Below are 72089 nucleotides of genomic sequence, written 5' to 3'. Positions count from 1 at the left end.
GACATGTATTTTGGCACAGGAAGGTTTGACAGAATCTGTCATCGGTCCGCCAATCGACAGTACACAGCGTTTAACCCCATCTATGTGCACACTCATACTGTCAATACATCCCTCACCACCAATGGCCATAGCGAGGGACAGCATACAGTTGGCATTGACCAGGAGAGTGTGGTACCCATGGCACTTGCATCCCCTCACAGCAGCCATAGCCGTATTCCTGGAATGGTACCACATAGGCGGAGGCCCAGGTGTTCTCGGGTGAGCACCGCTGGTCATATTGCCCCTGGCAGGCATGCCCTCACAGGTCTTATGACATCCAGTATGTTCCGTGCTGTAATGCAGGCTCAGGCACGTATGGAATGGTACACCAGGCAGGGACTTAGGGTGCAGATGGCACATTACACTGCTATCAAGGACAGCATCCGTGACCTTGCTAGTGCCATCCAGACATACACAGAGGTCATTGATAGACGTTGGGGGGAGACATTAGATGCCCTCCACAATATGTCTTCCATGAGCCAGGACTGTGCGGGACGGTTGCAACATCAATGCGGACACATGCCAGCAACAGCTGGCAGTGGTCGCGGACAGCCCAGAGTTCACAGCCACTCCTGTATTGGCAGTACCAGCCCTAGCAATGCTGGGGCTGGCCTGTCCATTGACCATCCCAATAGACCACGTGCACGTGGCTCTGGCCAGTCCCAGCAGGGACATGGGTCCAATAATCATACCTCTGCCTCTGATGACAGTACCCAGTCAGGGTTGGTACCCGATACTGACCATAGCACCCCTGCCAGGCACAGGTACTGTGTCCATGGCCGCAGATAGTGATCTGTACAGCCTAGCAGGTACAGTCTGTGGCTGTCCCACAAACTACCGTATATGGCAGCCACATGGTGGAGCTGTGTGCATGCAGACACACACACATTAACCAAACAACTAGGGCTCACACATACATACAAACACATTACATCAACATTGGTCCATGCTATACTGTTGTCCCTCACACACACACACACACACACACACACACACACACACACACACACACAGACATGTCGATTGGATGGGTCAATGTCAGGCTCTGGCAAACAACAAACCGCCCTGTGCATATGATATCTGTGTCGCCTCCTGTCATCTGTAACATTGACGGAAGAACAGGCTAACATGGTGCTGATGCACAAGGTGACACTATAGCAGTGTAGCTATATTAGCAATATTAGCAGGTTGTCAACAGGAAAGTGTAATGACATCCTTGTAGGTATATCTGAGCAGACATTATGCATCAAAGCTCTGATTGTCAATGTAGCATTGTTTACACCACTGTTAGGTCTGAGTATGTATTGTCCACCCATGTGCCACTTGGCTGAAGTGTAATGTATTGCCAGCATGTGTTAGTGAGTGGACAGTATGTGTGTGATGTGTGCAGTACAGATTAGCAAGTGTACATTTGTGAACATGGTGGGTGCGCACTGTACATGCATAGTGGACACATGGGTCATGTGGCATACCCTGTTGTACACATTGTTAACATCTCATAGTATCTTTCAATGGCCAGTATGCATTCTACTACAGTTATGTACTAACATGGGTAGACATGTGTGTATGACATGGGTTGACACTATGCTGTGGGTGATACCATTAATATCTGTCAATGATTTGCGGTCTGGTAATATACACAACCTCAACAGCATGACTATAAGCAATCATTGGATGATGTCCTGACAAATGACACACAGTCATAGGGAACTCAGTAACAGTTGGATCCTTCTGGTGCTACACTATAACACTAACCAGTGGTAATGACCGCCACCCATTCCTGTGACCACACCTGTTTGGCATATAGCCCCCTTAGGTGCATGCAAACACACTAGGGATGTGTCCATCCAAATCTGGAAATGCATGCATTGGCCTACAATGCATTCCCTGGATGGGACTCATATCCTACACAAGGGTATCATACAGACAGATACCTGTTGTCTGATACATGCTGTATAGCAGTAAGCCAACTATGGCATAGTCATCCATATGTACTATACATACTATCCCATCAGTACCACATAGGCGGTAGCCCTCAACATGTATGTTGGGTACCAATGTGTACATACAGCCTTATGTTATGTCATGTGTCCCTTGGTATCCACATATCCATAGGTATTGTGGAGTCCCAAGGTGTATCACATAAGACATTAGAGGCCTGAATGCATATCCACAAGGCAGTTGTACACCTATAAAGACTGTCCATTATTGGCAGTCATTGTTGTGTATGAACATGTCTGACATATACCCCAGGCATATACCCTCACTCATACTACTCTTAAGTAACTGTCATGGGTGTGTGTGGCACAGATGACCTTGGCCACAGATCATGACAGTGGACTGCCTTGTCACATACATACATATGTGACCTACGATCTGAGAAGCAGCGGCACAACCTGTCAATGCAAACAAATGTATTCATGTAGTATGCAGGCATCACACCTATGTACTGACTGAGGGGACATGTGCACATATATATTTGCCATGCAAATACCTGATGTGTACAATGCACTTACTGTTGTAATCCTAATATGTCATACCATAGTAAAAGCAAAACCCACACTGCATTGACCAACAGTGGCACACACACAGTCAGCGTTTGCAGGATTCAAACCCCTACCTAACTATGTTATGATACTAGAGAGAGACGCATTAACATGGCATGCTATTTGCTTTACTGGCTGGTTTCCCTTCTCCTGCTGTATTTATAGGATGGTAACATCATCAGACTGGACATGGTAATGTGTGTACAATTTGTTTTATGCCATTCCAGGAATGGTCCATGTGGGTCATCGGGTGTCAACAGCTTGAAGAGGAACTCATAATCCTTACCTTGTGTGATCTATCTGTGGACACATTGACATTCCTTCATATGTCAACACATATGCACAGCTTGTTGGTTTTGTGGGTACTACATGTGTCTGGGATGTTGATAAAGGGCTATTCAAAGTCTGTGTGAGATGTGTAGCTGTGTTCAGTGATGTATGTCCTGGGTGGCTGCCTTGCAAACAGTCTAGCATGTTTGGGAACCATGATCCGCACATGAACATACTACAGTTAATAGTGTTGTGTGTATGTCAGCTTCCACTAGCTCTGTTTATGACTTCAACCATAATGGACTCCATGGCCTTGCAGGTCAGACTTCATAGGTTTACTGGACTGTACTTCCCATGGTGTGTTGTGCACCAACACTTGTGTGGAGTGCCATATGTTGCTGTAACACATTCAACGGTTCCACATCCTGTGTAGGGGGGAGGCTCAGCTGACTGTTCAGGTGCAGGATCTGTTTGTTCTGTAGTTTATACATGACACATATTGGGAATCAATGTATTCCACTTGCTGCCATGCTTTTGGCATTGGGGGTAGCTGTTCATCCATTCTACATGTGATATCTCCTGGTATGATGATATGGACTATTGTCAGTGGGAGGTGGGTCTGTATATATGGGCCTGTCTGTCAGGATGTCGGCATTGTCAGTCAGGTACAGTTGGTCCTGACTCAGGATATATATGGGTGTACATTGCTATATATGACATAGCTGTCGGAGGTGTCATGATTCAGTCTGGACTCCTTCTCAGCTACTCTTTACAGAACACCAACGAACCTGAGCACTAATCCCTGTTATACTCTTTTACACACTTAACACCCTACTGATCCTTTGTGATCTGGTTACAGTGTATGTCATCATAATATCCCGGCATGTCCAGGGGTCGGATTTGTGTGTACTCTCCAGTCCAGCTGGTGAATATTGTGATGCTGACTCAATGTCACATCTGCCTCATGTACACAGACAACCCTCGCCTCCTCCTGACAAACTCAGATATATGAGTGAGATGCACCTATAGAGACATTCAGGGTGCTGAACTGTCTCGACCCATGACTGCACAGTCTATCAGGTGGTGAAGGTAACCACACACACCACATATCAGTCTCACATATCCTCTGGTGACAGCACTCAAACCACATTATCACACATAGACATACTCAGATGCTGTGAATTAACCCTGCCTAAGCAGCAGAGACCTCCACAGCAGGCACACACACAACTGCTACCCCACTACAATACCCACATATCACATAGTTCACAATGTCAGTGTGCCACACAGTCACTGCCCTTCGGGCTAAACAACACACCTAATACACTTGTAATAGGTGACACCTATTGTCAGACACATTGACGTACCACTCACCAGCCCAAACATGGGAATAGTCACTTTGGGCTGTCTGTCGGGTGCCAGGATCTGCCACATAACACATGCAGTCAGGTCACTCCAAAGCAAGTACAGGACTGGCACCATCATTGTCCATGCTGGTGCGTAAAACCTCAGATGTTACACCCTGGACCACATGACATGGTACATGGAGGAACACTCTGATCATGTAGCCCAGGCCAGTATGACCCTGACCTTGTCTAGCATCTTACACACACCAATTATGATGTCACAGTATACAGACAAACATATCATGTTTAACAGTTGGCTAACAAATTGGTGTCATTCATAGGGGATACAGTGACTGTCAGCCTCTGGTGACATGCTGGACATGCCACGTAGCTTCACTATGGACAGCTTGCACCTGTCACCCTTGGACCTTCGAATGCTGGCTAAGGCTCTTGCTACCACTATAGTGCATTTGTTGATCAGGGCTCAAAAGACAAGCCTACCTCCATAGACATTACAGGTTAAATGACACTAAGGGTAATGCTGCTCAACACCAGATGTGTTACCCTCATATTGCGGCCACTCAGGACTCTCCTCAGTATGGAGGATAGTGATATCTGTGCACTAACAGATGCCTAGTTCAGGTTCACATATGCACACCAGCACTACCAGGTTATGTTTCATACCATGCTTTCTGACCATAGGACTTGGAACGGACAACACAACTAGGGGGAGTATCCATATACATAACAGATACACACACCCCCGGGTTAGTAGCACTGCACAAAGCATCACAGACCATACATATACAACTACCATTGTGCAAAACTGCCTTTCAGTTTGTTGCCTGCTACAGACCACCCTCCCATACTCAGGAAGCACACTCGGCATTCCTGGGAACAGTGGAGAATATGAAGGTCTCCACAAACACCATTATATTGGGTGACTTCAAATACACAAATATTGACTGGGGATACTACTCAAGCTCCAACACCCTTGCACTACAGTCGCTACAGTTTGTAAATTCATATGCTATGGCACAACCAGTCACCACAGCCACAAGGGGGAATACATATTGGACCTGATCATCACCAACTTGGGGACTCTATGTTCCACACCAGCGATATACCCCTCATTGGAAAGGTCAGAACATACATATATCTCACTGGACATACATATACCCTCCACACACCCATCCTGGATAATCTTGGTGAACTTCTCATGAGCCAACGTCTCACTTCACCAAAGCAAGGTGGTATCATTTAGGGACCCTGAGACAGTGGCAAATATGGCTCCGACTGCTGAATCCTTTACATACACATTCTATGGACACCTAGTAGACTGCATGGATTGTGCTATCCCAAATAACAACAGGACTCACTCCTCCAATGACAGGGGACCTGCCTGGTAGACTCCAGCCATTAATAAGCTGTACAACATCAGGAGGAAGCTACTACATGATAGAGCACAATCCGAGATGGGGAAAGCATCTGTGATCTGTACTAGCAGACAGCTACGATCACTCATGAACTTATCTAAGGGCTGCTTCGCACGGACAATTGCACCAGACATGTAGGACTATCACAAGGCCTTCTTCAGTTATGTCAGGAACCTGGGTGGACACTCACTGATATGCTGTGAGTTACTGCATACTGACTAAATTTACCCTGAACCCACTGGCATTGCCAACATCCTGGCAAACAGGTTCAATGCAGATGTCTCCCCCCATCCCCTGGGATATCCATCCCAACGGAGTGTAACCTCCCTGACATCACACAGTAACAGGTGAGTGCTGCCCTCCCCAAAGCATACATCACAGCATCAATGGGACCAGATGGTGTCCCAGCATGCATCTTACACGAGCTTCATGACAGACGTAACCCTCACATTACATCACTGTGCAATATCAGAGTTACTACAGGATATGTACCCATGGAATGGCATACAGCGACAGTGGTCTCACTCCACAGAGTTGGTGCCACAACAGACCACAGACAATATTGCCATATAAGCCTAACTAGCCTGTTCTGCAAAGCTATGGAGCGTATTGTCATGGGTCTCTTACATGTAGACATCGGGAATCTACAGACACTGTGTCCTACACATTTCAGCATTGTTGTGGGCAGATCTTGCCTCCTGAGCATGTTTGTATTCTTTAGACGGTTAACAGGTCCATCGACATGGGGACAGTTGTCCACACATCCTACCTGAACCTTGAAACCCCTTCCACACAATAACCCACTGGGTCATTATGCATAGGCTCACCAGCGTCGATATGGACACATATCTCACATGATGGATTGCTACCTGGATCAGGGATAGCACCCACATGGTCAGAATTGCGGGTGCCATGTCTGACTATACACCAGTTACACGTGGCATCCCACATGGCTCGGTCCTGGGACCTCTCTTGTTCAGTATATATTTGTCTGATGTACAGGCTACCACAGGGAGAATATGGCTGACCTTGTTCACAATTGACTGCAAACTGGGTGCCATAATCAACTCTCCAGCTGCCACATGCATACTCAAACAGGGTCTCACAGAGATGGATAACTGGTGCCTGAGCCATGGCCTACAGCTAAATTCCATTAGTTGCATAGTCATCCCCTTTGGGAATAGCAACATGCTCACACATTACCACATAGGTAGTACTCCATTACATATGGTAGGAGTTGTTAGGTGATTGGGGACATGACTTGTTTGTACTGTCGCCTTTGACATTCACATTGCCAAAGTGGTTGGACAGACCTTCTATATAAGCCACCTTATCCCATATGGTTTCACATGTAGATCGAGTGAGGTCATTGTGCCCCTATACTCATTACAACCATGCTTGGTTACAATGCCACATTTGGGGTGTACCTTACCCAACACCTGCAGCAACTGTACTGGCCACAGAAGTTCCTCACCAAGCAGATGTAGGGACTCACACGGATGACCTGCACAGTTCGGATGCAGTAACTCCAGCTATACTCAGTCGCTTACCACCTACTCAGATATGATGTGTGCCTGTTGTTTACAGAAATACCCAACCCAGAATTACTGGACATGCTCCACCTCAGGATATCCGACTCCCTTGGAGCTACACACTCCAGGGACATATATCTCAGCACAGATGTTAATAGGACATGATGGAGGGACAGATTCTTATCCCAGGGCCTCCACTCACTCCGGATTGTGATCACAGTTTCACATAGGCAGAGCCACCCACTGACCACCTACAGGGGACATCTTGATGGCTGTATGGGTGATCATATGTTTACCCCTGGGATATCGTCTGAGTCCCTGCTAGACAGAGACACACTAGCCTAGACGTACATGGCCTATCTTGTGTGACCTACTATTCACTGGCACAGTGTAGTAATCTGACAGGGTTGCAAAAGCCAAACACACTCTGGCTAGGCTTGTTCCTGCCCTAGGGCAGATAGCCTAGTATCGACCTCTGAGCCTATGCTTATGTTCGGGATGCACAATATTTATTGCTGATACTGTTTGCAGGTCTTTATCGTCTTTGCTTTCCCAGTTTCTATGAACAACTTAGGTATCTGCAGAACATATTTGATTATGACAGGGTTCCACTATATTATATATGTGTCTGTTGTCATGTAACTGTGTGCACAGGGTGGATTGCTGGATAGTGAGAGGTTCCTGGGTTAACACATGCAACTGCCAGATATGTGTGGCCCACTGCTGTACTCAGACATGGCCTAAGTGTGTGAGCATGCCCAGTTCAGGCTTCCCATGTTTTGTTGCCTGACATTTGTCTCATTTATTCAAGTGAGTGAGCATGCCCAGTGTGACCTTTCAGTATGTTGCGATCTGAGATCCACTACATTTGTGGATGTGTATGAACATGACCAATATTAACATTTATACTGTGTGTGTGTGTTGGAAGTCAAGTTCTGTTCTTACTGCAGGACTCACCTTTGTGTCATAACTCAACAGGGATTATGCTGTGCCTGCAGGGTTTCCATGAGATACTTTGCATAGACTTATCAACATTCCTTTATACTGGCTGACCACTGCACTACTGTCATGGTTTAGTGGTTCAGTACTTTAACTATAGTGCACAGTATCCTGGGTTCGAGGCCCATCACTGCTTTATATTTTCATACTGAGCAGAACAGACTGCTTAAGGGCCAGTTAAGCAAATATGAGCATGTTGGCTTTTGTTCAGCTATGCCCTACTTAGACCAGGCTTGTCCAACATTGCTGAATAGTCACCAACTTTGCTGGACGTTGCCCAGTATTACTCAACATTGACCACAGTTGCACTAGTTGGTGTGTGCGATTCTGTTTGCATATACCACATGGTGGTAAATGCTGTTTAGCACTGCTTTAAATTGCTTAACACATGGCAATCATGCCTCAGGTGGTGCTGCAGGGCTGCCTATGTTGGATGCACATACTACACTCCCTGTACATGTTTGAAAGCAGGGAGTGTCAACTTAGGCATCCCTTTTACTATATGTGCGAGTCAGAGAGAGGTATCATTTCCAGAGTTCCTACTGAGCCAGTGTATGTGCTATGCATTGCCTCTTTGCCAAGGCCAAAGCATACTGGGCATGCCTCCTTCTGCCTACTGGAGCAGGCTCAGGTTGTTCCTCCTCCGAGTCATGCTCTGCCTGTGATGACCTTGGAAATAGTGGGTGGCTGTTTGGCCCAGGCCTATGCTGGTCCTGCTGCAGCTGTTTTTGCAGGATCATATTATGTAGCATAGCACATACCATGACAATTTGGGTACATGTAGTTGGTGAGTACTGCAAGGCTCCACCAGATGTGTCCAGGCACCGGAACTGTGACTTGAGCAGCCCAAACACATGCTCAATTACATTTCGTGTTTGTGCGTGTGTCTCATTATGGCATTCCTGTTCAGGTCTGTGCACGTTTCTGATGGGTGTCATCAGCCACGGCTCCAGTGCATAGCCAGCATCCCCCACTAGGTGACCATGTGGGATGTCCCCATTGGCAAATGTCTGGTACAGCTGCGTCAGATGCCAGATATGGGAATCATGGTAGCTTCCAGGGCAGCCAGCACACATATTCAGTATTATGCCCTGGGCATCATACATGACCTGGCAGTTGATGGAGGGGAAGTCCTTGCGGTTGAAATAGACCCTACGCCACTCGCCGGCTGGTGTTTTGATGCATATGTGCGTGCAGTCTATTGCACCCACTACCTCAGGGTATTCCGCTATTTTCTGGAAGAGACGCATATTGCTGGCCAATACCTCACAGGAATTGGGGAAATATACATGATCACTGACATGTGCTGACATGGCATCCAGGAACTGGTGCAGTACCCTGGATGCTGATGCCTGTGATATCCCCATCATATCACCAGTTAGTCTCTGGAAGGTACCTGTTGCTAATATTCTTAGGCCAACACATACCTTTGTTTCCACTGGGATGGGTTCCCCTCTGTTGGTTCTGTGTGTGAGGCGTGGCCTGCACAGCTCAACAATTTGCTGCAGGAGGTCTCTGTCCACTCTATAGTGCTCCACTATCTCCAGCTCATGTAGCCCCTGGTAGGTTACCCTGGGCCTGTACACTCTTCTCCGTCTCCTCACTGTGGGTTGTCCAGCAGCATTTCCATTGTCACCACCCTCAGCATGTTGAATATGTCACCTTATAACAGCAATGGCAGCCCCTAACATTTCTTTGTCTCAGTAAAGCTTTTTCAGTTTTCACTTCTATTAGCTTACTGCAGTGTCTCTTGTGAGAAACATGATGGACTGTTGTTTGCAGACTTTTAAGTGCTAGAATGGGCTGGGCTAGTGTACTGCCTGTGTAATTGCCTGATTCAGATTGTTTTCACCTGCTAGCTCTGCTAGTACTCTCTGGTAGCTTCCTACTATTTGTTGTGCTTCCCTATTTCCTTTCAGTTTCCTCGGGGGGGGGGCAGCGCTGCTCACAGCAGCTGACACACGCGCACATATGCTTACACGGACTACAACTTGCTTATTCAGGTTAAAACGCACGCACACCAGCGCAAACACACTTACAACACTTTAAACTGCCTTATACATGCTTACTCCAGCTTAAATGCGCGTACTCATGCTTACACGCACGCACACTGTCTTACTCAGGTTTACAGGCATGCACACACGCGCATACCCACTCAGCAAGAAACTTTGGTGTTATTCATGGCATACACCTTCCATTTCTTGCCTTTACCTTACATACCTGTTGACACACCTCTTTCAATGATGTGTAAATGACAGCTGACACATGCCACTCTGCTCCAATGAGCTTCCCTTCTTTCATACATACCCCACTCATGATGTCACCTATCTTCTACTCTGTTACTCCCCTTATCCTACTCCTACACTCCACTGACTGCTCATTTGCTATGTAAACCTGCAATTCACTATCCTAACCCTCCTTTGCATAGGATTGCCTACTAATGCTTGGTTACATCTCTTAGACTGTGCTTCCCCCCTTAGCAACCTCTACTCAGTGGCCATGTTGTCTTCAGCCTGTCATTCCCTTGCATTGTAAATTAACAATTTAAATAAAATCCACATTTGTGGGTTTTAATTTTTATTTTTCTGGTTTTTAGAGCACAGCCCATTTGCGCGGCACTGCGCTATGCTTAACATCGGAAATCGGAGAAAAAAATAAATTATTTTTTTTTTTCATATTGCATCAGGAAACATTGCCATTGGCTGTATATTTGGCCAATGGCATGCTTCCTGCACTGGATGCAACCTTTATTTGGAGCTGTCACGGCTCCGTTTTGCTATTTGCAGAATGGTACTCAGTTGTCAACTGAGTACATTTCTGCAGATAACACTGCTCTTACTCGGACAGGTTCAGGTTTCCTGAATCGCAAATCGACCTCATTTGCATGCCTTTTGCCTGCAATTGAGGTCATTTGCATAATCCGGCCCTGTCCGTGTAAGAGCCGTTTTAGGAGCTCTCTTGCACGCCCCTGCAGGCTGTTCCTGGATTGCTCGTCAGGCATGATGGCCGCATGGAGTCTTACTCTAACTCTTAGACTCCGTGCAAGCAATCGTGAATCCGGCCCATAGTCAAAAGGCATGTATAGTCATTATTAGGCCTCAGAGACAGTTTAAAAATGGGACTGCTTTCATTTAGTAAGGAAGTCCACCATGTTAGCTTGAAAGACAACTGTCCTAAATTTACCCAGACTATTTTTTCTACCTATGTTGATCTTTCTGAAGACAAATTAGAACAACTCCCAGTTGTACACTCCATGAAGTTAGACCCTAAAGTCAGCCCAGTCATCAGACCAGCAAGGAAAGTTCCAGTAGCTATGCAGAATAGAGTCAAAGCCAAGCTAGACAGAATGGTGTGGCAAGGAGTGATTTGTCCAGTAGAAGAACCAACTGAATGGGTATCCTCCATGGTAGTAGCCCATAAGAAAAGCTCAGATGGTATTAGAATATGTATTGATCCACAAAACTTGAACAAAGCACTGAAATGATCTCATTACCTATGTATACAGTCAAAGAAGTTGCGGCTCTTGTGCCAAACGCCACTGTTTTTTCTGTCTTAGATGCAAAAAGTTCATTTTGGCAAATTTTGCTTGACCAAAAATCTTCATTGCTAACCACTTTCGGTACTCCTTTTGGCATGTACAGATTCTGAGAATGCTATTTGGGAAAACTGCTTCCTGTGAAGTATTTCAGCATGCAATGGAACCAATTTTTTCTGGATATCCATGTGCTATTATAGTAAATGATATTCTTGTAGGAGGCAATGGTGAAGTCGAACATGACAGAAACCTCAGGAAAGCTCTAGAACAAGCTCTTATAGTGAATCTTAAGCTGAATCCTCAGAAATGCAAATTCAGGCTACAGGAAGTTACTTATGTTGGTCATTTGTTTACTAGTTCAGGCTTACAACAAGATCCTTCCAAGCAAACAGCAATTCTTGAGATGCCAGCACCAGACAATGTCCAAGCCCTACAAATGTTTTCTTGACATGGTTAACTATCTAGACAAGTTCACACAAAAACATTATTGTATTGCAATTGGCTCTTTATACAATTTCTTACTGTTCTTTATGTATGGATGGCTCCTTGTTTAAATGCTTACACTCTTAGAATTGACATCATATATGATAATTATTGACCCATTACATGTTAGTAGACCTATGCTATATTATGTTACTTATTGGTGGACTTCTGTTATACTAGCTGTTGATTTCATTTTGCAACTGTTGTAATAACTGATAATTTTTCTAGAGATTTTCTCCTTAGATCTCCACTGAAAATGGGCCCCCTGACTCAGCTGGACTAACCCGGTTAACAAATGTCAATAAATAAATAAATATAAGTTCATTTCCGATTTGAGCAAAATTTCAGGTCTCTTAGTGGAGCTGACATGCAAAGATGTAATTTGGTCCTGGTCAGAATAACACTAAAGAGAATTTGATGTCCTGAAACAGAGAATCACAAGTCCACCTACTTTAAGATACTATGATGTTCACAAACCAGTAACTCTTGTGATGCTTTGAATTTTGGTCTTGGTGCCATCATTCTTCAAGAGGGTAGACCAGTAGCCTATGCTTTGAGAACTCTGACCCAAACTGAGATGCAGTATGCTCAGACAGAGAAAGAACTCTTGGCAATTGTGTTTGCATGTTCAAAGTTTGATGATTATATTTATGGCTGACCTATTCAAATTGAGACTGACCACCAACCTCTAGTCACTATTTTGAGAAAGCCTATGTACACAGCTTCTGCAAGATTGCAAAGCATGATTTTGAAATTGCAAAAGTATAATTTCAATCTTGTTTACACAAAAGGCAAACTTCTTTATCTTGCGGATACTTTATCCAGATCACCCAGGAAAAAAAACACTGAACAGCATAAAAATGAGCAACTTGATTTTGAAATCATGGAAGTGAGAAATTTTTCCTCCACACATCTTGATGAACTTAAATCTCATACAGCTTCAAATCCAATTCTCCAGAAGCTCAAATACCTTTATCAGTCGAGGATGGCTGTCAAAGCAATCTTGTTTACCACTAGAAATGCAACCATATTTTCCCTACAGAGATGAGATTTTGTCTGACAATAGTATCATCATGAAAGGTCCAAAAGTGATTGTCCCAAAACCCTTGCAACAAGATTATATTAACATCCTGCATCGTGGCCACCCAGGAACTGATTCAAAAGAAGGGCGAGAGGACTAGTATTTTGGCCTACTATGTCAAGAGATACTGAGGGAGTACCTTTATTTTGTACTGTTTATAATAGTACTAAACTCCATCAACAGAAAGAACCACTTCAGCTAAACCAGGTTCCTAAACTATCTTGGTCGACAGTAGCTACAGACATTTTCAAAAGGAATGGTCAACATTACTTGGTATTAGTGGACTCTTATTCAAGAGTCTGAGATTGACCTACTCTCTAATCTCACATCCAGCACTGTCATTACTAAGTTGAAGAGTCATTTTTCTGTCCATGGTAATTCACACAAGGTTATTTCTGACAATGGTGCATAGTTTACAAGTCAGCAGTTCAAGACATTTGCTGAAGGGTGGGAATTTATTAATTACGAGTAGTCCTGAGTATCCATACTCAAATGGTTTGTAAGAATGTGCAGTTTAAAGTGCAAAACTGTTATAGAAGTTGAAACGAGACAATCTCCTGACTCTTAGAAACATTCTTCATGATAATCATCTAAATTCACCTGCCCAGAGACTTATGTGGAGACAAACCAGAACCACACTTCCAATCAGTAGCAATTTGTTGGTTCCATGTGCTAAGAACAACAAAACAGTTAAAGCTCAACTCATGAAAAAGTATTTGTCCCAGAAATCCTATTATGATAAGGCCAGAAAACTGCTCAATCCATTACAAGAACGGGAGATAGTGAGGATGCAGACAGCAAAAGGTTTTGATTGGATTAGAGTTGTGAAAAGTCTATGTCCAGAGCCGAGATCTTACATTGTGGAATCACAAGGAGTAGAATTTGGATGGAATTGGAAACATTTAGTACCGGTGTCCAAACCAGTAGAGGAGTATTTTGCCTGTGATACTCTAGTTCTCAGAGTGACTTATTCAATGTTCCATTTCCAGAGGACATTCCAGGAAATATCCCTGTTCCTGAGAATATCCCCAAGAGTCCTAAAGCAGATCATTCACCAATGACTGTCTCTGTTGCTAAACCCAGTCCTAACTGTTACATTACTAGAGCATGACACATTTCCAGACCTTGTTCTAGATACATGGCAACTTGAACATGAATGTTGCTTATTCATTATTGTTTGTATACTTTGCATGCCTATTCAAATATCATTATTATTGCAAGACAGCTCAGTAAAAAGAGAAGATGTCGATCAGAGTGTGTATGTACCTTTAAGAACTTTTCCAGCAAGCTACCATGTGTATATAAAGGGTCTATATTAAATCAGTGAATGCTTAAAATAGCAAACACTGATTTATCAACCCATTAAGAACGAAACCTTAAAATCTCAAAGACAATGAACAGCGATTTTTTCCCAGGAAAAAAAATCGCTGTTCCACAAAAAAGAAAAGTTCAAAACACAAAATAAAGTGGGGAGCTTCACCCCACACCCCCTAATGTGGGCGACTGTGTCCACCACACCCCTCCTACTTAAATATACCAACTCCGAGATCGCACCACAGTGGAGGAAATGGCAAAGTCCCAAAAACAGGCCAGCAAGTTTTTTCCCTGGGAAAAAAAAAACGCTGTTCCATGTCTCCATTTTTTTTAAGGTTTTGCTCTTAATGCGTCAATAAATCAGTGTTTGCTATTTTAAGCATTCACTGATTTAAAGGGAACCCTATATAAATACTGAACACGTGCAAGCAAGACTGCCATTTGTAGTGAGCTGCAGAGATGTAAGCATGTATGTATGTATGTATAGTAGTCAGTCAGTTAGTTAGTTCATTTATATTTTATGTTGCTGCTATCAATCCTGATGTGCTTGTATGTAATAAAGTATATAAATGAACACCCAAGGTTCTTTGTCTTAGCTAGCTGCGCAAGATGAGCGACAAACATCACACATACTAACCAATTTATGATGCCTGTTCTTTTACTTATATTTTTAATAGTATTTACATTTATTGAAAGAACTCTAAAATTGTCATTATGTCTATGTTGTAGCTTACCAGAAATTATGTAAATTTGAAGTATTTATCTCATTTGCATTATCCATTTCCTTTCCTTTTCTCTTTTACACATACCTCTTTAAACTTTATTTTTCTCTCTTAGTTTTTTGCCAATATAATTCTTTTTACCTTTCGTTATTTTACAGTTTATATATTCTTCATCACTTATCTTAGAACCTTCTTCTATAAGATCTTCTGTTTCATTTTTCTCTTTATCCTTATCTTTATTTTTTACCCAGATCTTACTTCCTACCTATTCATCTTTTATTGTCACCATTTCTTCTCTGTGCATACTGTACTTACTTTTGTTTTCTTCTTCATCATCCTTTTTCTCTACATTACAATCCATACACAAATGCCCAGTTTTGTTAAATTTATAAAATATATTTACATTTATAATATTTCAAGTCACACTTTTCTGAATTGTGACCTGTTCCCCACAAATATAACATTTCCTCTTATCTTTTCCACAGGGAAAAAAAACATGTTTTAGCTCATTCCCAATTTTTTTACAACACTCCTGATACCTTCTACATTTATCTTACTAGGGATATGAACAATACATTTTTTTTCCTCCATTTTCAGTGCAATATAACAGTCCCATCCAACAGTCTATAATCCTCTGTTATCATACACTTTGCTAATGTCAGTAACTTCTTCACAAAGTTTGCTTAAATGTCTCTGAAGTCTTTCTTTCAACTTCAGTTCAAAACTGAACATGTATTTTCCTTTTATTTCTCTGTTGAATGCTTTAACCGCATATTAGTTCCATGGATTACGATCCTTTTTCTTTTCATATTCCCCCCAAAATTTTCCATAAAGTCTCAAAAATAATGTCAGAAAATGTCTCTTTATGAATAAAAATAAAAGTTCTTACTCATAAGCCTTCACTCTTAATGGAACTGTGAAATATCCCAAATGTCATACTTATCCATGTTTTTCTTTGTTCTAAATTTTTGCCACAAATTTCCTTTGATTGTTCATATTTTCTTTCCCCTGTTCATCTCTTATCACTTTCCCTGCATTTTCCTTAACAGCCTTGGCATATGATTCGTTTTTCTGACTATCTTCTTCCTCTGATTAGATTCTGTCCATAATTTCACCCCATGAAGCATCTTTTCCACTCTCTTGCTTGCTCTGCAGTAACAATTCACACAAAATATCATCCCATACCCCTCCCAACTGGAGGGTTGTAATTAAACATCCATTTTGTTTTGAACATTTGCTTTCAATGAAACAAACAAATTTTGCTGAAACAGCTCCTCAGAATCCTGTAAAGCCTCAAACATTGCATAAACGTTCACTCTATGTTGTCTGCCATCTTGGGCCTCCATGAGAGCTGTCCTCCCAATTTACAAATATTTACATTTTATACTTACGCATAATACGGTTACATATACTTTATTACTCCCCACCCTTTTTTCCACAACCAAAAACATATCTTCTTCAAAATATCCAACAATATCCATTTCCCATTAAATTTTATTTCATTCAGTCTCTCATTCCATATTGTCCATAAAACATAAAAAAGTTATCAATTTCTTTCATTTTTGTTTCCTGTTGCCATAATACCCATATTCTATCATATTCATATTTATATCTTCTACACTTTTACATTCTTATTTCATGCACTTTTCCCACAGTTCTTTCACTCTCATATATTTCAAAACAACATGTTCTGTCATTTCAATTTCCTTACAATAATTACATACATTATCTTAAATAATTTTGTAAGGCATATTTGTTTTAATAGGTAATTTGCTTATTGCCAGTCTCCACATAAAGGTTTTATATTCATAAATAATTTTACAAGATAAAGATCTTATTCTAATTGCATTTCTTTTTCCATTTTCTAAATACTTCCAAGGGTAAATATAACAGTGTTCACTCATTATATTTGAGTACCATTCTTTTGTGTTTTCCCACATTTTCCATATTCAATTTCCATAATAGAATTTTATTCTTATGCTCTTTTATATTTTCATGTATATTATTCTTCCATCTTTTCCCAAATCTTATTCTCTCCTAAACATTTTTGTATTTAATTTTCATCATAACATCTACTAAATTCCTATTTTCTTCTTTTAACTCTACCAGTACGTTATAAAGATTCAAAGAAGTTGCATGTACAATAGGGTTAATTAACTCCAATCCTCCTTCCTCTTCCCTAACATACAAATTTCTCATTCTAACAGGATTCAGTCTTCATCCCCATATAAATGAAAATACAATCAACAATAACTCTTTTTCATACTTACATGGAATCATATATACACTTGCTAAATAAGCTATTTTACTCTACAGTATAGAATTTATTAGATATACTTTTTTCTTATATGACGATCTAGATGATTTCCAAAATATACCTTACACTCATTTTTGTATGATTTTCTCCCATTGTTTTTCTCTCTTCATTGTTCTAAATATTATTCCCAATATATCTATATTCTCATCATTAAATTGAATAGCTTCTAAATTAGTCAAGAACCCAGTTCTTTTACTTTTATCTTTATTAATACTTAAAGCAAGCATGTTTAGACACCTATTTAATTTTCTGATTCCCTGTTCCATCCATTCCTTATTCTTCATAATTAGAACTATGTCATCTGCATAAGTAACAATTATTGGAATATGTACTCCTTCTAACATCTTACAGTGGATATAAAAAGTTTACACACCCCCATTAAAATGCCAGGTTTTTGTGATATAAAAAATGAGGCCACAATAAATAATTTCAAAACTTTTCCCACCTTTAATGTGACCTATAACCTGAACAATTCAATTGAAAAACCAACAAATCTGTTAGGGGAAAAAACATAAAAAATAAAAGATGTACAATAAGCTTGTTGAATGTGTGCACATTGAAGAACAGAAAATCAGCCTCACAACTGGAATAACTTAATCAGAGATGAGAATCTGTGATCATACTATCTCTGCTGGTGTAGAGGAATAAAGCCATAATCACAGGCCTGATGATGTGAGTTTAATTAGCAGCTCAGGCTTTCGTTAGAGTAGGCATGGAAAGGATGGAAATGCCAAACCTAGAAGGTAGGGGCCAGACTGGAACCATCCAATGGTACAATCCCTCAGAGCAGTGGTGGTCATACAAAGGATGGACCCAAGGTGGATGTTTGGCCTCCAAGTTCCATTTGCAATAGCTGTCATCACTAGTATATGGAATGATGTACTCACAGTGGGGAGACCATTGTGGTCCCAACAACAATGTTGTTTGGTTAACCCCTGCCAAATATAGGAGTTAGGACATGTGATGCCCGTGCACTGGCCCAGCAATCAAGGAGCCTCAATCCTCACCACTAACACCAGTGAGGGTCATCCATATAGGGAAAGGATAATAAATATACCCACAGTAAAGTACAATTTCCCTTAAGAGCACACAGAGATCTCAGTCAGTCTGGGTCTGGTTTCTCCCTTTCTCTCCAGATACCCAATAATACTCCCCACTGGCACAGCTATAGGGTCCAGATCTCAACCTAGTGGGCAAGCTAAAACCTCCAGCACCCTCTCTGTCCAACCAGTGCTTCATGTCCCTGCCCAAGTAGCTGACACATACACACTTTGAGATAAGGGTTTATACAACTACACAGACACTCCTGAAGAAGGCTGACAGAGGTTCTCCAGCTGTGCACCTTTTCTGCCCAGTTTAAAAGGTAGTACCAGCTGCCACCACCCACTAATATCAGCTACTCAAAGGCCCTTCTGAAAGGATGACCAATCATTACCGTGCAATATTATTATCCAAATGGTAAGTGTGACTGAACAGTCAATGCTTATTAGAGTGACTTGGTACAGTATCACTATACACATGCAATGTACTCTAGAGCTTAAATTAACTCTACATAAAACAGCCACAGTTGAAAGGTTTAAAAACATTTAATAATAAATAATAAAAACACAAGACAATACTTCTTACTACACAGTACTAGTCAAGAGTTCAGAGATCACAAAGAAATACTTAAAATAATACAGTAGAAAAGTTCTGACATCACAGAAAAACACTTAGTCTAATCTTCCTAATTCATAGCTATTTCTAAGAGAAACATTAAAGTCTAAGATCCTACTTACATATAGATACAGGCAGAGTGGTGATGTTGGATGTCCTCAAGACAAATGCTCTAATGCTCTCATTCATTCTGTCCTTAAATTGATAACACAGTACCACTGATTCATTTCAGATTACATCATCTCTTTCTGGATTCCAGGCTAACAGGCTCTCAGAGGTTAATAGCCCCTTTGATCTTGCAGCTAGTCAGGAACCAGAAAAATAAAAGAAATTATACATGCAAATTCTAGCCATTAACTCTGGCCTCAAACCAATAGGCAGAATTCCTTCATCCAGACATATTGGCTCCAAATTTTGACATCGAAGAATTGACTTATCAGCTTTGTTACAGCAGAGCGCACTGCTGTTACATTTTTGCAGTTCAATATCCAACGCAGTCTTTTCACATTTAAGAGAACAAGCCTGTGGCTTACATTAATATTTACAAATGACAGAATTATCTACAAAATTCTATCTGGCTAGGCTGGCAGCCTTCACCTATCTTCACACATCTCCCCCCTGGAGAACTCAGGTTAGTTTTTCAAGTGACCCTTGAGAAACGTTGCTTGAGAGGGTTAGGTCTATCTGAGTATACCTTACCCCATTCCCTGTCTTAAGAGCCCATCTGCATTGGCATTGCTAATCCTACTGTGGTGCTGCACTGACATATCATATGCTTGCAACCCTAGGTTCTATTTTAGCAACTTGGCATCTTGCTGGCTGGCTCTGTGTAACCATGTCAGGTCTGTGAGGGGAGCAGCTATGGTACTATAACTGGGGATAAACTTTCTTTAGTACCCTGCTGTCTCTAAAAATAGCCTCACCTGCTCTTTGGTAACCGGTGCAGGCCATGCCTGAATGGCTTCTACTTTGGCAGGTGCTGGCCTGATCTGACCATTCCCCATGCTACGTCCCAGGTAGAAGACCTCTGCCATACCCACCTAAAATTTCTGGGTTTAATGGTCAACCCTGCTCAGCACCTCCCTGACATGTTGGAGGTGCTCTTTCCAGGAAGGTCTGTAGATGGCAATATCATCTAGGTAAGCAAGGGCAAATCCTCATGCTCCTACTAGGATATGATCTACTAGCCTCTGGAAAGTTGCTAGGGCATTTTCAACCCAAAGGGCATCTTTGTGAACTCATACAACTCAAAAGGAGCCACAAAGGCTGACTTCTCTTTAGTACTGGGAGTCAAGGGCACCTACCAGTAACCCTTGGTAAGATCAGTGGTTGTAAGATACATAGCCCCATCCAGCTGCTCTAGGGCCTCATCTGTCCTAGGCATAGGGCAAGCATCTGATTCTGTGTGACTATTTAATTTCCTGTAGTCCCCACAGAACCTGGTGCTGCCATCCTTCTTTGGCACCAGCACCACTGAGGAGGCGCAGGGACAGTTGGACTCTTGAATCACCCCTAGTTCCAACATCTACTTGGTACAGTATCACTATATACATGCAATGTACTCTAGAGCTTAAATTAACTCTACATAAAACAGCCACAGTTGAAAGGTTTAAAAACATTTAATAATAAATAATAAAAACACAAGACAATACTTCTTACTACACAGTACTAGTCAAGAGTTCAGAGATCACAAAGAAATACTTAAAATCATACCGTAGAAAAGTTCTGACATCACAGAAAAACACTTAGTCTAATCTTCCTAATTCTTAGCTATGTCTAAGAGAAACACTAAGGTCTAAGATCCTACTTACATATAGATATAGGCAGAGTGGTGATGTTGGATGACCTCCAGACAAATGCTCTAATGCTCTCATTCTTTCTGTCCTTAAATTGATAACACAGTACCACTGATTCATTTCAGATTACATCATTTCTTTTTGGTTCCCAGGCTAACAGACACTCAGTGGTTAATAGCCCCTTCGATCTTGCAGCTGGTCAGGAACCAGAGCAATGAAAGAAATTATACATGCAAATTCTAGCCATTAACTTTGGCCTCAAAACAATAGGCAGAATTCTTCATCCAGACATATCAGCTCCGAATTTTGACATCAAAGAATTGATTTATCAAATTTGTTACAGCAGAGTGCACTGTTGCTACATTTTTGCAGTTCAGTATCCAATGCAGTCTTTTCACATTTAAGATAACGTGCCTGTGGCTTACATTAGTATTTACAAAATGACAGAATTATCTACAAAATTCTACCTGGCTAGGCAGGCAACCTTCACCTAGCTTCACAGGACATATCAGAAAAAACAGCTCTCATTGCTACCTGGGTGGTGACCCCTTCAGATGGATCTTTCATGACAGTGAGAGCACCTAGCATGGGGGAGTACAAAGGCAGAGTCTGGTTGGGGATGCCTAATGGCTGGTTGGAGTGGGAGCAAAAAGCAGCTAGAGGGAAAAGAGAACCTGTGATCACAAATGCATACAAAAAAAGATGTCTAGGTCAGGCTTATACTAATATGAAATGTTGAGGTCACTAGCCTGGCTTTGTGGTACAAGGGACAAAGTTAGATCTGTGACTTAAGCAACCTGGGTTTTACTAGTGACCCTGGCACTGGAGGAGCCAGGCAGAGGGGCAAGGAGTGAAGGGTACAGCCAAATTATGTCCCCTGAGGATGGCTTGGATTTGTAGGCACTGGAGAGCAAACTGTGGGGTGCTGACTTAATTGTAGAGACCAGTAAGTTCACTGCTTATGCCTTATGGGTAGATTAGGGATGCCATCATCCCACTGCACACTCTTCCACTACATCTCACCTTGTGCACATTGTTACCAGGGAATGTGAAGCAGAAAACCCACAACTACCCTTAACGACTTCTGAATGATGGTCTCTCCCACCTGACCCTTGTCTGGTGTTGGGAATTGATTGGGCTAATTGGCCCTGAAGGAAGCTGATGATCAGCAGGCAGCAGGGGCAAAGCATGCCAACAAATAAATAAATGTGTAGGTTATTCAAATCTGCATCGAATCACCTCTCTTATTTCATACTAGTCAAGCTGGCAGAAAATTACATCTGCAGAGTGACCAGAATTTGACCTGTAATTTTTGAAGTATATCAGTAACAACATAGTTTCCTGCTACTTCCTAAAAATCTGTTTTTTTATCCAGGATTTATGCCTCTTCAAAATACTAAAAGTGTATTATGGTGGCATTCTTGGGCAGTTGCAAAAAGGCTTGGTGAAACATTAAAGAAATTCCCAGCAATAAATAAAATTGCTATTTAGAACATATTCCAAAGGGTTGTGGAAGGCTATTTTCTATGGAGCATGTTATTTCAGTAGTTTTCATGGAGACTATACTAAGAATTTTAAGACAGGTATCAAAGTCATTGAGACATAGTCATGAGAGGTACCATAAATATCATGCTGTCTTAGATGCTCTGACTTACTGTACTGAAGACAGAGAATGAATATCTCCTGGCCTGTAAGACAGTGAAAAGTAACATGAACGAAAAGCATAAATGTCATATAAAAACAGAAACACCAAAAACAAAATCACAGACTTTGAATGCACTTTGTTGTGTGCTTTCATTCATAGGTTCATAGGTAGGTACTCAGCTATTGGCCCTACGGCCTATATAAGCCTAGCCAAAAAGGTACCCTGGCTTTCACCATCCAAGAAAATTATTTTCTTGTGCCATTGTCGAGCAGAGACACAGAAGTGATCCCCTGGGGTGAATTTCCTATTTCCCATCCAATTATCATTATTTTTCTTGGAGTGTTAATGAGGAGCTTTGTTTGATATAGATAGGTAGTTTGTTCCAGAGTATAGAGAGTCTCTGAGACAGGAATCTATCCCTCCAGCATGTTCTGTTTATTGTGATGACCAGGTTTAGGTCCCTAGAGTGTGCAGCTCGGAGGGATTGGGATTTCTTTAAGTGGGGCATGTCCAACAGCTCTGGGTTTGACATAGCTTTGTATGTTAGGCAGAGATTGCCTCTGAGTAGGCGATATGCGACGGAGTAAAGCTGGAGTTTTTTGAGAAGGTCTGCGTAGGGCATCTGGTTGAGGCTGGTTCTGCAGCCTTTCCAGTTGTTGTAGATGTCTTGTGAGGTACATACCAAAAGGGGCGTTGTACTCTATAATGGGTCTAATGAGTGATGAGTAGAGGGGAACAATGACCTCTTTTTTCCTGGATGAGAAACCTTTTGTGATGTGTGCCATGTAGAAGAATTTCCTGACTACTGTGGCAATGTGATTATCAAAGGAGAGACTACTGTCCGCCTGTGTCCCAAGGTCTCTTATCACACTTTCAGTGTTAAGTAGACTACTACCTATGTGGTAGTTCATGCGTGCAGAGTTTTTACCAGAGGGGATGACAATACACTTTTTGGCATTGAGCTTGAGGCCATGGCTTTGACACCAGTGAGGCCCTTTTGTAGGATGTCCACATCATTAGGAGTTTTGATTATGGCTCCTAGTTTGCAGTCATCTGCGAACTTTGTTTGCCAAAGACCTTCTGTGTTAGCCTGTACTTCAGAGAAGTAGATACCAAACAGGACAGGACCCAGGACTGAACCCTGTGGTACTCCACTTGTCACTGGTCTGAAATCAGATTTGGAGTTTGCTACTTTCACAGTGTGGGTTCTGTCAGTGAGCCAGTTGGCAACCCATCTTGTGACATAGGGATTTATACCTAGTTTAGTGAGTTTATCTATAATTCCAGATTGGGGGATGGTGTCAAAAGCCTTGACAAGATCTAGATAGGCTGTGTGAACCACCTTACCCTTGTCTACAGCTTTGGTGACCACTTCAAAGAAGTCTATCAGGTTTAGGAGACATGATCTGTCTTTTACAAACCTGAACTGGGTAGGGTCCAAAGTTTGGAGATTACCAATGTCTTTGTTTATAAGTTCCATGATGATACATTCCATGGCCTTGCAGACCAGGCTTGTCAGGCTAATGGGGTGGCAGTTCCCGGGGTCCATGGTGGCTCCCTCATTGTGGAGTGGGATAACCATCACTGTGCCCCATTCAGTGGGCACAAAGCCTGAGGTGAAGCTATGATTGAACACGGTACTTAGGTGGGGTGCCAGTTCATTCTGTAGTTTGTGTAGAACGCAGCCTGGGATGTTAGGTCCCATGGATGCTGTGTTCTTGGCTTTGAAGAGTGTGGTTTTACCTGTGTAGCCATGATTATAGGAACTTTGCATTCTATCAGTATAGAGATGGGTCCTTTAGGGGGTGAGAGGGGGGTAAGGTTATCACTGAACCTACCTGCCAGGATGTTGGCAATATCAGTTGTGTCTGTATATTTAGTGCCATTGTGCTGTAACTCAGAGCAGATCTGAGTGTTGCCATTGAGATTTTTGACATAGCTATAGAATGCTTTGTGGTTGTGTTTAGAATCAGTGGTGATTTTGTTTTTGTAACTAGCTTTGGAGGATTTTATGAATGATCTCAGCTTCTTACTGAGGCTGACCAGGGAGTTTCTCCAATCATGGCATTTTACTCTTTTTTGCAACAGTTTCTTTCTTCTGTTGTAGAGTTTGTTTATGGCAAGGGACCACCAAATTGGCTTCATTTTTTTGGAGAATAGCATCTTGGTTCTGTTAGGGATAATACGATCCATGCACTCGTGTACGTGCTTATAAAGTGCATTTGTGTAGGATTCAGCAGTTGTACCTCTATTGTCCGTCTGCATGGGTGTTGGGAAGTTTGCCACTTCTGTGTTAAGAAGCATGGAGTTGGGTTTGGAGAAATTTTTTACATTAGTTTCCCTAGTAGGGGGTGGGGGCAGGATGTGGATGTCTAGGGTTATTAGCTTGTGGTCAGATCTGACCAATGAGGAATTGACCTTTGGTGTGGGACATCGGTCACCCATGTTGGTAATGACCAGGTCTAGGATATTGTTGCCCCTGGTGGGGGTGTGGGTAAGTTGATCCAAGGCATTGGAATTTATGAATTCCAGAAAACGTTGAGCAAAAAAGTTGGAACATGAGCAGTTTTTCCAGTTAATGATGGGGTAGTTGAACCCCATATTAGGGTGTTGGGTTGTACCCTAACATTTTCCAGTGTATCAAGAAATGAGTGGGAATCCTGGGGCATGGTGGGGGATCTGTAGCAAGCTACAGTTTGGATTGTGGTCTTGCCCACAGTTAGTTGCACTTGGATAATCTCGGATGCATTATGCTGAGAAACTAGCCTGGAGGTGTGGATATCCTTAATGAATATGGACACATCTCTGCCTTTAGTGTTTCAGTCCAGGTTAGGTGGCTGAAAGGTGTGGTATGAATTATAGCTTGGTAATGCAGGGGTGCTCTCTGTAGCCTTGAACCAGGTCTCTGACACTGCACAGATGTCGATGTTCTCCATTTTAAGGAGTGCCTCGAGTGAGTGCATTTTGTGGTTTAGACGTCTAGCATTCAGTAGCAGTACCCTCAGATTTTGCTTGCTTGTTCCTGTTATGGTGGTGAATTTGTCATTTGAACCTTGCCTAAAAAAGGCATTATAGGGGTGGCAAGAGCCTTAGCCAGTATCTGGAATCCCAAGGGCGACAGGTGCAGGCCATCTCTGGCAAAGCATCATGGTCTGTCGATCATGTCATCCCAGGCAGACAGATACTGGATCCCCTTAGAATGACACCTGAAGCATAGCCAATTGTTGAAGTCAATCATTTTGTCCTTGTAATGTGGTATCATTCTGGGTGATGGCAGGATGCTACTCAGAGCTAGGGTCATACCTGCCTGGGCTACAAGATCGGTGAGCTCCTCCATGTCATTTTTCATGTAGTCCAGGGAGGTATGTCTCAGGTCATTAACACCAACATGGACAATGACAGTCATATTTGTACTTGTTGTGGAGTGACCTGAGTGCATGTGTTATATGGCGGATCCTGGCACCTGACAGGCAGCTGACAGTAACTTTCTCCTTGTTTAACCTGGTGAGTGGAACATCAGTGTGCCTGACTATGGAGTCACATGTGACTAGATTATTACGTACATTGTTATGCCTTATGGGCTGTGGATGAGTGGCACACTGAGTTTGTGGGCTATGTGTCATTTGGGTTGTGTTGGGGGGGTGGAGGTTGCTTGCGTTTCTGCTTTGGAGGGTTCTGTTGCTTGGGCAAGTTTTTATTGAGAGCCTGCATGAATGTAGCTGTGTGTTTTGTGTTTCTATGTGTGTGTTTTGATGGTGTAGGTTTTGAGGGACTATGTGATGAGTGTGGTGTGGTGCAAGTGTTTCCCATCTCCTCTTGATTGTCTAGTCCAGTCTTGGGTGAAGAGAGCTTTGCTTCCAGTTTGGCTATGTAAGTGCATCTCTCACAAGTTGTAGTGTTGTGGGGTAGGAGGGGGAGGGTTGTCTGTGTACATGAGGCAATTGTTGCATTGTCCCAAGATGCCCAGATTCATCAGGTAGACAGGAGAAAACATCGGGAGCTGACCCTTAGACATGCCTGGATAGGTGCTATGTCTTAAGTACTAAAAACTGTTTTCCTCGAGATAAGTGAGGAAAGTTGAGCGCTGTGGTAATTAGTAGCATATTTAGTGCTTAGAATGAGTTCTGAACAAGTGCTGAGCTCAAAGAAACAGGTTTGAGTGCTAAAACTAAAAACTGACTAGTTCTAAGGGAAAATTTGAAGAGCAGACTTTATGGCACCAGGAAATAGTTTAATCATAACTAAGTGGAGATGCATAAAATGTATCTGTGTGTATATATATATATAAATATATATATATATATATATATATATATATATATATATATATAAAACAGTAGCAAATGAGCAAACTGATTTAAACAATTTAACCAATTAAAGCTAAAAACTGAGCCCCATTCCAACAGTCTTAAATCAGACAAGTTGTAACTGCACACTCCTGCCACTAGGGTGCAGTGGAACCTTTTCCAAAAAAGATGGCATGGATTAGTGCTTAACTTATACAAATAAAGCTAGATTCAGCAGCAAACAAGGTGTACCAATTTCAGAAAGAAACAGTTCAAATAAGGAGACACAATAAGCCTTTAACGAGAAACTCCCAGCTCAGAAGGGCAGATTCTACCCTCTCCTCCCACAAGACTGCAGACCACACCTTCTTAATGTAAAATAACTGACCCAAAGCCCAAGCGCTTAAACCAGAACTAATACACTTTAGAATAACAGACACTAAGTCTTCAATCAGCAACTCTCAACTTAGAAGGATGTAAGCTTCCTGTCCTACCACAACAGTGCAGACCACAAACATTCTTAATGTAAAACAACTGGTCTGAAGCCCAAGTGCGTAAACCAAAGGCTTAGAAAAACAGTTACAATTTAATCAGCTACTAACAAGCAGTAATAAATGCAGCAGAATAAATGCAATTAAGTACTTTTAAGAACAGGCAGCAAAAGCAAAATAAAGTAATAAAGTAGGAAGAAACACAAATAAGGTAAAAGCAGATGAATAAAGTGAAATTTTCTTTCTTTTTTATATTTAACAATAGAAAACGAGCAAACTGATTTAAACAAATTACCCAATTAACCAGTAAAAAGCTCAAAACTGAGCCCTGTTCCAGCATTCTTGAATCAGACAAGTTCTAACTGCATACTCCTGCCACTAGGGTGCAGGGGAACCTTCTCCAAAAAAGATGGCCTGGATCAGTGCTCAAGTTGTACAAACAAAGCTAGATTCAGCAGGCCTGAATCTAGTCTATGCTACAGCAAGCAAGGCGCACCAATTTCAGAAAGAAACCGTTCAAATAAGGAGGCACAATAAGCCTTTAACCAGAAACTCCCAGCTCAGAAGGGCAGATTCTACCCTCTCCTCCCACAAGAGTGCAGACCACACCTTCTTAATGTAAAATAACTGGCCCAAAGCCCAAGTGCTTAAACCAGAACTTATACACTTTAGAATAACAGACACTAAGCCTTCAGTCAGCAACTCTCAACTTAGAAGGATGTAAGCTTCCTGTCCTGCCACAACAGTGCAGACCACAAACCTTCTTAATGTAAAACAACTGGTCTGAAGCCCAAGTGCATAAACCAAAGGCTTAGAAAAACAGTTACAATTTAATCGGCTACTAACAAACAGTAATAAATGCAGCAGAATAAATGCAATTAAATACTTTTAAGAACAGGCAGCAAAAGCAAAATAAAGTAGGAAGAAACACAAATAAGATAAAAGCAGATGAATAAAGTGAAATGTTCTTTCTTTTTTATATTTAACAGAAATTCCCAGCTCATAAGGGCAGAATCTAGCCTCTCCTCCCACAAGAGTGCAGACCGCAAACCTTCTTAATGTAAACTAACTGGTCTGAAGCCCAAGTGTTTAAACCAGAACTAATACACTTTTAGAATAGCAGACACTGAGCCTTTAGTCAGCAATTCCCAACTTAGAAGGATGTAATCTACCTGTCCTGCCACAACATTGCAGACCACAAACCTTCTTAATGTTAAACAACTGGTCTGAAGCCAAAGTGCTTAAAACAAAATGCTTAGAATAACAGTCACAATTTAATCAGGCTACTACCAAGCAGTAATAAATGGAGCATAATAAGCACAACTGAGTACTTTCAAGCAGAGGCAAAAGCAAAACAAAGTAATAAAGTAGGAAGAAACACAAATACAGTACAAGCAGATGAATAAAGTGCATTTTTTTCTCTCTGTATTAGGTAGAATGAGCTAATAACACTAGACTGGGAAGAGTGTCACAGATCAACTATACAGTAAAGGCAGGCAATTGCAAAGCCATCAAGTATAACAAGAAGACACCAATAGGGAGGGAGGGGACCACACATTGTTTGACCAGTATTTAATACAGCAGGAATAAGGGTGAGAGAAAAATAGCACTTTCAACACAGATCAGAAGCCAGCAAATATATATATATCTAAATCAATCAAGCAAAAACAATTAGGATACTGCAGAAGTTTGAAAAGAAGTGCCCAAAAATATACTTATCACTTTATATTTTGAATTGTTTCAGTAGCACTCTCAGTCAGAACTCAAGGAGTTTCAAGCAATGAATGCAGAGGCAACAAACAGGGAATATTAATTATACTAGCAAGCCTTGAGACAATCAGATAAAACACACAAGTTGTTTGACCAGTATTTAATACAACAGGAATAAGGGTGGGAGAAAAATAGCACTTTCAGCACAGATCAGAAGCCAGTATATATATGTCTAAATCAGTCAAACAAAAACAATTAGGATACTGCAGAACTTTGAAAAGAAGTACCCAAAAATATACTTATCACTTTATCTTTTGAATTGTTTCAGTAGCACTCTCAGTCAGAACTCAAGGAGTTTCAAGCAATGAATGCAGAGGTAACAAACAAGGAATACTAATTATACTAGCAAGCCTTGAGACATTCAGATAAATCACACAAGTTGTTTGACCAGTATTTAACACAGCAGCAATAAGGGTGGGAGAAGAATAGCACTTTCTGCACAGATCAGAAGCCAGCAAATATATACATACATATATATATATATATATATATATATATATATATATATATATAGGTTTACTATCAAATTGTCGATCCCGTTTTGTACGTCGCGCATTGCCCGAACGTGGAACTGCGAATGTCACAACACCGACGCCCAGATGTGCGAACAGCAAAACCTCGCCCCCATCCGACCCATGGTAGCATGGGTGTGGACGTGTTGCGCGGCTGGTAATGTCGATCGTCGGAGTTTCGCGGTTTCGGTTCGCTATCGAAATGGTTTTGGTGTTTCGGTGCGCGCAAACGCGTCGATGGGGTTGCCGTTCGCACGGAGTGCATTCGCACATTTAATAGTAAACCTATATATATATATATATATATATATATATATATATATATATATATATATATATAAATTAATCAAGCAAAAACAATTAGGATACTGCAGAACTTTGAAAAGAAGTGCCCAAAATATACTTATCACTTTATATTTTGAATTGTTTCAGTAGCACTCTCATTCAGAACTCAAGGAATAGCACTTTCAGCACAAATCAGAAGCCAGCAAATATATTTAAATCAATCAAGCAAAAAACAATTAGGGTACTGTAGAACTTTGAAAAGAAGTGCCCAAAAATATACTGATCACTTTATATTTTGAATTGTTTCAGTAGCACTCTCAGTCAGAACTCAAGGAGTTTCAAGCAATGAATGCAGAGGTAACATTCAGGGAATATTAATTATACTAGCAAAAAGCGCCTTGAGACAATCGGATAAAACACACAAGTTGTTTGACCAGCATTTAACACAGCAGGAATAAGGTAAGGATGGGAGAAAAATAGCACTTTCAGCCCAGATCAGAAGCCAGCAAATATATATCTAAATCAATCAAGCAAAAACAATTAGGATACTGCAGAACTTTGAAAAGAGGTGCCCAAAAATATACTTATTCAGATGGCCATAAGTTTTTTTTTTTATTTATTTCTTCCCTGGAAAGTGTATAGGAAGTTCAGAACAGCTTTTCAGAAAAGATGATCACATTACAAATATTGACAGATTTAAAGAATGCATATGATGGCTATAATGATGTATTGATGTAAAAAAAAGTTGTTTGTTAAAGTGGTTGTCCAGCTTATCCAGAAGAGACATTTTTGAGTAGATTATGTGGACCAAACAATCTTTGTTGGTCATGCAAATCTATTTTTGTATGTAAGATGGCACTCCATTATCCTGTAGTATAATGGATCACTGAAAGGGAAATTATTTGTTGTTAGAAATTTAGGTGTCTTTATAATTAGACAATAAATATATATATATATATATATATATATATATATATATATATATATATATATATATATATATATATATATATTTATAGGTTCACTTCTAAATTTCGAAATCCCAAAATCTCGAGTTTCAGAACATTGAGTTCAGAATCTCAAGATCTTGGAATCTCGAAATTGTGAATCCTCCCCCAAAACACCACTAAACACATAAAAAACAAGTGTATGCAGGGGGCAAGCCCCCCTGCACCCCCACACCACCCCCACAACTTAAATATACCAACTCCGAGATCACACTACAGCGAAGCCAAGGAAAATCTCCCAGTCTGCAATGTATGCTGATCTTCGTTCAGGATTTCAAAGTTTTGAAACTTCAAACATATGATCTTCAATCATATGAAATTTGAAGTTTTGAGCTTCGAAATTCTGAACAGAACCTATGGGTGGGTGATAAGGGGGGAGGTATGGTTTTGGTTAACACATTTCATTATTCTAGCAAAATTTTGGGAATTTTGAATGACACTAATGTATATACTCTAGTGTCCATTAATGAAATAAATATTTCATATAGGAAAATAGATTTAGCAATTGAACTAATATTGGAAAATAGGCTTGATGAAAAGCTTGGGGCAGCACTGACAATTAAAAAAACATGGTTAGCTTCTTTCTTTGGCATTCCCAAGATAGATAAGAGCACCACTGACCCACCATACAGGCCAATAGTTTCATGTGAGGGGTCAAAGACATATTCAATAGTGACTTTCTTAGATCGTACCCTTAAACATATTACTGATGAACATGAGCACCTGGTAAAGGACTCATGGGATTTTTTACAAAGTTTAATTTTGCAACCATATGAGGGTGAGGTGTATTTTTTGGCCATTGATGTGGTCGACTTGTTTACTTGTATACCTGTGGAGGAGGGTTTAGATTTTTTTTGGTCACTCTTGAATGAAAAAAGGTCTACTTTGAGTTTTGATAATGATGTACTAGTAGAACTTATGAGGATGGTATTGGAGAACAACTTTGTATACTTCGAGGGAGAAACATTCAAACAGGTTATAGGGGTGGCTATGGGGTGGCTTGTGCCCCCATATATGCCAACCTAGTACTCTTAAAATGGGAACTACAGTATGTATTTACTTCTGGGTTTTAGAACAACATAAAATTGTATCAACGCTTTCTGGATGATTTATTTATAACCTGGGAAGGGCCTGCTACTTCTATTATTGAATTTGTCGAATTTATGAACTCAACTATTGACTTTTTAAAATTTACACACAAGTTTGACCAATATGGAATTGATTATTTGGATGTAAGGTTAGACAAGATTAGTGGGGGCTTGAAGTCTAGGATTCATTGGAAAAACACTTTTAGTAACTCTTACCTTCCTTATATTAGTGACCACCCTTGGAAACAAAAAAGAAGCATTGTGAAAGGTCAGATGGTCAGAGCAGCCAGAATGACCTCAGAAAGAAGTGATTTCTTATTAGAAATTGAATTTATTTCTGACCTCTTACGTTTAAGGGGTTATCCAGAGAATTTAATAAAGGAAGTTGCTGGTGATGTATTAAAGGGATGGGGTGTAAAGTACCACCCTATTTTGGGTAAACCACTGGAGAATGTGAATGTGCCTATTGGTGAACAAGCTTTTAAAAGGGCTTTAGTGTTACAACATGGTAGTGTATCCAAAGAGTTCAGGATTTAGTTGGGAGGAATTGGAAAAAGTTGAAACACAATAAGGACATTATACACAAGGTGGGTGAGAGCCCCAATTTTGTTTTTAAAACTGGAACAAACTTAAAAAAGTTATTTGAAAGGAACAACTACCAGGACAGAAGTCATGAGGACAGGGGGCAAGAAAATGTGGTAGGTGCAGGTACTGTAAATATATAATAGAGGATGCATATGTTACCCTAAATAACTATGAGAAAAGTAAGATTTACTTTAGGAAGGGTAACTGTGTTACCAGAGGTATAGTATATTTGGTTATATGTAAAGACTGTTCCAGTTTTTACATAGGGAAATCAGAGAGAGCACTCAACAAACTTATTTATGAGCACCTTTATAGTTTTAGAAAGGAGAATTTGAACAATGTATTGTGTAGGTACTTACAAACAGAACCCAAACATGTAGTTTTTTTATTTGGAATTCTTGAGCAAGTACGTATAGACCCTAGGGGGGAGACTGGGAGAATTGGTTAAGTTGCAGGGAGACCTATTTGCAACTAAAATTAAATACAACCCAGCCCCCGGGATTGAACGACCACATTTCAGGTTAAACCTTACTTAATTAAAAGAGCGGAGAAGCTATGAAATAAGTATGTTTTGTTGTACAATACTTTTACATTATTTTTATAATATTTTTACAACATTGTTATAAAATTTATATAAGGTTTCTTAATGTCATTTGTCATTTATGATTTATATGCACATGTATAGAAGTATTTACTTACATACATTTATACCTTTTTGAAGGTTTGTAGCGTGCACAGTGTAAATTGTGTAACTCAAAGGGTTTAAAGATTTTAACAACTAAGTGAGTGTTTCACTTTAAATATCTGAAACAATTTTGGTGCCTTTTTATGAATGGGGGTATTTAAATGAGGGTAAAAATGTACTGGTTGTTTATACACTTGAAAAAGCCCTGCAACTGAGTCAGGGTGAAAGCGCTTGTGACATTTAACTTTTAATAAAGCTCTATTGGACTACCATCCTTGATTGGCACCTGGACCATTTTTCTTGGGATATCTGATATTAAGTCAACATTGCAGACTAAGAACTGTCTATTGAGTTGTGATATAAAACAGTTTTCCATATCGAAAATCAATATTTATGAATTAAATAATCTGTGTTAAACACTACAGTATCTCTTAACATTTGATTCCAAAATATCAAATTCCTATTTTTCAGTTTAGTATTTTTTGAAAGTTCAGGCCATACATACATACATACATTCTGATATAAATTCTATAAGGAGTAATGTGAAATGCCATGATTATATCTCTGGGTATTTATATTTATCTCTGGGTATTTATGTACAAAATTTATAAATGTTTTTAATATTTTAAGTAGAATCTGTTGGATTGTTAGTATTTTTAAATAAATATTTCTTTAACCACCACTTCACTTTATTATTCAAGATTTGCATGTGTTGCATAGTTATTTTTTCTTTACTTAACCAAATGGTTTTATAAAGATTTATTTTCCAGTTGGCTAAATAACCAAAATGTGACCATAAAGCTACTGTTTTATAGACTGAAACAATCTCATACATTTCTAGGTCAGGAAATCTTAGTCCACCATTTTCCATTCTCTGACATTATGTCCTATATCTATTCTAGCTTTCTCACATGAGAAAAGTTGACAATTCTCCCTGAAAAAAATATAATTATTTTTTAAGCAAGAAAACTTTAGTGAGGATATAATTTTCATCACCATGGATATTGTTGATCTATGTGGTTCAATACCACATGCTATTGGTATTGAATGGTTTGAGGAATATTTAAGAGAAGATACCCATTTAAACCCTGATGAGATTCATATTTGTATGCAGTTGATTGAGTTGGTGCTAAAAAATAATTATATTTTTTCAGGGAGAATTCTTTCAGCAAACCAGTGGAGTGGCAATGGGGGCAAGGTGTGCCTCTATGTATGCCAAACTGATATTAATAGTGTGTGAGAAGAAATTTATCTTGAATAGCGAATACAAGAATTGTTGGGTATTTTATAAGCAGTTTTTAGATGATATTTGTATTTTTGGAAAGGAACATTTCAAACATTTTTGGAATTTTATCAGTACATTTCTGAATCAACTGAATTTTTAAGGTTTACATACAATATAGATCATAAAGAAATTGCTTATTTAGATGTTACTATTTATCAGGAAAACAACTTTAACTCAAGGGTATTTAGGAAGAAGACATATTCCAATTCTATTTTACACTATGCTAGTGCCCACCCTTTCCATCAGAAGAAAGGTATTATTAAAGGGCAATTTGTGAGAATCAGCAGAATGATATCAGAGGATGAGGAATTTAGAACGGAATGTGATGTTTTACATAAAATGTTTTGTGAACGTGGCTATCTAGAAACTCTAATTGTTCAAGTGAAGAACAAAGTAATTAGTGAGAGAGGTGTTAAATTCACCCCAATTTTGGGGACTATGGAAAGTAGTCTTGTTAGTAACCAGCCAAGTCTAAATGATAATAAGGATGAGGGGACTTTTGGATTGGCATTCATCAGTGGTTTTAGTGGTGATGCAAATGCTGTATGTAAAACAATGGAACGAGAATGGACTAGGTTTAGTAAAATTAGTAACCTTTAATTGGATTTTAAAACCCCATTTAAATGTGTCTTTAGGAAAAGAACAAGTATAAAAAATGTCTTAGATGGACATTATGACTGTAAAGGTAGTGGAACTAGAAATAAGAAAGGGATATTTAAATGCGGGAGATGTGCACAATGTCCATATATTAAAAACATTAAATCAGTCTACTTAGACTCTAGAAATGGAACCTTAATGGCAAAGAGCTACAGTAATTGTGAGACCAGTGAAGTTGTGTATCTTGTTATGTGCAAGTGCCAGGCATTCTATGTAGGAAAAAATGAGAGGAAGTTGAAAAGAAGAATATAAGAATATTTGAATGCCATAAACAATAAAAATGTTAATAATGCACTATATAGACACAGTATAGAATGTGAAAGAGGAAAGTATAGTTTTTTTTTTGTATTAGAGGAAATCCCAAGAGACTTGAGGGGTGGCATGTGGTAAACCAGAATAGAAAACAGGGAACTTTACTGGAAGATTTTTTTAGAAGCCAGTAGGTTTCCTGGACTAAATGATGGTTTATCCCTAGGCCCAGTTTTAAAGCTGAGAGCGCCAAGGTTATAACATTTATAAAATTGTGATATTTATGGTATTAAGTCTATTTTATTACATTTAAAATTTGGTATTGGAAAAGATTTTACTTGATGAATGAAGCAGTATACATATGAGCCATTTGAGAGTGCACAGATACCATTTTTTTAACACAATAAGTTTAAATTACAGGCAGTTTTAGGATTTATTACTCTGAAGGAGAGGTGTAGTTTTTATAAAGAATGATGTATGAGTTAATATTGATTATTGTATGTTATGAAATTTTATTAAAAGAATTATAAGGGTAGGAAAAATGTTTTTACTTAAGCTATTAATGTGATAGCAGTGATATGAATTGTGGGTTGCTGTTGTGTCTTTCGGCTTTTCCCGGTTAGGGGTCACCACAGCGGAACTCTGGTCCGCTAATGATTGGTAGTTGATTTTTACATGCCAAGTTACCAGCCCTGATGCACAACCTTCAACGAAGGTACGCCCATTCACGCATGTCTCCACGCAGAAGACGCTCTACCTGAGAATCGAACCGGACAACGTCTTACTGTGAGGCGACAACACTACCGCAGCACCACCACCGCGGGTATGAATTGTGGGTGGAGGTTGAAATGTTAATTTTAGAGATGTGTTGTTTTATTAGTGAATTTGTATTTAATTGGATTATTTACGACTTGGATACGGTTTGTAATTGTATCTGATAAAGTTGAGGACGAAAATGTATTTTAAAAGTTTATCGTTAATGTGTGTGCCTTTTTGCTGCATTAAACCTGTTTTATGCCTGTGACAGTCTGCTGCTTATTTGGAGGTCCATCGAGATGTGGACGATTGTTTATAATTTGAAATTTAGAATTTAGAGGCCACCTATATTTTTGGTAAGGATAACCTTTTATACTGATTCTAGATCTTGACAGTTTAGAAAACAATTATTTTGTTTATATTAATGAGTAAATAATTTCATCATTTACCTCAAGTATTTTTGTTTGTATGAAATGCCCCAGGAAAAATGTTCATCTTAATAACAGCATCCCTGTTAAGTATATTGAATTTAAGATTGTCCTGTATTGCTAACTCTTGCTCAGCTTATCAAAAAAAAAAAAAGAATCAGGTTTAAATTTACTCCCTGCACTTACACATTGTTATCAGTCCATTCAAACCTTCTTGCAGTAAATAAATAAATAACTTAGGCAATAAAATATACAATTAAAATAAGAATTTTGGGATAACATAATACAAATATTTTATATATGAAGCATATTACATAGGTAACACAGCTAGAACACATCCTAAAAGGAAACTACTACAAGCATAAAAGGGCATCGCCCATATCCTTCACTGGCAACTTTATAACACCAAAGAAATATATGCAAAATGATAATATTTTACAGTTATTATTTGGAACAACTTCCAAGAAGACTTGCCAGTCACCAAGTGTTTCCTATATTTCATTGATAATTTATATGTCTAAAGGGTTTTAATTTAATAGAGGAGAATTTAAAAACACTTACTCCTTTACTGAGGTCCACTGCATGGTTATAAAAAGAATAATAATAACTAAAGCAGTGATCACAATTATAAGATTTTATTTTTCCCATTTGTTGTCTGAATGCCAAATGACTAGCAATGTTTGCAGCCGAGACAAGTTATTTTTAAATAAAAAATTTCACTGTGCTTTATAAATTTCTATAATTCATGCATGAGAAGACAATACCAGAAAATACTCAAAATGTTAATGTCAATATTTCCATAAGCTATAAATAAAAGTAATGATACAGGAAAAAAGAGGCATTTTTAGCTGGAGTTACAGATGCATGGGTATATAAAAGGTCTAGAAGCATCTAGAAGACCCTTAAGAGTCCAGGCACTGCAATGATTTTACCTACTTCCCTTGTCCATAAAGGCTGAGGAATTAAACCCAGGGTAAATTTATAGTTAACCATCCATTTGTCAACATTTGTTTTAAAGAGGGTGAGGAAGTTTATTCCAAAGGTAGGATAGCATTTGTATATGTATGTATGCATGTTCCTTGAATGACCAAGTATAACATTAAACCAAAAGTCATCAAGCAAAAATATTTAAAACTTAACCTCTCAAAAAAACTAACTTCAACTATTTTTTTTCAAGGGGGCAGGCCCCCTGCACCCCTCACACCCACTGCTAATTATGTATATCAACTCAACATATTGTAGGGGGAAAGGGCAAACTCCCTTATTCCTGCTGTGCCATGATCTCATACAGAAATAAAAAATGGAATGTGTGATCAGCTAACTTTTCATCACACAGGCCAGCTTTTACTCTCTTTGACAAATAAAAGTTGACAAAACAAAGGTCAACTATATATATCTATATCTATCTATATATCTATATATCTATCTATATATATATATATATATATATATATGTGTGTGTGTGTGTGTGTGTGTGTGTGTGTGTGTGTGTGTGTTAACATGGTATGTTCTGCTGGGTAGTATACACTTGCAGTAGAAACTTGTTACAAAAATTTTAGTGTATTATAGAATGTTCTTATAGGATACTGGTGTTGACTATACACCTCTGCTTTATAAATTTTTATAATTTGTGCACCAGGGACAATACCAGCAAATATGAAAAATGTCAGCATGAATATAGTAAAGCTCACAACTAGGCAACTGATTAAGGCTAGTTGGCTTGGAACAAGCACAATTAAGACATATTTGCCAGCAGAGACAGAGGAATATTGATAACAGTATCAGCTGTATAACATAGAATTAACTAGGCAGAGTAGGCAACTCCTTAATTCCCTATAAACGTCATCATCCAAATGCCATAAATATCTACAATACTTAATCATTCATAGTGACATTCTTTAATCTACACCATTCTGGCTTCCTGTTCTTTTTTTCTACAGAATTCTCTCCACCCACACCTCCCATACCTTTTCTCTAAATCCCTCTATTAAACCATCTTTCCCACATACCTCATCCAACTTACTTTATTATGTCCTTCTATCTTTCAGTTCAGTATTTTTGCATCTATTTACTGCCATAAATCTCTTACTTACCACTATCCTTCTGTATTTTTAAACTACTCTTTGTATTCCACTTACCCCATCTATAAAGCCAAATCACTCCTAGAAACCAATGTTAATAATGGATACTGCACTGCAGTTGGTCTACTTATTTGCTGATGATTGCTTACACATCTCACTTTCTTTCTCTCTTATTGCTTATTAATTAAGACCTATAGCCTTATATGTAACATGAACAATGCAAATAACATATTTCTGTACGGCATTAGCTATACTTAGTTGTTTTTAACATCCAAGATATTTTCTTTTTCTCTTTTGGTTTAATACTAAGGGCTACCTCGCACTTTTTGTCTTCTAACTATTAACTGACTATTGTTTGTATTGTTTTATTAAACTTGTACTGTTTCTTATAGTAACCTTTTGTAAAATTAATGTATGCATTTTGTGTGGTGCTTTTTCCCTCAAGCCTCAACTGAAAATGTGTCTTGTGCCCATTTGGACTATCCCAGTAAATAAACACTAAACAAATGCTAAATAAACAAATGTTTCATTGACAGTTACTCTGGAACAACAAAGCTAGTTTGTCAGGATGTTGCCAGTTATTGACACCTGTTATTGCAATGTTGTGTATTAATGCAATAAGTAAGTACCCACAATGATGCCCTACCTAAAATTTCTGATCATCTAAACCATCCAGTGTACTGCTAGTCAGTTAACTAAAGAGGGAATTCATGTATATATGTACATCAGGAAGGATCAGAGGTATAGAATGCCAAAGTCAAAGGACCTGAGGTGATTGTCACAAAAGAGGAGTATTGTAGTAATGGACAGAGGTAGTCATGGCCATCTTGGACTCAAGTAGCAGTACAGAAATTATCCTTGTGCATAATTAGGAAAGAGCAAGAATCAAACCAGGTGTGTTCAGGAACAAAAACACACATACTGGCATGTCCTCCCATTCTGTACAGATACAGAGAACTGGGTCAAACAAGATAGATTTTCTGATGCTTCACTTACTACCCAAAGACAGCTGTTGGCAGACTTAAGATAATTCTGCACTATATTCAGCTTATTTTAATGGAAGATTAACAGGAAAGAATACATTTGGAAGAGCAAAGAATTCCAGACAGAAGGAATGTGATGCCTAAAAGCAGAATTTCAATGTCATGAATAAGTTCTGTATGCAACAAGCATGAAGCACTTTTCAGAATGGAGTCCATTTAGGGGTATATACTAATGCAAAATGGCTGCAAGGTGACACTGCAGGAGGTATTGTGCAATAGCTTGTGAGCAAATGTAACCTATATTATCTCTTTCTACTTTGCATAGTCAGCTTGCTAGTCTCATGAACATTGAAGTCGTAGTGAATTTTGCAGAAGTCTAATTTGGGCTGTCTTAACCCCGACTCACAGGTAAAGTACCAGTTTGCCCTGTGTAGCATCCTAAAGAGTTAATTTTGCAATGATTGCTCAGAGTTAGTTCCTTGGCCAGGAATACTCATAGGTACCTGAGACATGAGACTTTTTTATGTGAAATTAATGAAGGTACTCACCATCCATGATATCTGGAATAAAAGTCATTTATTTCACATAGGAGATGCCAATTACATTTCAGATATTGCTTCTTCTTGTATATAGTATAGAAAGTGAAATCACAGTGTAAAGACCATTATATCGTTAATTAACTATGCCTGGACTCTGTTATTACCATTCTTATGTCATAATTAATTTAGTAATTCATTTATGCAATTTTTCTCCTATATGTGAATAACAGAAGCCAGTTTTATTAATTTAACTGAGTAATTAAAACGGTCATCTCAGACTCCCATTGACAGATGTTATTTTTTATTAGGCTAGCTGAATCTCATATGAATGTTAATTTCCAATCACAATTACTGTCAATTCATTATGAATCTTCACTGAATTAAAGTTTATTAGTGATGCTTAGAGCAACAAGAAAAGAGTCATATACATTTTCATTTATTAAAGCAAACCTTTCATAGTTTCATAGTATAGTACTAGGCTCTCTGCCCTGGGGCATTTGTAAGCCTAGCCATAGTGATGTGGCTTTGGCCACCCCATGAAATGGTACAAATATGTACAGATAAAATCTAGAATACTGTGCCTCTGTCTAGTAGTGACACAGTGAAGGTCCCCTTATATAATAGAATTAGTTTACTGTGCCTCTGTCTAGCAGTGACACAGATGTGACCCCTGGGGTAAAATTACAATCTCCCATCCACTCATCAAGATTTCTCTTGAAGAGATTCAGTGAGGGGCTCTGCCTAATACGAACTGGGATTCTGTTCCAAAGCATGGGAAGCCTCCAGGTTATGAATCTATCCCTCCAGCATGTCCTATTCATACTTGTGCCGAGGTTTAAGTCTTTAGCTCTCATGGTCCTGATGGATTTGGATTTTTTGAGGTGGAGCATGTCCATCAGATCCTGATTGGACATGGCCTTGTATGTCAGGCAGAGATCACCTCTGAGCAGGCGGTATGCTACTGAATAGAGCTGAAGTTTCTTTAGTCTGGCAGAATAAGACATATGTTGGAGACCCTTGATCCTTTTGGTGAGGTACTTTTTTGGTCTCTCCAGCTGTTGCAAGTGCCGGGTGAGGTACATACCAAATGGGGCATTGTACTCAATCATGGGTCTGATGAGGGAGGAATATAGGGGTACAATGACATCCTTGGATCTGGATGTGAAACCCTTCATGATGAGGTGTGCAAGGTAGAATGTTTTTCTAACCACTTTGGCAACGTGGGTGTCAAATGAGAGGTCGCTGTCTACTTGGGTCCCTAGGTCTCTGATTACTTTTTCCATACTCAGTGGGTTGCTGTCTATGTGATAATTTGTGGGTACTTTGTTTTTCCAAAAGGGATAACTATACATTTTTTGGCATTTAGTTTAAGGCCGTGACTACGGCACCAGTTGTCCGTTTCAGTGAGGCCTTTTTGTAGGATGTGTGTATCTGCTGGTGTATCGACTATGGCACCTAGTTTGCAGTCATCTGCAAACTTTGTCAGCCACAGCCCTCCCATGTTTGCTTTAACATCTGAGAAATAAATGCCGAACAAGAGGGGTCCCAGGACACATCCCTGTGGGACACCACTTGTGACTGGCTTTGAGTCTGACATTGCTCCAGCGATTTTAACTTTATGGGTTCTGTCCTTTAGCCAGTTTGCAAACCATCAAGTGACATAAGGGTTTACTTTTAAGCTGTTTAGCTTATCTATGATGCCTGAGTGGGGTATTGTGTCGAAGGCCTTAGCCAAGTCCAGGTATGCTGTATGGACTGCTTTTGCCCTCATCAATGGCTCTAGTGACTGTTTCGAAAAAGTCAACCAGGTTTAAAAGGCAGGATCTGCCCTTTACAAAGCCGAACTGGGTGGGGTCAAGCATCTGTAGGTCCCCTATGTCTCTGTTTATGAGTTCCATAATGATTCTTTCCATAGCTTTGCAGACCAGGCTAGTCAAGCTTATGGGGCGGTAGTTTCCAGGGTCTGTAGAGGCACCCCACTTGTGGAGTGGGACCACTGTTGCTGTACGCCAGTGTTCAGGTACATATCCCAAAGTAAGGCTAAGGTTAAATAGCATTTTTATGTGTGGGTTTAGCTCCCCTTGGAGTTCACGTAACACGCACCCCGGGATACCGTCAGGTCCCATTGATGCTGTGTTTTTTGCTTTGATTAGGGCGGTTCTCACTTGGACATCTGAGATGGCAGGGAGATTACATTCAGCTGGGATAAGTATTTCTTCTTTGGGGGGTGAAGGAGGCGAGAAATTTGCACTGAACCTATCAGCCAGAATGTTAGCAATATCTGTGGGTTCAGTGTATTTTTTGTTGTTGTGAACCAACTCTGAGCATATCTGAGGGTTTCCGCCCAGGTTTCTAACATAGCTGAAGAAGGCTTTGTGGTTATCTTTAGTGTCCTTAGCGATTTTTCTCTCAAAGTTTGCCTTGGATGTTTTTATGAGAGAACGTAGTTTTCTGCTAATGTTGATCAGAGATGTCTTCCCTTCATGGGATTTCGCTCTGACGTGCAGTAGCTTCCTTCTTTTGTTATACAATTTGTTTATGGCTGGGGTCCACCAGACAGGATGCTTACATTTGGTGGAGAGGGACTTGGATTTGTTTGGGATTGCATGATCCATGCATTCTTGGAGATGTCCATAGAAAGTATTTGTGAAGGATTCGGCATTGTGGGATGTGGTATCCACTGGCACAGTGGGCTTAAAGGATACCATCTCAGTCTTAAGAAGAGTGAAGTCTGCTTTTGAGAAGTTTTTCACTGTGGTCTTTTGTGCTGGGGGTGGAGGTGGGATATGTATATCCAGGGTGATTAGTTTGTGGTCAGATCTCACTAGTGAGGGGAATACTTCTGGTGTGGAGCATTTTGTCCCCATGTTTGTGATTATCAGGTCTAGTATATTATCTCCCCTAGTGGGAGAGGTGACTAGTTGTTCCAGTGCATTTGAATTTATGAATTCCAGGAACCTTTGGGCTAGGATATTATGGCTAGAATAATGTACCCAATCTATGTTTGGGTAGTTGAAGTCTCCCAGTATGATGGTATTTTGTGATACATTCATATCCTCCAATGTCTTCAGGAAGGCTGAGTGGGGTTCTTGAGATTGGGAGGGTGGTCTGTAACATGCTACCAGTTGTATAGCAGTTTTGCCTATGGTTAGTTGTACCTGTATGGTATCTGATGCTTCATGTGTTGCTACTAACCTGGAGGTGTGGGTGTCCTTTATGAATATGGACACTCCCTCTCCCTTTGTGGTTCGGCCCAGGTTTTGGAGCCAAAAAGCATGATACGAGGTATAGCCTGGTAGTGCTGGGGTGCTCTCAGGAGCCTTGAACCAGGTTTCAGTTACTGCACAGATGTCGATGTTCTCCATGCTGAGGAGTGCATCAAATGCCTGCATCTTGAGATTTAGACTTCTGGCGTTGAGCAGCATTACCCTTAGTTTTTTTTCCATTTTTGTTTTCTAAGGAGGTGGGTTTGTCTTTTGAGCCTTGCCTAAAAAAGGCACTATGGGGTTGGCAAGAGCCTTAGCCAATATCCGGAAGCCCAGTGGTGACAGGTGTAAGCCATCCCTTGCGAAGCAGCGTGGCTTGTCCAACATATCATCCCAGGCAGACAAACATTGGATCCCCTTAGAATGACACCAGTACTTGAGCCAATTGTTAAAGCTGATCATCTTGTCTTTGTATTGTGGTATCATTCTTGGTGAGGGCAAGATGCTGCTCAGGGTCAGGGTCATACCAGCCTGGGCTACATAATCGGAGAGCTCCTCTATGTCTCTTTTCATGTAGTCCAGGGAGGTACATCTCAGGTCATTCACACCAGCATGGACAATGACAGAGTCATATTTGTACTTGCTTTGGAGTGACCTGAGTGCGTGTGTTATGTGGCAGATCCTAGTTCCCGATAGACAGCTCACAGTCACCTTCTCCTTGTTCAGCTTGGTCAGTGGGACATCAGTGTGTCTGACTATGGAGTCACCTATTACTAGTGTATCAGGCAAGGTGTTTGGCCTTAAGGGCTGTGATTGGTTGACACACTGATTTATTGAAGTATGTGTTGCATGTGTTTTGTTTTGAGGTGGTGGATTTTTGGATGTCTGCTTTGGGAGCCTCTGTTGTTTTGGTAAGTTTTTATTAGAGCCTCGAGTATGTCTTTGTGTTTTTATGTGTTTGGTTTGCAGTTGTGGTAGGTCTATGTGGGACTGGGATTGTTGTGTGTGTGATTGCCATCTCCTCCTGTCTGGTCATGCCAGCCCTGAGTTGAGAGAGTTCAGCCTCCAGTTTGGCTATATAGTTGCATCTCTCACATGTAATTGTGTTTGTTGGGAGGAGGAGAGGGTTGTCTGTGTACATGAGACAATTGTAGCATTGTCTCAAGATGCCCAGATTGACCAGATGAACTGGAGACGATGCCAGTAATCTACCACTCGACATGCTAGAACAGTATAAGGGAGTGGTATACCTTTAAGGGAAGTGGGTATTCACAGGGGTGGTAAGTAGATGTAGTGCTTTACTTAGTACGAGTGGTTACTTAGTAGAGAAGTATTGAGAACAAGTGCTAGGCTTATAATACAGTGAGTATTCTGGTTATACTAAGAGTAGAGCTTCCTTAAGGGAAAATTTGAAGAGCAGACTTGGCAGAGCCAGAAAAAGTTTAACCGGCGCTGCGCTATGCGCATCGCGACAAAGCCGCAAACGCGGATTTTAAATAGTGAACTACAAAAGAGCTAGGAATGGTCCCAAACAACCAATTACTACAGCTTCTTGTGCTGAGGTCACTTCCCCCAAGGACAGGTAGGCTGCTCAAGGCTCCCCACTCCCACTGGTGAGCAAAGAAACTTCCTTCTATCCAAGTAAGGTAATGGACAACACAGGAACTACACCACAGCCCAGAATACAGCAATGCCTGTAAACTGGTCTAAGCTAGTCGAGGAAGGCGGGAAAACAAGGATTTTTTTTTGTTATTTTCTTTTTTTGGTAGAAACACACAGAAAATGTAGAGACAGTGATAAATTAGTTACACAGGCTAGCACACTTTAGTGGGCAGCCTCCACAGTTAAATTAAACAAACAAACAAGCAAACTTTCGATCAAATTTGACTAAATGTAACTTTAAGTGCAGATTTTAAAATAAATGCAGCAATCAGTTAAAAAACAGTTCAGGCTAGTTCAAAGTAAGCTACAGAAGCTATTTCCAGTGGAAAAAAGCAAAGATACTTAAATCCAGAAGGTAGTCACTTTTTCGAGTTCCTTGCTGCTAGGACCACTCTGTAAACCCACGTGGAGCTTGTCTGAGCAGTATAGCCAGAAAAAATGCCCAGAGGCGGATTTTAAACAGTGAACTACAAAAGAGCTAGGAATGGTCCCAAACAACCAATTACTACAGCTTCTTGTGCTGAGGTCACTTCCCCCAAGGACAGGTAGGCTGCTCAAGGCTCCCCACTCCCACTGGTGAGCAAAGAAACTTCCTTCTATCCAAGTAAGGTAATGGACAACACAGGAACTACACCACAGCCCAGAATACAGCAATGCCTGTAAACTGGTCTAAGCTAGTCGAGGAAGGCGGGAAAACAAAGATTATTTTTTTGTTTTTTTCTTTTTTTGGTAGAAACACAGAGAAAATGCAGAGACAGTGATAAATTAGTTACACAGGCTAGCACACTTTAGTGGGCAGCCTCCACAGTTAAATGAAACAAACAAACAAGCAAACATTCGATCAAATTCGACTAAATGTAACTTTAAGTGCAGATTTTAAAATAAATGCAGCAATCAGTTAAAAAACAGTTCAGGCTAGTTCAAAGTAAGCTACAGAAGCTATTTCCAGTGGAAAAAAAGCAAAGATACTTAAATCCAGAAGGTAGTCGCTTTTTCGAGTTCCTTGCTGCTAGGACCACTCTGTAAACCCACGTGGAGCTTGTCTGAGCAGTATAGCCAGAAAAAAACGCCCAGAAGCAGATTTCAAACAGTGAACTGCAAAAGAGCTAGGAATGGTCCCAAACAACCAATTACTACAGCTTCTTGTGCTGAGGTCACTTCCTCCAAGGACAGGTAGGCTGCTAAAGGCTCCCCACTCCCACTGGTGAGCAAAGAAACTTCCTTCTATCCAAGTAAGGTAATGGACAACACAGGAACTACACCACAGCCCAGAATACAGCAATGCCTGTAAACTGGTCTAAGCTAGTCGAGGAAGGCGGGAAAACAAGGATTATTTTTTTGTTTTTTCGTTTTTTTGGTAGAAACACACAGAAAATGCAGAGACAGTGATAAATTAGTTACACAGGCTAGCACACTTTCGTGGGCAGCCTCCACAGTTAAATGAAACAAATAAACAAGCAAACATTCGATCAAATTCGACTAAATGTAACTTTAAGTGCAGATTTTAAAATAAATGCAGCAGTCAGTTAAAAAACAGTTTAGGCTAGTTCAAAGTAAGCTCCAGAAGCTATTTCCAGTGAAAAAAAAAGCAAAGATACTTAAATCCAGAAGGTAGTCGCTTTTTCAAGTTCCTTGCTGCTAGTACCACTCTGTAAACCCACGTGGAGCTTGTCTGAGCAGTATAGCCAGAAAAAAATGCCCAGAGGCGGATTTTAAACAGTGAACTACAAAAGAGCTAGGAATGGTCCCAAACAACCAATTACTACAGCTTCTTGTGCTGAGGTCACTTCCCCCAAGGGCAGGTAGGCTTCTCAAGGCTCCCCACTCCCACTGGTAAGCAAAGAAACTTCCTTCTATCCAAGTAAGGTAATGGACAACACAGGAACTACACCACAGCCCAGAATACAGCAATGCCTGTAAACTGGTCTAAGCTAGTCGAGGAAGGCGGGAAAACAAGGATTCCTTTTTGATTTTTTGGTAGAAACACACAGAAAATGCAGAGACAGTGATAAATTAGTTACACAGGCTAGCACACTTTAGTGGGCAGCCTCCACAGTTAAATTAAACAAACAAACAAGCAAACTTTCGATCAAATTCGACTAAATGTAACTTTAAGTGCAGATTTTAAAATAAATGCAGCAATCAGTTAAAAAACAGTTCAGGCTAGTTCAAAGTAAGCTACAGAAGCTATTTCCAGTGAAAAAAGCAAAGATACTTAAAGCCAGAAGGTAGTCACTTTTCGAGTTCCTTGCTGCTAGGACCACTCTGTAAACCCACGTGGAGCTTGTCTGAGCAGTATAGCCAGAAAAACGCCCAGAGGCGGATTTTAAACAGTGAACTACAAAAGAGCTAGGAATGGTCCCAAACAACCAATTACTACAGCTTCTTGTGCTGAGGTCACTTCCCCCAAGGACAGGTAGGCTGCTCAAGGCTCCCCACTCCCACTGGTGAGCAAAGAAACTTCCTTCTATCCAAGTAAGGTAATGGACAACACAGGAACTACACCACAGCCCAGAATACAGCAATGCCTGTAAACTGGCCTAAGCTAGTCGAAGAAGGCGGGAAAACAAGGATTTTTTTTTGTTTTTTTGGTAGAAACACACAGAAAATGCAGAGACAGTGATAAATTAGTTACACAGGCTAGCACACTTTAGTGGGCAGCCTCCAAGGGCGCCCGCAGGCAGGTGCAAGGGGGTGCACTTGCACCCCCCTGGAATCGGCTGACTAGATCATTTAAAAAAACTTTTTTTTTTTTTTTTTTGTATGTGCTCTTCTTTAAGAAGTCTGTGCTAACTGTCCAGTCATGATGCTGACATCATCGCTGTTGCTCATGCAATGATTTAAAGGTTTGAGAGCGGGAATAGAAGATGGGACACTTTCAGGGAGAGGAGTTTGCAGACGGATTATTCGAGCGGGAATGGAAGATGGGACCTGAAACGGAATAGTAAGCGGGAACGGAAGATGGGACACTTTCAGGTAGGTAGGTGTGTGTGTGTGAAACGGAAGAGATTTCCGGTTAACTGAGAGTTTACTGTAGATGTAAGTGCAGCAAAGGATGAAAGTTTTCATAGCAGTTTGATCTTTTCCGTTAGGATAGTATGATGCTCCTTGTTTAATATTATTTCTTTTATTCTACCAGTTTCTACAGATAGCTGACAAATTAAACAAAACTAGCCATCTTCCTTATTTGAATGCAGGAACCTGACAAATGATGCATGTGTTACCTACTTAATTAAAAACTGTAACTTTTGTCCGGCAGGTCCTGGCATCCATCATTTCATGCAGTCAGGTGCTCCAGTGTCCCATAACTTATTTTTTCATCATGCACATGCTGAGATTTCCTCAGGTGCAGACAATGTGTCGTGACTAAATGATCTGCAGATAACAGAAAAATGAAGGCATACTATTAGGAAAGCAGACATTGAGCTCATCACCGGTGTCTGGAAGAGTAAAATCAGTATGCACAGTTTTAATGAGAAAAAAACTAGTTAAAAGTTGTATTATTGTTATTATTATGTTTATTATTTTAGTTCATAAGTTATTCATGCATTTAACCCTTTCATGCAAGTGAAATGCTAATTCAGGAGCATTTAATTTTTTTAGTCTTACTAGTGGAGGGTATTTACAGAATGACACGAGAGTAACATCGGCAGTGCTATTTTCAAAGAAATTTCTTGCTAATGAAGTAGCATAGGTCACTAACAGGCTGGATGTAGAGAGAGAGAGAGAGAGACAGAGAGAGAGAGGGTGATACTTCGTTCTGTGGTGGGGATTATTATTATTATTTCCATAATTATGGTACCTGCCTTAGTAGTTGCAATAGTGTTTTTGCTGTAAGGGATAAGATAAGGGAAGAAAGTGATACAGATATGAAAGTTTTTAAGAGTCATTTTAAATGTAAAGAAGCACCAGCATCCTGGAAGAAAGCAGTGATGACTGTAATACCTCAAGATGATAAAAAAAACATCAGATCTAGTTTCATACAGACACATTTTAATTCTAAACCATGATTATAGTGTTTATATCTATAATGGCTGTAAGAATGGCAAAAGTAATGAAAAAATGATAGATATGGACCACTGTGGTTTTGTGGAGGACAGGCAAAGATTTGACAACATTAATAGAACAACCATGATCCAGAGGGAAGCAGATTGTAAGAAAACACTGCTGTTGTTGGTAGGTCTTGGTGCAGAGGAAGCATTCGGCAGAGTAAGCAGGATCTTATGAGCAGGGCAATGGAAGCGTTTGCATTCCCTGATAAGATAATAAGGTTGATTATGAGGCTATATGAGGGATTGGAGGCACAAATTAAAGCAGGGGGTTCCACTCTGATAAGTTTTGTTTGAGCAGAGGAACCAGGTAGGGGTGCCTCTCTTCCCTTTGTTATTTGTGTTATATTTAGAACCAATGACAAAGAAAATAAGGGTCTCAAAAATGCAAGGATATAATTGGTGTGATAACCAAGAAAAGTTGGCATTACATGCAGATGATATTATTTTGTACTGGATGAAACCAGAATAGGACATTTCAGTGCTGTGAAACATTGTGAGGCTGTGTGTGAAACGGAATAGTAAGCGGGAACGGAAGATGGGACACTTGTAGGGGTGTGTGTGTGTGTGTGTGTGTGTGTGTGTGTGTGTGTGTAATGCCCCAGGTGTACATGGTGGTGGGTAGAGAATAAGGCTTGAACCTTGTGCCCAAGTGGCAAGAGCCTGAATTCCCTACCCACCACCATTTGTAAAAACGTTGCAGGATTTTCCCTCATACTTTTTCTGTTCCTCATAAAATCTGTGGTTTCTGCATTTGTGTCCTTGTTGCCTGACAGCTAAATGTTATCTGGCTTTATTCTTGGCTGTCTGGAGTGTTTCTCCCTGGGCCTCTGCTAAAAAATTAGCTTTTTTTTTTCAAAGTCAGATTTTCCTGGTTAATAAATGTTAAAAAAATGGACACATTTCAATATCGGACTTCATATTCTTCAAAAAGTGTATGGTAACAAAAGCAAGCTTTTATTCTAGCAATTTTCTAAGTGGACAAGATGAATATTTGAAATGTATCCCTGTGTTTGGGACTGTATTCCCCCCATTATTGGCATCATCCAGGTTTTGTGCTAGGGTTGAGAGTTATGGTAAGGAGTGAATTCACTGAATATGTTTGGGGGCTGTATTAACCCAGTATTGGCTTTGTTCAGGTATTTATTGGCCTCATCCAGGTATTTATTGGCTTCATCCAGTTTTTTTGCTAATGTTGAGAGCTATGGTAAGAACTGATTTCACTGAAAATGTTTGGGGGCTATATTCTCTCATTACTGGCTTTGTCCGGGTGTTATTTGCTAAGAGGTTGAGAGCTATGGTGAGAACTGTATTCACTGAATGTTTGGTGGTTGTAGTCACCCATTATTGGCTTTGTTCAGGTCTTTTGTGCTAAGGTTGACAGCTGTGCTATGGTGAGAACTGAATTCACTAAATGGTAAAGTTTCAGTCTTCCTCTTTCACAAAACAGCTGATTTGGCGTAGTGGTATGTCGCTTTGTCTGTTTTGCACGGGGTCCCCTGGGTTCAAGACGTGGCAGTGAAATGTATGGTGGTAACGCAGCATTTTATTCTAGCAACTTTCAAACATTATACAAGCAATGGTTTTTGGCCTTTTGCCCCCCCCCCCCAATAAATTTCGGCTTTTTCCAGATTTCTTGTGCTGCAAAGTTCAGAGATACAGCTGAGTGTCGAGTAGATTTTACAAGGAGCTGAGAGCTGCAGGAGCAAAAGTTTAGTGCTGCTTATGTTTAGTCTGCTTGCATTGTTAATAGCACAACAGATAGTGTACTTGCTTTAGATGCTGAAGGCTGTGGGTTCTACTCCCACAGTAGGTAAATGCATTGCTGATGCTTTATTGTGTTGTAAAGGGGGTGGATGCTGCAGTCCTTTTGGCAAAGATACCTAGTAACTATGAACCTGTTAACAGTTTGCTATCCATTCTCTATTGCGGTATTACTAGCTTTTCATTTTTTTAGTGCATGCAACAAAGGCAATTTATTCTTCAAGGGTAACAGGCACTTTATTTGTAGATTAAACAATGACATATAAAGTGTTTGCTAGCAGCAACCTCTATTAGTTACAAATTTCTTCAATGTGGATTTTACTACAGAGATTGTGTATATTTTTACTGATACTGGTGGACTTGAGTAGACTTTTTATGATGGAAATGTTCTGAATTCGGCAATTTTGTCATTGGTGGATGCATTTTGTTTCTTTGTTTACTGGAAAAATTTTCAAAACAATAAATTTAAAATACCCTTTAACAACCTTACTGTATTGTACAAGGAATATAATGTAATAGTCAGGAAGGTGTATCAAAGAGCATGTGTATGTTATGTTCGAGGGTCCTATGATTTTGAAGACAGCCCAGAGTTAATATTTGCAATTGGCAAAATGTATTCTCTCTGAAAGTGGGTTTCAGTGCTGTTTTAATGCATGTGAGTTTCAAGGGCAGAGAAGTTTTAATGTTAGTCTATTTTCATTGAGACTGCATTGCTTTAACAGATATGTATTAGGGTTTGTTCTGTAAAATGCAAAATAAAACTTTCAAATGAAATCCTAAATCATCGCAGAAGTAAAGCAGTATGCACATTAGTGTTTATGGTAAATGGGGCAAAATAACCAAGGAATGGGACATTGGAATGGCTGCAGGGGGGGAGGCTCCATTTGACCATGATTTTGTGAGGGGTATCAAACTCGGACAGCCCGGTTGAACTATACCTCTCAGTTGTCCATATCTTTGCAGAATTAATAGATATTTGCTGCTTATTTTTGGTTTGTTCCTCATAAAATTTGTGGTTTTCTAGCAAATCATTTAGGAATGAAGCCATTAAATGACAGACACTGAGTTTCAGATGTCATAACCTTCAGAAAAATGCATGCTAATGCAAGACTGTCTAAGTTTATACAAGATCAATTTTTAGTAGTGTTTGTATGTTCCCCAATATATTTGGCCTTGTTCAGATTTCCTGCATTAAGAGGTTGAGAGGTACATGCAAATCACTTTGTAGATTGGGAATATCCAAACATCTCAGTTGTCCCCAATTCTGGCTCAAAATGTTGCTCGCGCCTAATAATCCCTCCTCCAAAATGGCAATTTTGGAAGAAAATATGGAGGGTTTACAATTATAACTGTAATGATCAGTTATAGATTACCTTTATTTCAGAAATGCATGTGGATGCTCTTATTTTGTTAGCTGCTTCAAGTTAACTGTTAATATTAAAAAGGTGTCCCTTTTTGACAGGTATTTTTGCATCACATTTTGGTCTGTTTTTCATAAAATTGTGGTTTCTGGCAAATTAGTGGCAAGTCATTAAAGATTGAAGTTAGAAAATAATAACATTTGAGTTTCAGATTTTATACCCTTCAGAAAATGCAAGATCTACCTGTTCTAAGTTAATAAGAGCAATATTTAAAAATTGGCCTTATTTTTGGGCCTGTGTCCCACTTCTAGTTCTATGTATGGCTTTGTCCAGATTTCTTGCTCTGAAGTTGAGAGGTAGGAGTGTCAGAGTCATCAGTCAGCCAGAGACATTTCAAATTATGACATACTTATTGCACCCCAGCCCCCATTGTAGTGGCTCGGGATGTGTCCAAGGAAGGCAAGAAGCAGTTATGCAGTAAGTGTGCAGAGTATTCCCCCATCCAAGGTAGATCACAAATACGACTGTGGCTTTTCATCTGTCCTTGATTTTGCAAAATGTTCTGGTTTTCTATCCGATTTTTATACTGTTGATTTATGCTTCTTATTATTCAGGAACTGCATGCTATCACAGTGTCCTGTTGCTCTGTTTAAGTAGCCATGGTTTAATGAACATCAGGTAAGCTTGTCGGAGATTGTAAGATGCAAGTAAGCTTGTGACATTGTAAGATGAAAGTAAGCTTTAGTAAGCATATTGTTGAAGAATTGCCAGCATTGAAAGCCTTTTCGTTGTTGCCAAGCAGAGAATATTTACATAGCTAGATAATGTATAAGCCTTGGGTGTTGAAATGCATATGACAGTATTTGAAATAAAAGGACAGGATTACAGCGTTTTCAGAAGCTCATTACATTTTATTGGAGACCAGTGTCTGTTTGTTAGTACACTTGTAGTTGGGTGGCTTTAATGGTATATGGTAAATAAGCATTGCTACCTTACTTAAAAGCCAAGCCCTGCAACAACTAGCTCCACACTGAAGTCAAAACACAATAGCTCTGGTGAGTAAATGTACTCTGTAGTAATCAAAAAAAGGCAAATGTTTGAAATAACTACAGCTTATGTGCAAACACAATAGGTAGTGATGAAACAATGCTCTGCTAAAAATGCTTTAATGCTCCACATTGCTGAGCTGCAATCACTAGCTACCAGGATTTCACCCACTTCAGATCAAGCATGGTGCCGTTCAGTGCAACCTTCCCAGAACTAATTCAAGTCTGACCAGAATTATTTGGTGTGTGTATAAGAGGGAGGTAGCATACCCCTCAGCTGTCCAGATTTTTGCCCCATATTCCTCTTAAAAGGATTGAAGTTGCTAAATAATGAGATTTCAGTTTTAGATGTCATGTCATTTAGAAAAATGCATACTAACACAAATCCTGTTACTCTTGCAATTTTCTAAGTTTCTGAGAGCCATATTTATAATCTGTCCCTATTTATTTTAGGCTTTGTCAAGATTTCTTGCACTAAGGGTGAGGCCTTGAAGGGTGTGGTATCTTTGTAAGAGAGAAAGTGAAATGCCCAAGTTAGAGTTAGCAGGTGGAATTTTCAAGTGCATTTTCAAGGAACTGTGAGTTTTAAGGGAAGCGAAGTTCACTGCTGCTCATGCCAAGTCTATTTACAATGTGCAACTGTTTTGTTTAGCAAATGGTATCTCTATTGTGGTATAAAGTTTTAAAGCTATGTTAGTAGCACCACAAGTAGAATACTTGCATCTTAATGTAAAGGCTTGAGGTTCTATTCCTACAGCATATACATTTGTATGCTGCAGTCCTCAGGATGTCCTCCTTTGGATGAGATGCCTAATAACTATGAACCTGTTTTTTAGCTTGTCATCCATTTTCTATTGCAATATACCAGCTTACCATTTTTTTAATTTAACATAGGCAATTTATTCTTTGACGGCAGCAGGCACTGAATTTGTAGATGAAACACTGAAATATACAGTTTTCTAGCAACAACATCTTCATTAGTTTCAGATATCTTTAATGTGGAATTATTCAGATTACTTTTACTTCAGCAGAGTCACTCAAACAAGTGCTGCTGTATAATACAAGGGATATAATTCAATTATATATTATAATTAATACAATCAGGTAAATCAAATAACTTTTGCATGGCCCTAACGGTGTGCAAGGAGCCTATTGCTTAAACAGTTCAAAGGTAAATAACCTGCCACTGGCCAGATGCATTTTATTTGAATGTGGGTTTTAATGCCGTTTCATTGAATGTGAGTTTCAAAAGTAGAGAAGCTTTAATGCCAAGTCTGTTTTCATTGTAAGACTATTGCTTTGTTTAGGTTTAGTAAATGTCTCAGTGTTTGGGCTATAATGTTTGAAATAAAAGTTGTAAATTAAATCCAACTGCCTGTAATCATTGTAGAACTAAAGCATAACACAGTATGCACACAGATTTGAACAGTGTCTACAGTAAATGGGGAGAAATAGCAAAGTAATGGGACACTGGAATGGCTGTGTGGGCGGGGCTTGGGGTGGGTGGACTTGGGCGGGTCTGTGTTGGCAGGGGGCGGGGTGAGATATGTGGGTGGGGCTCTGGGTTTGCACCCCCCTGCAAAAAATCCTGCGGGCTCCCTTGGCAACCTCCACAGTTAAATTAAACAAACAAACAAGCAAACTTTCAATCAAATTCGACTAAATGTAACTTTAAGTGCAGATTTTAAAATAAATGCAGCAATCAGTTAAAAAACAGTTCAGGCTAGTTCAAAGTAAGCTACAGAAGCTATTTCCAGTGAAAAAAAAGCAAAGATACTTAAATCCAGAAGGTAGTCACTTTTTCGAGTTCCTTGCTGCTAGGACCACTCTGTAAATCCACGTGGAGCTTGTCTGAGCAGTTCTCAGTTTGTATTTGGAAGCTTTAAAAATGTAACCTTTTTCCTGTCCTGACAAGTCCTGAGTATTTATTTCTCACCCTGCAGAAGGCTTGTTGGGAATCCCAAGTCTTTATGGTTGTATTTATTTATGTTTATGTATGCAAGTATCTGGAATTTGTTCAGGACTGGGTTCTGTCAAAGATGGCTGTTTTGATATTTATGCATACTCAAAGTGAGACCTGATTTTGTGTCTAAGTCTGCTTTCTTCAAATATATAATAAAGTAGGCACCACATAGTAAAAATGCTGGCAGACGATTATTTGAAAATATAATAAAAGAGGTGAAACCCAGTAAAAAAACGCTGACAGCCACTTATTTGAAAATATAATTAAAAGAGATAAGATATGGAAAATAATGCTGCTGGTGTAATCTGAATTTAATAGATATATACAATGTATTAATGGTTCAGTGAATAACCTAACAAAATTAGGGACTACATTAGCCAATTTAAAGTTCACCTAATAGAAATAAATGAAGAATAAAAAAAAACAAAAAAAACAGTTTGTTTAAATGTTGATAAATTATTTGACAATCTCACGTCTCAGTAAGGAATTCCAAATCTTTCCTTCCCTGATATAAAAGAAAGATCTCTTTCCCTTTGAATTGGAAATAGGAATTCTTACATTTTTATTCCTTATATCAATACTATGATCAATAAAGTCAATATCTAATATGGCAGCCAATAATTTGCCATTAAGACATTTAAATATCATAATAATGTCACCTCTTATAAACTGGTAAACCAAAGAATACAAAGACAAATATACCGGTATTTCTTTATAGGATGAGTTTTGACAGCCATCTACCTGTCTGGTAAAGGTTTTCAGAATCCATTCCATCTTTTTCAGTTGCAAAACATTTAATGCACATAAAGGCCCCCCCATACTCAATAACAGGTCTTATACTTGTTAAATAGATCTTTAATAACACTCAACTATCTCTGCTTGAGAAACATTGAAGGACATTCTTCATAAAACCATAACATTTCCTAGTAATATTTTTTACATTAACTTCAGTTAAGATTTGTATCTCCCATGATACCTAGATGTCTCATTAGCTCAGAAGAATCAAAAATCTGATTATCCTAGGCATATTATGGCCAAAATGTAAAATATTCCCTGCTTCAGAAGCAAATAATTCCCAACGTTTTCTCAAGTATATTATGGTTCATTTAGAATATTGCACACAAACACACACACACAAATACATATTTGGAATGCAGGTAATTTTTCACTTGCAAACTCATTGCCAGCAAAGCCATTGGACTGTATAAATAAGGAAATACACCAACTCCATGTTAGAGAAATCAGCAACAGTATAGTCACTGGATAACTAGTACTTATTTTTACAAATATACTAACAAAGGCAGATATGCACAGAACTTGCCAATTTCAAACATATAAGACTGGCTGAGTGTTGTCACACCAAACCAGTAGGATGTCTGTTTGTCCATACTGGGAAAGACCACTGCCATTGGTATGGATGTGGCAATATGCAAATGTGCCACTGCTGTACAGGGCCATATGTGTGGTGCATACAAATATAGTGAGGGGCTGTGACATGTTACAGTGATAACAGTCAGTCCTGTAAAAGTTCAGCATGGTGTGGCACAGTGTATGAGACAACATACCTAGCAATAGCCTGTCTATTGTTCGCCACAATTCTTTGTGAGGTCCATGAGTAGTATGCCACTGTCTGCCAGCATCTGGCTTTTACTGAGTTTCTCATAAGCCACTTGAGTGTATTCCAGTTATTCACTGTACATTATTATCTTCATTCTTAGATAGTTCTGTGACACTGCCAGTCCAGCTAGATAGAATTTTCTAAATAATTCTATATCATTTGTGAATAGTAATATGATTTATATGCTTGCCATAAAAAAAATAAGAGGATAATATGTTCTGTACTGAGCTTCAAGACTGTAACCACAGTGCACCCTGCTGGAAGAGAGCAGAAATGTTTATAAACTTTATGCCTATGTAAATGTATGTTTCATAGTAGAAACTGGGATATACAGAGTTAACTTGCAAAACTCTAAGAAAATAAGTTGATAAGTAAAGAGTTTTATGATGTGTTATAAAGTCAGTTTATCTCAGGTTAAGAGACAGGATGTCTAGGCTAGGGGCTTCTTTCTATTGTCTGGAAACAGTGGTAATTACAGGTTTCCAAGGTAATTGCTTTACGACTTCCAGTTTCTGGCAAGCTTCTAAGAGAGAATTGTCAGCTTCTAAGAGATAATCATTTGTCATAGAGACATGTTAAATTCTGTTGGTATCTGTTTAGGCTGGGAACTAGATGCAAGTGTCAAATAGTGATGTCATCCAGCAAACCCAGCAGTAATGTGTATTATTAAATTAAGAACTATCTCAGAGAGAGAGTGCATTTTGTATCTTGTTGTGGACCTGTAAACAGCCTCTCACCAGCACTTGCTTTGCTCTGTAAGTAAGACTTAGATCTTAGTATCTCTCTTAGAGATAGGAAAATAGTCAGATCAGTCTAGATGTTTTCTGCATTTATTTGAGACTGTCCTACAATATCGTTTTAAAGTATTTCCTGTGACTGTGAACTCTATTGTCACTGTGCTGAGTTTATGAGTATTGTCTTGTGCTTTTATTATTTATTATTAAATATATTTAAACCTTTTAATTGTGGCTGTTTTGTGTGTAGAGATAATTAAGCTCTTAGTGTACTTGCACTTGTATTTGGTGACACTGTATAATCACTCCAAAATAGCCTTAGCCTTGGTCACACTTACTATTTGGATAACAGTAACATTAACAGTAGAATTGGTCACCCTTTGGGAAGGGCCTTATTAGTAGCTGATAAGTAGGGGTTTGTGGCAGTGATTTCTACCTTATAGTCTGGGAAGAAGGAGGCATAGCTGGAGAACCTGTGCCAGCCTTCCCCATGACTGTCTTTGTGATTGTACATAAATAAAATCTCAAAGTGTTTGTGTGTCAGCTACTTGGGCAGGGACACAAAGCACTGATTGGATAGAGAGGGTGCTGGAGGTTTTGGCTTAATCTTAATCTTAATATTATAGCTGTGCCAGTGGGGAGTCTTATTGTGGATCTAGAGAGACAGAGAGAGAAACCAGCCTCAGACTGACTGTGATCTCTGTGTGCTCTTAAGGGAAATTGTATTTTACTGTGTGTGTGTACGCTTCATCCTCCCAATGTGCACATCCCTCACTGGTGTTAGTGGTGAGGATTGAGGCTCCTTCATTAGTGAGCCAGTGCATGGGTGCCACAAGTTCTTTCTGCACAATAACTTTACTTAGAACTATGACCTAAGGAGCTTGTGTGTGACTTGACTATCACAGTTCTCACAATCTCTGTTTTCCTGTGGTACTACTGGTTGCTACACTCCTAGTTGTTCTTTTTTTCAGGTTTGATGCATTTGCCTTATGCAAGTGTTTATGACTCCTCCTATACAGTTTCCAACTTCCCTACAAACAACACTGGACCTTTGGTTGACTGTTTTACCAGTTACCTAGAAGTAAACTCACTCATGGCTTATTTTTCATTGTTTTCCAGTATTTAAATATGGCAGTCATCTGCATTTTCTAATTTAACAGTATATCTGTCTTTACTGATTTCTTGTCAATATTTCCTTTACTTTGTATTGATTTTCAGGTATTAGTAACAAAGCTGAAGTAGATACATTTGTTTTCAGCCATCTGTCCATTATTTGAATTAATGAGACAGTATGCTCCTGCAATGGTGTATTCCTACATTCCAGAATTGTAAGATGGCATTCCTCATCCCTTTTGCTACTGCTCATTCTCATGAGATTTCCAGTGTTTGGATAGATCTTTTTTCCATGCCCATTTGACTGCAGTTTGGATGGACCAGATGTTATGCATCTGAATTCCCACATGTTCACAACTCTACTAAATTCTTGGACTTCCAAGATGACTGCACACTGAATAACAGTGTAATTTCAGTTCTCCCAGTGTGAAAACAGAAACTCAGAGGAGACAGCCAGTAAACATATATTTGGGTAAATTTCAGAAAAACTGGCTAGTAAGTGACTTGTATGTCTGGGTAAATTTCAGTAACTGGCTAATAAGTGACTTGTATGTTTGGGTAAATTTCAGTAACTGGACAGTAAGTGCACTGCCTGGATGCCAACAAAAAAAGAAATTCAGGGAACCTGAAAGAAATGCAATCACAAAAGGTGAGGAAAAACACTGACTGGGAAGAATTCTGCAGCTGTTCAACAAAAAAAAACAGTGCAAGCTCCAGCTTTGGTGCAAGACATGATTTCCAGTAACCTAGAGGAAAAAAAATAAGTCAAATGTACACAAAGCTAATTAAAATCAATGAAACACTGAAGGAGTATGTCAACTCAAATAACAAAAGGCTGGAAAAAAATAGAAGAAGCTTTAAACAGATATTCAGGTGAGGTGATAAAATTACAAAAAATAGAGGTCAAAATGAAGAAATGTCTGGCTGAGTATAAGATTGCTCAAGAAGATGTTTAAAAAATAATAGAATGTAATGTAAGGAAAACCTGAGATTTTCTACTCCATCAGAGAAGATGGAAGGAAGAGACTGTATTCATTTTATGAAAGCACAAATAAGTAACTGGACTGGTATTCTACACCAGGAGTTGTTTATTGAAAGGGCATATGGTGTGTAGGCTGCAGTTTACCTCCATAAGGACACAAGTCCGTTGTATGATGCCCTAAAATGCGAACGCACAATGGCAAGATTTGTAAATTTCAAAACATATAAATGTGAATTCAAATGAGCAAATGCCAGTGTGCATTTGCTCATGTGAATTCAGCATTCCAAGTGCAGATCGCACTACAGTGGGGATTGGGACATGTACCTTTTCCTTTACTGTAATGTGATCTTGGAGTTAGTATATTAAATTAGCAGGGGGTGTGGAGGCGCAGCCCCCCACATGGGGAGTGCAGGAGGGCTTGTTCCCTGCATAACGCTGTTTGGAGACATGCAGAAATGTCAGGTGTTTCAAACACATTCGACATTCCTGGATTGTGGGATTTGTTGTGTAGCACTTTTGCTGTTTTTAGCAGTCAAAAGTGCAGTTTCTGATGTTTTGAGTCTGATATTTGACCAGTCGTATCTTTTATTTGTGACCTAATGGAGGTAAACCGTATGCTCCAAACATGGCCATGAGAAAGCAATCTTGATCTTTAATGGTAAAATGCAATCCTACCAGCAGAAGAGTTGATTCTGAGAAAACTCAAAAAGACAAAGTACTACAAGTGGGAGACAGTAGAGTATTTGTGGAAAATTATTACTCATTGTACACCAGGCAGAAGAGGAGTACATTTATTCCACTAATCGGGAAATGTTGAGAAGCAGGCATGAGATTCAAGTGGCTGTACTCAGCTATTTTCAGAATATATTCTTTCCTGGGGGGGCAAAATCATTTTTGATGCAGAACATGCTAAGGAGGAAATCTAAAAGTTTCTCTTACAAAAACTGAGTTATGAAACAGAATGAGATTCTGCTTCTTGTTCTTCTGGTAATAAAGATCATATAAAAACTGTGCCAGTGAAATCTTTTCCAATGTTTCCATAGAAAAAGATTGAGAGACAAAAAAAAGTTGACTAGAAGAAGCAGGAGTACATTAGAAATGAAAAAGAGACTGGATTTTGAAAATGGAGATCAACAGGAATAAATCTAGCAACTCAGAAATTGAGAAATAAATGTGGGGTTACAAAGCATTAATTATATTTGTGAAACATGACAGAACAAGAAAACCTGGAAATATTGGACATTTTTGACTTTATTAAACTTGCAGTGGACTCTAGCATATGCCCTACTTCATGCCATTAATGTTCAGAAGAACATTTAGGAGGGGGAAAGAGGAAGGAAAAAGTTAACTGTAAGTAAAACAAAATTTAGTTCTTAATGTTTTTATAATACATGATATAATCTGCATGCTATAAAGTTTTCTCAGTTATTTCTGAGTGCAATGGGGATACTAAAGTTAAGAGGTAACTGCTTTTTTTTCCTTCTTCTCCTTGTTCAGGTTTAAGAAATGTAGGCACTGCAATGTTAAAAAATAAGAAAACTCTGGTCAAAAGGGCAGGATACAAGAAAAACTGATGATTGGATTAAGGCCCTTGGTTTGATCTACTAACAAGTTTTAAGAGAAAGCAAATGAATAAAAAAGGACATCTAGCAAATAAATGAGGGCTTGTAGAAGCAACTCTGTATCTAGCTCTCATGTCTCTATGGAGACAATCTGATAAGGAGCAATAAAAACAGAATAGTTACTTGTTTAAATAGCTTCCTTTCAATGACAGGCGATAATGTTTTCTGAAAGCATGCAAGTGTTTTCCCAATCTGGACAATATTAAATATAAGACAAAACCAAACAGCATTTAGTAGAAGCACATCTTAGCATGGATAACCTTCCTTTTAGGCTAATACAAGTCTATAAGTGGGGCTGTCAGTCTGGAACAATTGTTCATATTAGGAGGCTAAAACTTCAATATTTGAAGATGTACATAGTTTTGTGTGTTAGCATTAAGTTAATAGGTTTTGGGAATGTATTGGAGGGCTTTTTTTAGTGTATAAACAGTTATGCTACAAGAGACACATTTGGAAAGAACTGAACATGTGAATTTGATAAAGAAAGGTTTTCAGAATGATTATTCAGAGGAATACCTGGGACAAAGGAAAAGAAGAGTACATATATTAATTGCAAAAGGATCTCCAATAGTGATCGAAGATGATAAAAAAGATAATGGTAGATTTATAGTAGTAAGGGAGGAGGATTACACTGGCATATATTTATATTCCACCTAAAACTACTATAATGGAGCTTAAGAAAATTATGGGAGGAATAATCAGCTTTCAGCAGGGAATATTATAGGTGAGGACTGGAATTTTATTTGCAGCAGTGACTATGTATCTGGGGCAGCAGAAGAGAAAATATAACAAAGGAGGATTGATTTTCGAAGAAATTTATGAAAATATTTGGCATGGAAGATGTGAATTCAGTAGCAGGATTTCAAAGTGAATTTACCTATTATTCCCCATGATACAAAAACCAGTATAGACTAGACAGAACAGATATTTCACAGGAACGTGCATTGCATTGAAAGTTTTGATACACATCCAATATCTATTTCAGATCACGAGCCAATAATAACTAAAATAAAAATGCAGGTTAATGAAATAAAAATGAGAAACAGGCACTTTCCCACCTATCGGTTGAAAAGAAAGGAATTTAAGGAATAGGTAGCAGAAATTATTTGGGACTTATTAGAGAAGATATAAATTTCTTCTGAAAATACATCTAAGGAGTGGGATAAAATTAAAGTGGAATTTAACAATAGGGTGAAAAGAAAAGAAAAGAGATATGGTTAGAAAGCAACAAGAATTATTTAGAGGGACTTACAAAGGTTAAAGTATTGCAGAACAGGTAGGCTCTCACAGGACAAGAACAGTAGCAATTGTAGAATGCTAAACAGAAAACAAGGGATTGTCTCATTAATATGGATGAGTTTAGAAAGATTGCTGTTAAGCAACTGTTTTTTGATAATACCTCCAGAGCATAAAAACTTTTAGCACAATGGCTCAGGCAACAGAAAGTAGAAAGGGTTGTTGCCAAGCTTAAGGAGCCTATAACAAGGAAGATAACAAGAGACCCTGAGGAGGTACTAGAAACATTTTGAAAATGTTATGAAAGTCTGTATAAAGCAAAGAAATGTGGAAATCAAGAAAAGGTACAAATGGAAATGTTTATGGAAGAATTAAATATGTCAAGGTTAGATGTAGATGATGCTTGATTACTAAAAGTTAGGATAGGAGGAGAAGAGATAAAAATGGTGATGTATAACCAATCCACAGGAAAGTCCTCAGGAATAGATGGTATTCCTATGGAAGTTTGGAAGCTAGGAGGAAAACAACTGATAACGATCTGGAAGGCGTTGTTTAACAGTATTTTAAGAGGAGGAGAAGCACCAACATCCAGGAAGAAAATGGTGGTGGCTGTAATACCTAAAGAGGGTGATGTCCCATCAGATTCAGCTTCATACATGCCAATTTCAATCCTAAACCATGAATATAAAGTGTTTATGTCTATAAAGGCCAAATGAATGGCAAAGGTGATGGTAAAATTGATAGATATGGATCAATGTGGTTTTGTGGAGGGGAGGCAAACATTTGACAACATTAACAGAACATTGATAATCCAGAGGGAAGCAGAATGTAAGAAAATGTCACTGTTGTTGGTAGGCTTTGATGCAGATAAAGCATTTGACAGAGTAATCTGGGAGTTTATGAGCAGGGCAATGGAATCATTTGCATTCCCTGATAAAATTATATGGTTGACTAGGAGGATATATGAGAGATCAGAGGTAAAAGTTAAAGTGGTGGGTTCCTCACTGATAATTTCTGTTTGAGAAGAAAAATCAGGCAAGGATATCATCTTTCCCCTTTGTTATTTGCATTATATTTAGAACCATTGGCAAATAAAATAAGGGACTCAGAAATTCAAGGATATAATTTGAATGGTAGTCAAGAAAAGCTGTCTCTGTTTGCAGATTATATTATTTTATACGTGATACAACCAGAAAAGGACATTTCAGTGTTGTGTAACATTTTGAGACAGTTTCATATCTTTTCAGGATACAAAATTAATGAAGCTAAAACAAAGCCAATAACTGTAAATTAGGTACCCGCACATGAATTGGTTCAGCAATATCCATATTTATGGGGGCATAATAAAATAACGTACTTAGTATGGATTATAAAGGATTCTGGTGTGGCAGCAAAAGGATATGTGGGAAGAGACTAAACAAAAGATAATAGAAAAAAATGAGAAATTGGAAGCTCTGTTTTCTCGATATGGATAGCAAGATGCAAACAGTTAAAATGTATTTAGTCCCTTTAGTTTTATATACAGGTCAGGCCTAATTTTATCAACCAGAGATGAAATTGTAGATAGCAATTAATAAAGAGCTGAAGGGTTTTATCTGGGTGGGAAAATGGCAAAAGTCAAGTAGGATAAACTGATTCTTCCAACAATGCAAGATAGTTTGGATTACCCAATTTGAAGGGGTATTTCAGAGCTACACAGTTAAGACTCCTATACATAGCACAAGCAGAAACCTATAATTCATAGTAGAAAGGAATGATGATGAAACCGGGGGAAGCTCAAGAAAAAAGGGGAGACTGGGATTTTGGATGTAGATCCTTAAGGAGAATAACAATTACTGTACAGAATATTATATTCATAAAGTAGCAGAAAGTATTCTAAAAACTAAACTAACACAGGAATGGAGAAAAGAGATTCTATCAATAGGGATGACTGCAATTAGAGATACAGACAATAGGCAAGAAGGGGCCGGAATTTATTGGCGAAAACTGGCAAAAGCACCAAGGTATTGGAAGAAAATAATTAGACAGGGAAAGGTAATATAATGGGAAGAGGCTAAGAATATATTTGGACTGCAGGCTGGAGATTACCTTTCCTATTGAGGATTGATATCAGAGTATAGGCAAAGAGAGGGGAATCCTAAGCAAAAGACCAGCAGTGGTAGAGTTTTAAGTAGAATCTAGAACACTAGCTACTGTTAAAAAAGGAATAATTAGAAGAGTATATAAAATATTGCATGATAACTATAGGAATCAATCAGATGAGGTTAGAAAGGATTGAAAAGAGAGAATGGATAAGCAATTCACAAAGAAGCAATGGGGGCTATATGTATGTCCCCAAAATATGCAACAAAGTCTAGAAGACTTAGGATCTTTGCCTGGAAGTGTTTACATAGGTATTTTTATACCCTGAGTAGACTCCTCAAGTAGACAGCAAATGTTGGAGGTATGATTGGGAAGAAAGAGGTAACTGGGAACATATTTTCTGGGAGTATAATGAGCTGGCAGACTTTAAAAATTCCCTGCAAACTTCTCTATCAGAAATACTGGGTGAGCAAATTGGTATGACTAAGGAAATTATTTTTTGAGCTATGATACAGAATTGGAATTGCCTAGACATAGTAAGGCCTTGCTGAGTCTAATTATAGTGGCTGCCAAAGAAGCAATTACTAGGAAATGGAAATCAAAGTGTAAACCAACTGTATTAGAAGTAATGAATATAGTAACAGAGCTCAGACAACTGGAAATTTAATCTTTAGAAAAGGGTAGGAGCAAATTACATAGAAAAAAATGGAAAGTGTGAGAATAATACATGCAGCCGAGGAATGAGGTTTAAAATAAGGCAGAATTTGAATGAACTATGTAATGTTTGACTGACAGTGACTGGATAGATTATAAGTGATGTGTAATGTTTGTAACTACAATCATGTCAATGTGGTTTGTTTTCATTTATATAAATGTATGATTGCATATGTCATGAGTAATATGAAGAAGAAGCAAGAGCTGTGAAAGTGCTTATGTTGTTTTAAAATAAAAGACTGTTCATTTTATGCTGAGAGCCTGGTGTCATCTCATCATTCTACTTTTTTGGACTAATTTAATAAAGATATTCCTTGTTTAATTAAAAAAAACTCTACTAAATTCTTGACTTTTTTATTGTGGACCACTGTCAGATATAATGTCAACATCTATCTCCCCTGTCAAGAACATAGACTTTAACTCATTAATTAGTCTTGCTCCTGTGTCTGTCAGTTTGGCTATTTCAGGGAAACTGGTATAATATACACATGTACCTATAGGATACATGGCTTCTTTGAACTCAAACAAATTTGTCCCCACTTGTCTGCATGAATGTCCCAGTATGAATGTGCTAGTATCTCTTATTTTGGATTTCTGCTAAGGTATGGACTACATATGGCATAGCTCAACACTTCTTGTTCTATTTGTACTGATATATATTACGCTGATATATCATATCCCTTGCTCTTTCTTTACACACTACTGTTCTAAGATGTCATTATTGTATCTTTTCAAGCATGTATTTCTGCATTAGACTAGGAAATATTATTTTGCCAGCTTTGAACATTAATCACTGGACACAATTTAGTTTTTCCTTGACAAAAAACAAGATTTAACTTCTTTTCTTACCAATGACTTTTATTGACAGCATCTGGCATTGTAACCACTTTATGTAACTGCTTTTCTAAATTAGTGCCTGCATTTGTAGAATTGTTTTACTTGTCTTCTGTTATTGAGAACTGAGAAATGACTCAAATAATCTATAATTTAACTATTCTTCATGCAGCTCTATTAAGTTTAATGTACTTAGCATAGCTGTTATGTGCATTTATTTGCCTAGCCTTTATTTTGCTTTCAGATCATACTTCTGTAGAACAAACAACATCCTCTGCAATCTAAAAAATGCTTTGTGCAAAAAAAGTCTGAATATACTTTGCAAAGTTTGAAGGTCTGCTTACACCTCAAAATCTTCACCAAAGACGTAGTCATAGAATGTCTCACATCCAAACACTGTTGCTAACAGTTCCATTTTTATATGAGCATATCTGCTTTTTGAATCTGCAAATATAGAGGAAACTGATTTATTCTTTTATGAGATCGTAGCTCCATACCATTTTGAGTGACATTTACTCTAATAGTTTTCTTATCAGCATTATCTCCGGCATATTAGGTACAATCTATTAGATACTGTATCTTTTGTAGAAACTTCTCTAATTCTTGTTTATTGTTTCAGTTTGACATGTTCAACACTGTTATCACTTCTCCTGTATCAGACTTCAGCCACTTTGACATTAGAATATGACCCATTTTTTTGTGATACACAACTCTTATTTTACATTTGGTCTTAATTCATTTTAAATTACAATTTTCTAATCCTTTCAGCAGTTGAAGTATTTCCTTGTCATGCTCTTCTTGTCATCACTTAAGTTTGTAACACCTTTAAAGTCTTTAATTACTTGAGCAACAGTTGTTTGTAATACCCCTAATGCAGATGAAATACCAAACAAAAGTTTAAGGAATCAGTACCTTAAAAATTAAATATTAAATGTTAGAATTTTGGGCTTTATTCATCTAGCTTTATCTACCAGTTTCCCTGTTTTGTTTCTTGCTCTGAAATTAACATGTTATTTGACATATTTCTGACCACTTCTTCAACTGTAAGTAATGGTCAATACTTTTTTTAAATCAATTAAGTTAGACTTTGGGAGGCAATGCAAATGCAAAATAAAATATTGTCCTGCTTTACAACACTAATGATGTTAATCCCACATTCAGTTAGTTTTAATTACTTCTTGATGACACTTGAGCTTCTCATTCACTTCAGTTGCTTTTCAGGTCTACTCCTGATAGCTACTGGTACTTTTCCCAGGAGCATGTAGCTCTGGCATTGCATCAGAATTTAACTGTATATGTTCAAATCAGCATAATCCTGAAGGATATCACTACTATAGCTGCGTACAGTACTTAGTATATTTCTCTGACTATTGCTGTATAATATGTACTTTTTGCTCTCAGTGTGAATAAGGTACTGTGATTTGAAACAGGATCTGGTGCCCCTTATTTTTATATTCACATCATTCACTTTTACCTAGTGATTTTACTTAATGCTCCAAATATGTTAGCAATGTGAACACAGATCTGTCTTACTGCTTCAAATAAAATGTTACAGTGAGCACCTCTGTCTAGTTTAAATTTAATATTTTATTTGCTAATCTTCAGCATTTCTTGCCCACAGTCTGACCTGTATTATCATAGTGCTTCTGACACATCTTTTCACTTTAATAGTAGAGGCAACTAATATTCTGTTAATCAAATGCAAATTTATTTGAAGCCACTTTTTTCCTTTTACACATCTTTGAGAATATGTTTCTTTCTAGTACAGATTCTACATAATTCTTTAAAAGTGAAACAGTGCTTCATCTCTTGCTTATGGCCACAACTAGTACTTAACTTTCATCTGTACCATATTTATGTGCCTCTCACAGCTCTCCTTACCATAGCCATTACTTTTCAATCTCATTTTTTTCTAAATACATCTTCATTTTGATAAAGAAAAATCAAGCTTCTCGTTTGATCATTTCTTATACTACAAAATATTTTTTTTTTATTTTATTAAAGAATATTGCAAATAATCAAATTCATATTCTTCTGCTCATTTTTTTTCAGCTCACTAACTTAGCATCTGTAGGACCTTGTGCCCTTGTAAACTAGTAAATGTAGGTAACCAGCAAGTTCTTCCTAAGCATTTAATAATTTCTAAACTTCTAACTGCTGTTATTTTATCCTTCTCCTCCCTAGAAAAGAAACTAGAATAAACACCTTCTCTTTATCTCCCCCTAGTAACATGCAGAAATACTGAGCATTGTACATTTTCAGATATCAGCTGTTTCATTTACAGTGAGGAAGAAATCTGTTTTCTGTTAAGTTGCCTTCCAGTGAGAAAATTCCTGTTAGTTGTATCCGGAGCATTTTTTACAGTATATTATACTTACAAACTTACCAACAAATGAAGCTTTGAAAAATACATTTCTTCATTTATGCAAATGTAGTTCTTCATTATGTCACCATATAATGTATGATATCCCTAAATACTCAGTCAACAATGCATCCTATGAATGAGCTTCTAGCCTCCATGAGATGTTTATTTGTTTGTTTTGCAGATATTGCACTTTGTAATTTTTAAGAGATCATTATGGCTTGAATTTAGCCATAAATACAAATGGCAATATCTTGGTATGCCTTCAAGATAGTCTTTGAAATTTTTAGGGCAAAGAAGGAATGTGTACCACATAGCACCCATGTGTCTTTAGCTGGCTTCTTAACTGTGTTGGAGCATGTGTGCCTTCAGTCCCCCTACGGGGAAATGGTCATCTCATTCTTGGCAACTTTTGCAAACACATTGACCCAGACATCTCAGATCTGCTCACATCCAGACTTCCACAGAGGTGATTTTGACACAAGTGACGGTTTCAGGACTTCAAAAAGAGATGGTTCACTTACTGAGCCCTCTTAATGAGCAGAAATTATCACAGACCTGCCACTACCTATTGTGGATTGCCATATTGACTTCCAGCTTGTGGGAATCTCATTAATTCTCTTCATATGTATTTCAATTCAACACTGGAAGCATATAGGTACCTTAAGGGGGTCATAGTTACTCATCATTTACCCATACGTGATGAGTTTCTCCACTCTGACATTCAGATTACTTGACAGAAATCATACAGTGCAAATCTTCATTATGGCTTTCAAAATGCTTCATTTTAATGATACGTCATATTCTCCTGGTCCACACCAGCGAAAAGTCAGCAAGTAGCTGTCAATGGATTCAGGCTGTTGATGCCCACTAAAGCTAGGATCATCCACAGAAGGGCTAGGCATATGTCCAAATTCATCATTGCCCTCACAGGGGGCCAAAGTGAGGGGTCATTTCTCATCCATCCAGTCTGCATTCCCAGGTGTATATTTCATCCAAGTCCCACCAAGTATTTAACATACCAATGACTATTCACTTTGAATGTCTATAATGGAAATGTGTAAAATCCAGTCTAAGATGTACATACTGTCCCTTGGATTTTTAAGGAACAGTAGGATATCTCTTGCTTATGGCCACATCAAAATCATAATGTTTTATAGGACATATGCCCCCCACCCCCAGGGTAAAACCATTTAATGGTATCATACTATTTATCAGCAAAAGAGAATTCAAATATGGGACCCTGTCACCTTCTCTGGAATTGTCAACATCACCAAACTGGATGCTTTGATGTGCCAAGCTCTGCCATGCCAGATTTAAGGATATGAATTGATTCCTCTTCAATTAGCTGATGGAGGTGGAGACTAATAACACTTGTTGATCTATGCTCTACTGCTCTTTACATGAAACACTTCCCTGCTTTAATTTTTTAAGCTCTCATTTGAATAGTTGCTAATACTACAACCAGATTTTGCACTTGCAGCAGCCCCACTTGAGCCCTTAATCTGTGTGCCAGTGCAACTGCAGCAGCCCACTCACTCTTCACATTATAGTCCCCATCACTCCTAGCACAGCAGTGAATGTGCATGAGCTTGAGGCTGCATCACAGTTGTTTTTTTGGGCTAGTTGATTTGTCAGGTGAGTTGTTACACACTCCTTAGTGGTTTTGCTGCCACAGTACTGTCTATATCAACTAGCACCTTCTCTGGGATTTGATGAACATTGGCATTGGAAGTTTAAACCCAATGTTTAATTCATCATGCAGTGCCAGTTATAAACGTGACTCTCTATGAACTTGCATCCCCCGCCAAGCTCCAAGGCAGTGGGTTAAGTTTCTTATCCAGTTAGTGTGTGAGCATCTGGCCCCAAAGCTTCCAATAACTCTTCATTAGATAAACCTCTGTCCTCTGAACATCAGCTATCCTGTGGGAAATTCAGAGAAGACCAGCTACTAGATGGTTTGATGACTCCTCCTCTATTTTCTAAGTAGACAACTGATTTTAAGTCAGGATTACATTGCAACAGACATCTATCACAGTTTCATATGGCTTCACTATATCCAGGAATAGCTTCCAATTTTTCAAGTCCTACTAGGTATGTTTGCATGCCTCCTCCCCAACTGGATGAGGGAAATAGGTCAGTGGTGTAGATTCCATATAGGACAGGGTGCATCATCCACCGCAGCAGAAACACGGTAGCACTCAGTTTCACTACACAGTGGGATTTCCGGCCCATTCTCAGATTTATGTGCCTGTTTGATTCTATGGTCAGTGTTTCAAAATGGGACAGTTAAGTCAACAACATTGCTACAGACACAAGGCACAGATACAGTCAGCCCAACTTGGTGAGAAAATTCAGTCAGAACACAATGAGGACAGTCTGGTCATGTCAACAGTCATAAGAGGGGCAAAGGGTCCCTGGCCCCAACCATCAGAAGGTGGAGTGCAGAGGTTGTAGCAGTGGGCACATTTCACATCCCTCAGATACATCAAGAGCTGTTGCCTTAGGCTTAACATTCTTATCGATGATGGAGCCATTTTCCAGCTGGCCATGGCTGCCAACCTTGAGCTATTGATATGGCAGGGGTTGACTTCCCTCTCTCTCTCTCTCTCTCAAGTTCTTTTCAACTTCCCCCCAGTACTTGTCAGCTGTCTTTTTTGTGACAATGTTTAGTCTTAGATGGGGTTTGCCAACTGCTCTTGGCTGCATTCACATATAACCTGACTTCAAGAAGACCTAATCCTGGCACTAGAAGCCTCTACCAGATTCACACCACCTGTTGGCTGAGTCTCTCTCAAATAGGCTTAATTCCCAGAGCATTCCCAGAGTATTTAAGGACAGGATAAGAGAACACCTATATAACATTAGACTGTAAACATTAGAATTAAATCTGAATGCAATGCATTGTCGAAACATATCATGAGTTTAGGAGAAGAACATAGATTTAATTTTAGGGCCATAGAAGTTATTAGACTAACCATCAGAGAAGGTGACATCAGGAATTTTATGGAAAGTAGGGAAGTAAATTGGATTATCGTTATGAGAGCAGATACAGGGAGAGGGCTCAAAGAAAGAGCCTCTATAAAACTTTTATTAAAAAGCAGGAGAATAAATCAATAAATGAAGTTTTTAGATATATGCATGTTTTTATATATTTTTATAGAATGTAGTTTATTATGAATTTATTTTTATTTCTATCATAATATATTGATGTAATATATATTTTTTTTCTTTAACAATACATGTATTTTAGAGTTGTGCTATAGGACTTTAACATAATTGTCCTCACACAAGAAAGCTTGTGATTGGGTGTGAGAAGTATGAATTTATTTAGATA

Source organism: Protopterus annectens, chromosome 5.part0 (genome assembly GCF_019279795.1).
Source record: "Protopterus annectens isolate FY-2018-M chromosome 5.part0, PAN1.0, whole genome shotgun sequence".
Classification (NCBI taxonomy): domain Eukaryota; kingdom Metazoa; phylum Chordata; order Ceratodontiformes; family Protopteridae; genus Protopterus; species Protopterus annectens.
This window is presented reverse-complemented; position numbering follows the sequence as displayed.